Raw genomic sequence first — 72,089 nt, 5'->3', positions numbered from 1 at the left:
CCCATAGGAGCAAAGCATGGGAGTGGGGCTTTGACAGATAGGCGGTACGCAGTGGTATTGGCTCTGCCTTAGAGTTGCCTTATTTTCCCCAACAATGTCTTTAAAATTTAATCATCCTGGATCTACAAAATTATTGACTGTGCTGTTGAATCTTCCGTTTCATTTTTTTACACCATTCCCAGATTTTTATTATATTACCATCTCCCATCAGAGAGATCATCTTTGTTAGAGTAAACTGAAAATCACTGGTTATGACAAAAAAGAATTCCCATTAACAAGTCATCATCTAATCATATTAGGATCTTTGTATCCTATTATCAGCTTTCTTATGAAATACCATTTCTTAATGACAGGGATTTGACTAATACTGTGTGAACTCTGTTACATAATTTGAAAGTTACTACCAAGTGTGTATTTATAGAATAAGGTGTCATCTTTTTCATGCTTGCACATAATTCTAGCTTGTGATTTGATCAGATGTGAATGTTGAAAGTTAATTTTCATCAAATCAACTGAGGAAGGAGGAATAGAGTTATCAGCACTTTGCACTGCATTAAAACATATTGGCACTGAATTCAGTGGGGCCTCAAAGGAAGTCAGATTTCTCTTCTCTGTGTCCACAAAATTTCTTTTGTGGGTGACAGAGGCAATCCATCCATTTAGCATTTTCTTTGAGGGCAACGGTACAGCTTGTATATGCGATATGTAACATTTACTGAATTTCAGCTGGTTTCACTGAAGGCCAAGCCGCAGGGAAAGCCCCGGCCCCTTCAGTCCCAGTTTCGAACCCCATGCAGTGAACTCAATGCCCAATTAATTTCTGCCACCTCCCTCACTCTGAAAAGCCACGTTTCTTTCCCAAGAAATCTGTTGCCAATCCAGATATTGATCTTACCTTAACCTGAGTTGCCTAAATCAGCTGTCCAGGCTTCCCAGAGTGTGAAAATTATACACTGGTGTAACACATCACCTCATCATTATAAGTCTACGCATGAAACCATGTGAAAATAGGGAAGTAATTTATCTCCCCCCCTTTTTTTTTGTTCCATATGGTTTGCTCCTTGTAGCTCTAATTCAGGGATAAAACACATGGTGCAAATATGTATATATTTAATAGTTCACTTTCCATCAATCCAAAGATACATTTCTTAGGTAATAGCTTGGGAAAAATGCTTTCCAGGCCAGAAAAACAAATTTATTAATTTTTTTATAGTCTTGAAAAGACAAAAATAGATTTTGATCCCTTTCTCGTTGATGATCTTCATACCACCCTTCACCCCACTTTAAAAAACCAAAAAGCATCCATTTTTTTTTAGAAAAGAAAATATTCTATGGGAAATAGTCACTTTGGATCTATTTAAAATATATATATACTCTGCTACAGAGTGGATATCAACTCGCAGAAATAGAATTTTGCTTTACCTTTTCATAGGTAGAGTGACTCCATGATTCTGAATGAAGAAAAACATTAATTAGTTTAGTAGGGTTTTTTTCAGTTTGAATTACAAATGTGGAGATACCTATCTAAAATACTATACATAGACTCACAGAACTTCAGAGAAAAATTTACTATCAACAGACTGTTCATAAGACAACCTCACACTGGCAAAATGCTGAGCACTAAGGTCAGGGACTGTCCTTTTGGTTTGTGTTTGTACAGCATCTACCATGGGCTCAGATCAGTGGTTGATGTTCTTAGATCCACTATCACATAAATAGCAATACATTTTTATCAAGTACAATGCCACAGAGTGAAATAGGTAGTATCATAAATGACAGCATATAGAGCAAAATTGTCAAAATAAGTAAGTTACCTATTGTGCTTCAGTATCCTGGGTATCTTTGTTATGGAAATCCATGCAAGGGGATAATGCAAACACAGTAACGTCAATGGAAGTCTTTACTTTGATTTCCATGAGCTTTGCATCATGCTTTTACTTCCTAATTTGCAACATCCGATAATCCACAATACAGCCCACAGAGTTATTAGTTTGAATTAGTGAAGTTCTCCTACCTGATTGGTTTTAAGCCAATTTATATAGGCTTGTCTGTTTAAGCTGTTAATACTGTTGAAGATTACTATGGTATTACTGCAGTCTGCAATATTTCAAAGCTTAGAGCACTGTTTCTCACCAAATCCTTGAAATGGATTTGACTTTTTCAACACCACTTCTAGTTGTCTAAGAGCTATCACTTGTGAAACAAGCCCCTGAAAGCCTGGGCTAACTGTGCGAAGTGTCAGAAAACAGCATTTAATCTGCCGAAAGAGCTAAAGCAGGAATTCAACTATTCAGCATAAAAACAGAGAATACTTTTTTATTTCATCCAATTTCAGTTAGCTGGATAAACAATTCAGTTAATTAAGTTGTGAAACTGTTTCCTTGATTTAGAGGTTCTGATAGTTTCACTGAGTTCATTGCTTAAAATCAACCTGTATTTTCTTTCATGATTCATTCCTTTTAGTAAAGAATTACCCATTTGAAACAAATACTGGTTTTGCACACATGAAAAGAATCCCTTAATAAATGTAAGTCAGTGTTCTGCTCTAACTGCACAGGGAAGATAGATTAGTGTTGTAAATTAACCCACAAACAGACTTCATGCTTTCTTGCTCCTTAAAACAAAATCAGTGCATGGCTAAGTAAACCATCTCTGAAAATATGTAGCTCCAATTGCTCAGCCAGTGCAGAAAAGATTATTAATAATCCTCAGTCATGGTTTGAAAAGTTTAGCTAATGACAGTAGTCTGTGTGAGAAGAAAGGGAAGCAGAGCACCATCTGCTGTACAGCCATGCAAATGTTTCAGAACAAAAACTGCAAAAAAACCAACCCTACCTTAAGCTTTCCAAATAGTTAGGATGTATGGAAGGCCATTGTCATCCAACATTCCATGACCATGAGCTTGAGATGGACACAGACTAAAATTAGAGAGAGACATTAAGAGCCAGGGTTCAGAGTTAGCCATCAAAAGCTACAGGGAGGAAACAAAGTAAGGAGTGTTGTTTCTTTAGAGGGATAGGCATTGCTGTGATTTTTAAAAGTGCATAATTTTACTGCCTAGATATATATATGCTACTATATTGACATCCTGTTTGGCAGACTCGCTAGCTTGGGCTAAAGCACTGTTGTGAAAAAATGCCCAGCAGTTGTGTTAGTATGCCTACACCTCAGGAAAAAGGAAAATGATTGTGCTCAGGGGCCACTGTCAGCATCTTTGTGCAATTCCTCATCATTTATAAGGGGCTGGTAGCCAGCTGAAGATGAGCCTTTCACGGGGCTTTTATTTGGGAAAGTTTAAGTTCTTTGCCGGGATCTCAAAAAGCAGATCAGGCTTGGGCATGCCCGTCACACTCTGCAGAGGATGCAAGAGTTAGGAAAAGAGATGCCAGTGACTCCAGAAACACCCAGCAAGCCTGAGGGTAACCTGCCACCCAACACATCCAACATGAGCCACTGATGAGTACAAGAGTGATGGAAAGTGATTGATTTCTGTCCTATGAATAGAAAAGAAAATTCACTTTTCAGACTACCAGCTGCCCAAATCAAAATCAAGACCATCACTCCTAGTAGATGAGGAAAAGCTACTTCTTCTAAGGAGTATAGAGTTCAAAGCCACCAACCCAAAGAGCAAACAAGGAGTGGAGTGGCCCCTTCTCAGTCCTGAAGAGGATGAGGGACTGTCCATAAGCCTGACATCCCAAGACATGCACCATCTGCCTTTATCTGTTGCTCAGAAGAGTCACTGAGGCTCATTCACTAAATATTGGGCAATCCAAATGAGCACTAATGATGCTATCCACAACAGCTCTAAGACCAAGAACTGGTAGTGGAACTGAGTCACAAGCTTAGCAGGTGTTGCAGCTCTCACATTTGCAAGAAAAGGCCCTGATGGGAACAGGGAGCATCCTGGGGATTAGCACATGATTGTGCACACAGTATTACCAAAGAGGCTTTAGTTCTTTGTTATGGGAGGAGAAGACTATTACAAAGATGAGGCATCTTCCCTGAGCTGGAATACAGGGACAAGAAGCAGAATGAAGCCCCTATAATCCAAGGGGAAATGGTTAACAACCTGCTACACCACTTAGACACACACAAGCCTATGGGGCCGGATGGGATCCACCCAAGGGTATTGAGGGAGCTGGCAGAAGTGCTCACCAAGCCACTTTCAATCGTTTATCAGCAGTCCTGACTAACTGGGGAGGTCCCAGTTGACAGGAGGTTAGCAAATGTGACACCCATCTACAAGAAGGGCCAGAAGGAGGATCCAGGGAACTACCGACCTGTCAGTCTGACCTCGGTGCTGGGGAAGGTTATGGAGCAGATCATCTTGAGGGCCATCACATGGCACGTACAGGACAACCAGGCAATCAAGCCCAGTCAGCATGGGTTTATGAAAGGTAGGTCCTGCTTGACTAACCTGATCTCCTTCTATGACAAGGTAACCCGCTTAGTGGCTGAGGGAAAGGCTGTGGATGTTGTCTACCTAGACTTTAGTAAAGCCTTTGACACCATTTCCCACAGCATTCTCCTGGAGAAACTGGCTGCTCATGGCTTGGACGGACATACCCTTCGCTGGGCAAAAAACTGGCTGGATGGCCAAGCCCAAAGAGTTGTGGTGAATGGAGTCAAATCCAGCTGGCGGCTGGTCACAAGTGGTGTTCCCCAGGGCTCAGTATTGGGGCCAGTTCTGTTTAATATCTTTACCAATGATCTGGATGAGGGGGTCAAGTGCACCCTCAGTAAGTTTGCAGACGACACCAAGCTGGGTGGGAGTGTTGATCTGCTTGTGGGTAGAAAGGCTCTACAGAGGGATCTGGACAGGCTGGATCGATGGGCCAAGGCCAAGTGTATGAGGTTCAACAAGGCTAAGTGCACGGTCCTGCACTTGGGTCACAACAACCCCATGCAATGCTACCGGCTTGGGGAAGAGTGGCTGGAAAGCTGCCCAGTGGAAAAGGACCTGAGGCTCCTGAATATGAGCCAGCAGTGTGCCCAGGTGGCCAAGAAGGCCAATAGCATCCTGGCTTGTGTCAGAAATAGTGTGTCCAGCAGGACTAGGGATGTGATCATCCCCCTGTGCTCGGCACTGGTGAGGCCGCACCTCAAATACTGTGTTCAGTTTTGGGCCCCTCACTACAAGAAAGACATTGAGGTGCTGGAGCATGTCCAAAGAAGGGCAACGAAGCTGGTGAAGGGTCTGGAGCACAAGTCCTGTGAGGAGCGGCTGAGGGAACTGGGGTTGTTTAGTCTGGAGGAAAGGAGGCTGAGGGGAGACCTTATCGCTCTCTACAACTACCTGAAAGGAGGTTGTAGCAAGGTGGGTGTCGGTCTCTTCTCCCAAGTAACAAGCGATAGGACAAGAGGAAATGGCCTCAAGTTGTGCCAGGGGAGGTTTAGATTGGATATGAGGAAAAATGTCTTCACCGAAAGGGTTGTCAAGCATTGGAACAGGCTGCCCAGGGAAGTGGTGGAGTCACCATCGCTGGAGGCATTTAAAAGATGCATAGAAGTGGCGCTTAGGGACATGGTTTAGTGATGAACTTGGTAGGATTAGGTTAATTGTTGGACTCGATGATCTTAAGAGTCTTTTCCAAACTAAATGATTCTATGATTCCATGAACAAAGGCTTGCTTAGGGAACAGGACTGGGATTATCAGGGGCTGTTGCAAAGACCTGCACAAAAAAACCCCAACCTGTCAGTGTGATACAAATAAAGAGAGGCTAATTAGTCATTATAGCATCACAACAGGATGGACAATCTGAGGAGCCTCTAAGGTGGACGGATACCAACGAATTAAATAAGTAGCGTAAGCAGAAGCTGGAAGCAAAGCGACCATACATCCTGATTGCCCCACACATGCTCTCCCTTCCGCTCTGGACACTCTCTCCAGACAGCAAAAGGGGAAATGGACTTTTTTCTCCACAGTTCTGTGTCAGCCAGCCCACAATAAAATGAGTGAATTTTGAGAAGGCACAGAAAAAACTCAGTAACTGATCAGGAAGATCCCTTGGGAAATAAATTGCAGAAGGTCAGGATATTACACACAAGTACAAAATATCCTAATGTAAATTAAAGACATGAAGCATAATAAGAGTCAGTTTGGTCCAATCACGCCTTCCTCAATGATCTCAAATACAAATAAGTGTACAAACACTGGAAACCAGGTCAAATTATTAGGGATAACAGAATGTAAAAGAAAACAACAAAAATGTAACTACTAAATCAGAAAAGGATAAAGTCACAAAACAAGAAGGATTATAAACAACAAGGAAGCTGTCTGTGGAAATACCTCAGCCAGAAGGGAAGAAGAAAGGCTAATGAGTGGTGCTGAGAAAGATTAAATATCTAACACTTCTTTTTGTTTCAGTCTTCACTTAAAGGTCACCCAGGTGACACAATTAACACTAGTGCCAAAAAGCTTGCAAGTCGGGTTCAGCTGCCAAACTCGCAGCCAACTTACCCAGACACAATTAAGGCTCAAAACTGTACCAGGGCAGCTAAACATGATCTTTCTGGTTTTAAACAAAAGAAAGAAAACCCTTTTCTCTCTCACCATGTCAAAGGTTATTGGGAATGTGCATGGGGTGCGATAATGTGTGTCTGCACAGCTGTCCCTCAGTCCAGGTTAGTGAACTGACTCTCCTGGTGCTCTAACAGATACAAGAGACCAGATTCTTTTGGTTTATCCCAGCATAAGCCAAGAAAACTCTACTTGTAAAGAAGAATGTAAAACTGTAAATAACCAGTACTAAGAACATGGCACAAAATGTTCTGTCTTTTCTTAATGACTCATCATTTTACCATTTTGCCTTTTATTTGACTGAACCTTTGGGATCCTGGCCTTAAGTGAAATCTTAATGCCAGCAAGTCAGTAGTAATTCCATCAGAAGTTACAGCGATTCTAAAAAATAAAAGGGACCAGACCCTTCCTCTGTTCCTGGAAGTAACTGAAATGTCACAGGCGAAGCCAGCTCCGCTGCTTGCCACCCAGGGAAGTGCTGTGGGAGCAGGCTCAAACCAAGCAGGGGGACGCTCTGCGGGTGTTCACAAGCTTGCTAATCAAATCCTCTTTAATTTGTGTAGACATACAGTCAGTACAGCTGCAGCCAGATGGGCACGGACTTCAGTCCAAGACTTTTACAGCCTGAGATCAGATTTTAAATTCTGATTTCCTGGGGAATTAATACTGTGAATCTCAGTCTCTCATGTGCGCTTGTCTAACTGCTCTTTAATTTAGTGCTGGTCCACCAAAAAAAGCATACACGACAGTACCAGTGATACTGGTTAAGGCTAACATTAGCACAGATGCATGCAAAATTATCAGAGCACGTTGTCAGAGCTCCTAAAACATTGAGCTGAAATTCCCTTGGGAATCATGGGAGGAGGCTTATGAAGTGTTGGGAAGAGGAGAGTAGTCAGCAGTGGTTCAGTTCTTCTGCCTGAAGCAGGGGAAGGACTCATTATTAGTGCACAGGCAGGAACTTCTTAGCCTCGCCAGGGAACTTCAGGTGGCTCTTACTCGCTGGCAGCAGCTCAGGACCTTCAGGCTAGAAGAGCAACACCGCAGTAGTGGTACTCACAGCTTGTGGCTGGCCCAGGCAGGTCATGCTTTCAAAAAATGAGCCAGAAGAGTGTTACACTTTTAGAGAGATTAAGAAACAGTAAGACCAAAAGTTATAGGTCCTTTATTAGCAGATAAATCCAGAGATAAATCATAAATGCACAGACTACTCAAACATGCATCTAGAGTATTAGCTCTGAGCAATCAGTAATCCATCAATTTGAGTGAGGAAAGCTCCAGAACCAGAACTGCAGACTTGATCATGGAATGCCATTTGTCCACCCACCTTGCACAACAAGCCGATGTACAATACATCTGGACTGATGTCCAGCACCCCTGGCATCATCCGGCTCTATGCTTGCCTGACTTCATCATCTGGCAGAGCAAAAGTGTGACTCCAAGGGCAGATGCAGAACCTCCCTGAAAAGACAGCCTACACCGAGCCAATTTGCTTAACTATTACTATTTTACTGTTAGGATTAAGAAAATGAAATTGTCTGTGAAAAGCTGAAGAAATCCATTGCAAACATTCTGCCTTGTACTTAATTTCACAGCAGGGGGAATTTTCAGCCCTCTGCATCTCAGAGCTGCAACAAACATGCAGACATGCTGCCGGCAGCGGGCAGCCAGATGTGCTGCCCATTTTCACCCCACAAGTCACCAGTGTTGCAGAATCAGTGAACATGGGAGCTTTTCTATACAAGCCAATATACAAGCTCATATACAAGTTTCGTAGCAACGCTGCTCCGCTTCTTTCACATCTCTGTGACCTGATGGAAAAGGCAGGCGATGTTCTGCTCACTTCAGCACTGCAGCTCACTTAGCATGGCTTCAGTGATCCTATGAGAAAGGCTGATTCAACCTTTCCCTACTCTTAAGAGCGGTAGAAATGTTTTGATTGTTTTCACTGAGCACTAATTCACGTCCTTGATGGATAAGGGTAGTTTATGGCATTGACCAGCCAGAAGAAACATAAGGCATTTCTGACTCCTACTCTCAGAGGAAAAAGCTGTACTTTGTCACTGTCTGTGTCCTTCTACAGGCCTTTGTAAATAAGAAATTAGAGTTCCTCCCATAACTTATTTCATATTAATCATTACCAAGTCAGGCAGCTCTAATAATAGCCCAAAGAGATCTGCAACCCACAGTTTGGTCCAGTTTACAAAAGCATCTGGATAAGACCCCAGAATGAAAAGGTAGTCACAATCTGGTCTGGAGGGAACCCTTCACAGGATGGAGGTGTGATCATCATCCTCATTTGGATGGAGCTGCTTTTGTGTCATTACCACTTCATTTGGACTTCATGGGCTGCTGCTGTGTCAACATACTATTTACATGATGGTTGGTTTTACTCAGAATTGATGCCCAGCAGCTGAAATTGTATAAAGCAGTAAAGAGTTGTCTTTTGCCATGAAGAACTGGCAAGCTAGGTTGACGGCAACGCACGAGGAGAGGCTGAAACAAATGAGGAGCAGAGGGGATGGCAGCAACCAGGCGGGTTTGCAGCCTCCCACCCTCTGAGCGAGCAGGTTGGGTCACAGCGGAAACGTTCCCATCAGGGCGACCCGAGGAACAGGACAACAGGTCTGGGGGTCGTGCTGGGGCTGCAGCCACGCACAGACCACACTGGGGAAGCCACAGGTGTAGGCTGAAGGGGTCAGGCAGGCAGAGAGCACTGAGGACGCTGGTAGGGGATGGACCACCTCTGAAAGTCCCACAAGGAGCAGCCCACCGTGGAAGTGGCTCGGTGAGCAGAACCCCACGTTGGTCAGAGGGGACAACGGAATACGCAGTTAAATCCAGAGAGGAGATTAAAAAGAACGGCAGCCTAAGATACACGGGCAAGGGGAGACTAACAGCTGGATTTTACTTTAACAGTTAAGCTGTCATTGGTTGTAGCGAAGATAACTAGAAAAAAAGAAAACCACCAAAAGCAGGCAGATTTCACCCTAAAACGGAGACCCCAACATATGAAGGAAGCAGAACATTTCAGCACCCTTCTGTCTCTCCCCCTTCATAGGGTGCCTTTACAGGGTTCATTAAATCCGAGAGGGAATACAGGAAAAGCCAGTCTCCTTCCTCAGGGAAATGCAGCATTGTGACCTTTCACACCAGTCTGGGATGAAAACATCTGGATGAAAACTTTTTTTTCTTTTGTTCAGGTAACCAAATCACAATATTATCATTCAGTTCATTCTGCAGCTACAGAGGCTAGACAGGGCTAGAAACTTCTTACTTCTCATAGCTGTTGAATTGCCGTTGTTTTCATTTTTCTTAGTTTGTGTCACTTCACTGGAGTGACTGACCAGTTGAAACTGTACACCATTTTACCAAATGTTTTCAGAAAAAAACCACTCTGAAAACCTTCTTTAACAAAATGAAGGCTTTGGGCATCAAAAGCATGCCCGTGCTCCTTCTGTTTTACTCCAGACCACAGGAATGTGTTAATTTCATGAAATAACAGAAACTAATGTTATGTAAAATTAATACGTGTTTTCTTAGAAAACTCAGTTTCGGACCAAGTAACCTCTCTTAAAAATATAGATGAAAAAGGAGCTCAAAGAACACAGCTTGTAGTAGTACTCTTAATATAACAAATTTAGAAAGCAAAACAAAAAGCCTGAGATAAACACACATCTGATGCTATTAAAGTTGTACTGTTGCACTCTCTTTCCCCTGAGATTCTGTTGAATCTAGGCCTCCTAGATGACTGTAAGCAGTAATGGTCTCTTAAAATTAAGACCAAATGTGAAAGAAATGCAAAGCAGTTCGTGAACTCTTCCTGTCCGCGGAACCAATTACATTATTAAAGACTGCCAAAACATTCTGTATTTTAATTGCTGTTCAAGATTTCACTGCATCCTGAAAAATAAAATTCTGTTTCCTTTTCAATTAGTGCCCAAGAGATATTTAAGAACAAAACTGCATGAAAACAGTGATAGTTACTCGAGGTTTTATTGAGAAGAGTGCCACTTAATTTCCTTAATTTCGTGCATTTCCCCAAAGGGCGTAACATCTAATTCTTTGCCTATCCCACGTTCTGTACAATTCACAAACGTCCCCCATTGATTTTCAGTCCGCAGAGCGCAGGGTGAAGATAAACAATAACTTTATATAGAAAATATTGATTTAAAACCATTGATTCAAAGCCCTAGGGTATCAAAAGATTAGTTACTTTTAAGGAAAGTACTAAAGGTGACTTTCAGCTACTTTGTTATTGAAAAACGCAAAGCAAATAAACCCTGCTATTCAAAGCATCAAGATACCAATGCACATGTTGTGTTTGACATACAACAGACCAATAGAAAGAGACCCAAACAGGCATTGCTGGCAACTGTTTTAGTGATACAATATAAACGCTACATCTTCCAATGTAAAAAATCCCCACAGTGTTTTATTGTAATCTCCAGATGAAAAAGGAATGGCACAGAATAAAACTGTGTTGTGGTGCGAGATCCCCACAAGGATGTCTTCAAGCGTACGATCAACCAGATAAATAGGACCGTGGGGCTGCAGTCTGGTGGGTACCACTGCCTCCTCCTGAAGTTGCTAGGAGCCGGAGACCCTCACTACCAACACCCATGATTTGCTGGGGTTCCACACCAACCCCCTAAATCCAGGGCTGGTGCTGGTCCTCTGCCTCACACCGGCATGGCCAGGTGGCCCACACTGGACGGTGCCGACAGAGCCAGGCTGGCTGGGTGATGCTGCGGGGTCCGTCCCACACGTAATGGGGAGAGGAGCGGGGGCACAAGGCACGTTGGGTGTGCAGAGCTGCACGGGGACATGTGGCCACGCAGCAGGGGACTGCCAGCAGGCAGCGACTCTGTTGGGGCAGGCGCTGGGTGCCGGCACACAGCTCGGTGCTCACTGGAGCCGGCCCTGAGGAAGACAAAACACCTGACGGTACCGAAGGAAAAACAATGTTTAATCCACACATAAACTACTTCCACAATCTCCTTATGAAACTCAGGACTGGAAATAGTGAGGGAGGGCTACCGTAACTAGACCTTGTGTTATCCTTTAACATAGGCATCTGCTTGTTCAGTTTTAATGAGTCTTGCTTTTGTCAACATTTTCCTTTTTTAGGCACATTCTGATGTCAGCAAGAAGTTCTAGATTTCAGCTGCAAAGGGAATCTGTGATGAGAAGAAAAATGACCAGAAGAAAAGGAGCCTGTGGTAGAGTGGTAATCTCTTGTCAAAAAGTGCCTTTCCTTCAAATACAGCAACCTCACAAGCATTTCCACCTCTTTCAGTAGTGTCCTTTAAATGATAGAAAAGGAAGATAATTTATCCCTAAATGGATGTTCTTCATAGTCTGTTTGCTGTTTATATTCACATTCACACTGTGCCAAGAGTACAGCCATGCTTAAACTCAGAGACCTTTAAACATCTCATTCTCCCTGCATATGGCATAATTGTCTCCCACACGGTATAAACTGGTGGGAGAACCTGCCAACATTGGCCCACACATAAACAAAGCCAAAAGCAAGGTCAGAGAGGGGAGTGGGCAGATGTTGAAGGTAATTATGCAAAGTGCACTATGAAGATTATACAGTTACTTCTAAGGAACCTTCCCCTCATCCTCCATCGACTGTCCACATGCAGGTTCATGCTGAGAACAGTGGTCCCATGGTCATCAGAGCCCTCATCCAGAAAACCGGGGAAAGCAAGATTGGACCAACGTCCTGTCTAAAAAATTTCAGCTGACTGTGCCCAAACAGCACTCCATCTAACAACTTAACAAATCTGGAAGTAATTTTATGTACAGAGCCTGTACCAAGTTATAAAAATGAACTACACAAGCAGGTTCCACCTTTGCTGTATCATTGCAAGTCTTCATGCCACGAGTGATTCAGGAGGATGGCCTTAGACAGAACCTGCTAAAAATCAAAGCCCTTGCTGTGGCAGAAGCAATGACAACTCACTTTACAGTAGGGAGGAGTCCTAACCAAGGAACTTTTAATATTCAGTGCATGTAACGTCCTCTGCTGGGGATGAATAGGGTTTGGGAAGAAACACAGACAGACCATTCTTCAGGACAAATAGTACTCATACAACCATGGGTGGAGACTTTATCCTGAAACCTTATCTTAGAAAAATCCGGCATACAAGAGATTAGCCACAAAAGTGCCTTTAAGCTTTTTAACTCAAACCCTGAATTCAGATTTCACAGTGGTACAGGATTTCTAGATGCAAGAGCAGATGCCTTTAAGCAAATGTACTACAGTAGCACGGAAGAAAACCGAAACTGTTTCTACAAGCAGGCATAAAGACAAAAATGACTGCCAAAGTAACTTTTACTAAGTTAATGGAAAGGTTCCAATTTTTTAGATTTTCCATATATCCTAAATTGACATGGTGAAGGTTTCCCTGGGGACAACAGATCCCTGCCCACACACTAAGCCCAAAACTTAGATCACGTTTTATCTATGTGCGCCAAACAGTGTCTGTCTTGCTATTGATACAGATAACTTCTCACTGTGAGTGAACAAACGCACTCTAATTACCTGGACCATCCTGTTGCCTTTCCACCATACGAAGATGCTTGGGTTTCAGGGACAAGACCTTAGACATTGCTATGAAAAGGTAGAAATTGTGGTGATTGCATACAAGAAAGGAGAAGGTAGAGAAAAGAGAATGTCAGTGGGCACACAGGGTAATTAGGATACTTAATTCCTCACCTTCTGTAATGCCCTCAGGCTGAGGGACTGGGTGGAGGCTTGTGTCAGATAGCCTCACCCTGGAATCAGGAAAGTGTCTGAGAGGTCTCAAAGACAAGCACAGGCAAAAAGACCTTAACCTCCCAGCTTACAGAGAAACTGCTATGAGGCTATCCCCATGTGGAAAATCATCTTTAGAATATTGTGTCATTACCCATTGATGATCTGGCAGTATAAAACATAAGGCTGCCCAGAAGGTAATGACTGACAGGAAGGCTTGGATCCAGCCACGTGGCGTCCAGAGATTCACTGTCTCAAAGAAAATACCCCCGAGTCACTGCTGAGTTGGATTTGCCTTAAGTGTCAGGGAGAGCCTTCCACTCTGCTTGTATTTTGAGGACATTTATATGCAAACATTGATGTATGGGCAATCAAACATGCTGGGCTTTTAGGCAACTGAAGGGGGCTAATTTTAAACAGCTCAGTGGACCAGAAGAGCATGACTAATAAGTCAAATGGCACTATTTTTACTGATTTTTGCATCATCAAGAATTTTTCAGGATAAGGATGACTTCAAGTCATTAACTTCATTGTTGTTGTCTTGTTTTTCATTTAAAGTTCTTTCAACTACTTACTCAATAAATCCCTTATATGACCTTGACGTTTACTCTCTTTCAACAAGCTGAAAAAGAGAGACGACGTTTATTTCCACAGCTTATTTGATACAAGCCTCTATTCAGCCCTGGATCACAAGACAGTAGGTGGCAAGTAGTGAATACTGTTTCCACAATGCTGAAAATGAATGCAGATCTTGAATATGACAATTTGGCAGAGAGTTGTTCAAGCTGCTGTCTGCCAGTATTTACGAGCACATACAGAGCACAAGTGAAAAGAAAGTAACTTTTGGAAACTTCCTAATCGATTTTGTTGGGCTAGATGGATTCCTTCCCAGAAATGAAAGACAGAAGGGCCTTATACCAGTCTCTGAAGTTCAAACTTTTTTATTTTAATCATGCAATACCTACAGAAAGGCCTTCTTTTCTCATCAAAATGATATTGGCAAACTGAAACTGGCAGCCAGAATTAGAAATGCTGACTGAGGAGCAGAAGTAGAGGTAACCATAATTCACATATCAGCCAAAACTTTCAAATCGACAATACCCTACACATGCAATGTGCAGATGCTATAAAAGTCAGTTGATTGAAGTCAATTTGCTTTAGAATCATAGAATATCTCAAGTTGTAAGGGACCCATAAGGATCATCGAGTCCAACTCCCTGCTCCTCACAGGACTACCTAAAACTAAATCTATGACTAGGAGCATCGTTCAGACATTCCTTGAACTCTGACAGGCTTAGTGGAGTGACCACATCCCTGGAGAGCCTGTTCCAGTGACCGACTACTCTCTCAGTGAAGAACCTTTTCCTAATGTCCAGTCTGAACTTCTTTGATCGTTGTTAGATCACCTTAGAGGTTACTAACAAGACTAACTAACACAGACTGGATTTTTAAGATATATTAGCTAGGAAAAAAAAAATTAGAATTACATTTGTATTTGCATCAGAAACCCTATTACAGGATGTTTTCCTGCTCAGTAAGGAAACAGAACATGTATCACTTACTATCTAGTGATTTCTCTTAGACTAACCACAGACCAACACTTAGCGATTAAATTATTCAAGCAATAATTTCAAATAAATATGTTTCAGAAAAACAAACATTCTTTCCTGGACATATTCACAAGTAGTTGGAATGGCAAGGAATAAATCTTAAATGGATCCAGCTTTGGCTTGGATTCACCTTAGCTCACACTAGGAGTCTGTATTGTGGCACTTGCTTCTGAGCTAGCTTCCTAGTCTCTATCAGTAGGGAAAAAACATCTACTTTTAGAGTACAAATTATTTGATTTACATTATATGTCTACCTTAGGATGAGATGAATCATGTTGCAGAATCTTGAAATCGCTATTTTCCTCCATTCATTTAAATGGTGGTCTACCATCATTGGTTCAGAGAAGTTTGATGCTATGAATCCAACATAAGTCTTCAGTAAAGGAACTATAACATTTCCTCATGCATGGCCGCCTCCATTATGTTGCACCAAAGAATATTTGAAAAGCAGCACCTGGCATGTTGTAGGAATAACAGCCAAAAAAACTTCTTTTCCATTACAAAGCTATGAGTGTCAGTATTATTGAAGTGAGACTAAAGAATTGAGTATTAGCTAAATTTTACATGGAAGGAACAGAAATAACTATAGGCTACCTCAGAACAGGTTATCCAATATAACTGTACATTAGGAATAATTACATATTTCTGTATCAATACAAGGTTGCAACTTAACGGATTGCCATGTAAAAAGTAATCTTCTACAGGCCAGTTCAAGGACACTGCAGACAAAAGCTAGGGCACTGTGATGGAAATAACTCTGACTGTACCATTATTAGGATTTTTTTCTTCACTGCAGCAGAAACGTTTGCATGGAAAGAACATCTCCGTTCCTCCAAAGTTCATCATCTGATTATTTCCTAGGAATTTGCTGAGATATCATAATTAGACTGTTAACTTTAAGGAGAAAATAATTTGCAAGACTGTCCTGGTTTCGGCTGGGACAGAGTTAACTTTCTTTTTAGTAGCTGGTACAGTGCTGTGTTTTGGATTTAGTGTGAGAATGATGCTGATAACACTCTGAGGTTTTAGTTGTTGCTAAGTAGCGCTTATCTTAAGCCAAGGACTTTTCAGTTTCCCATGCTCTGCCAGCAAGCAGGTGTGCAAGAAGCTGGGAGGGAGCAGAGCCGGGGCAGCTGACCTGAACTAGCCAAAGGGGTATTCCATACCATAGAACATCATGCCCAGTATATAAACAGGGGGGAGCTGGCCGGGAGGGGCGGATCGCGGCTCAGGAACTAACTGGGCATTGGTCAGCGGGTGGTGAGCAATTGCATTGTGCATCACTGGGTTTTTTTTCCTCCCCCCCCCCCCCTTCTTTTTGTTGCATTCCTTTTCATTCCTATTATTATTATATTTCATTATTACTATTGTTAGTATTATATTTTACTTTAGTTATTAAACTGTTCTTATCTCAACCCACGAGTTTTACTTTTTTTTCTTTCCTTTCCTCCTCCTCACCCCACTGGGAGGGGGAGGGGGAAACGGCTGCGTGGTGCTGAGTTGCTGACTGGGGTTAAACCAGTTCTGAAGCAGGTACTAGCCCGGCCAGCAAGGTTTCTCCTTGTTGCAGCCTGAAGGGAATGGGTGTCATGTATGCTCTCTGAAGGGTTTGGTTTCCAACAATTTTAACAAGGGACAACGGGCACAAACTGAAACACAGAAGGTTCCCTCTGAACATCAGGAAACACTTTTTTTACTGCGAGGGTGACCGAGCACTGGCACAGTTTGCCCATGGAGGTTGTGGAATCTCCATCCTTGGAGATAATCAGAAGCCATCTGGACATGGTCGTGGGCAACCAGCTCTAGGTGGCCCTGCCTGAGCAAAGGGGTTGGACCAGATGACCTCCAGAGGTTGCTTCCAACCTCAACCATTCTGTGATTTGTTAGAAGTTCTAGGAGCTACTTTGCTTGTTACTATTCCTAACCTGCATTTGATCTCTGCTGCTTAGGCTCCAAGATATATTTCTTCTTACTCAGTTTACCAGCTATTTGACATCCATGAAAAGTGGGTGCAGCATTTGCCAACGTCAGTCATTCAAGTCTCAGAAGTTACTTTTTCTCTGTCATGCCTATGTTCAATCAGGATATTAAAACATTAGAAGCTGGGGAAGGGAGTGTTCTTCTTCCTTGTGTCTTTGTATTGATCATCCTAACACATGTACAGGCAACTTTTTGCACAAAACGAAATCGATACGGGTAGGGGGCATTCATTTTTTGTTTGATTTAATACCATATCACAGCCTCTCTGAACCTTGTAGCATGACCCCAAGGGGAATAAAGGACTGAGGTATGTCCTCTTTTTGACAAATGTCAGACTCCAACACATCTCCAAGACATTAGCTCTAAGATGATATTATAGCAGTTGCACTTACCAATATGAGCTGACTTGAAAAGCAACACTTCTTCACCCCCTTCCCGCCCCGCCTTCACATCTCCCTTCCTCCTGCGCACCGACTATAGCAGACTTGAAATCTGTTGATTCTCCTGGGTGAAATCTCCTACACCAAGTTGGTTAGCCTGCTTCATATTCTGTGTGTGAACACACGACATCCAAGACTGGAAGCAAAGGCATTATCTTCTGAAACAGTTCATGAAAGTTTCACCAAACCTGGAGGTGAAAAGACGCAGAGAGTAACTGCAGATAAGCCAACTTTGTCCAGTGCTCCATCTGGCAGACAAGCATCTTACAGAGTGACACAAAGAAGATGGTACCAAGCGAAGTTTCAGCAAGATAAAAATAACAAAAGGTTAAAATTAGAAATGACTATATTATGTAGGAATTACCATAATATTCATATTGCAAAATTGAGAAGTATTACATCTGGGGAAAAAAAAAAAATCCCTGCAGCTGACAGAATGAAGGACTAAGAATACAATGCTGTAATTTTTGGAATAAATTAAGAACAAAAGAGTAAAACTGGTTTCCCTACTAATGATAATGTTGTTGATAAGGCAAAAGCATTCAATTAAGTCTTCTGCATTCAGAAATAAAATATGTTTGCATCACATGAGGATGTTGAAATACTTTCTTGTCCATCAGCAAACCAGAAGAAAGTTAAACAAACATTGACCAGGTATAAATATTTCAAAATCAGCAGATCTAGACAATTTACAGTAGGAAACCATGAAAGAATTTCCTGAAGAATGCTGCTGTTAATAGTTCCAATAAATCTTAGCATTCCCAGAAAATTCCAGAAGACACCCTAAATAATTTTAGTATTATTCAAAATACTAAGTTACTTGTAGTCAGACTACTACGAGACTATTCCCATATAAAAATTATTACAAAAGTTGCAACACAATTAACTGGAAAAGAATTAAAAGAAAATACTACAATCAGAAGTAATCAATGTGGTTTCCAGGAAAATGAAGCTTGTCAAACAAATCTGATATTTATTCCTGAATATATTTTTTTGTTCCATGAAGCTGAAATTATGCAATGCAGAGAAAAAACAGAAATATCAAAATCTTGCAAGATTAACTGGCCACTCTCAACAAATAAGCTTTCACAGAAAAGTGTTATCAAAGAGCTGTTTCCAGTGATGTTATAAAAGACATAACATTACTAAAAGCTTTCATTGGTAATTTGGAAGTAAATATAAAATCATGGCTGATGAAGTTTGCAGACGACAATACCTGGCAAGATGATCAACAGTGATAACGACATCAGTTTCGCAGATGAATCTGCATTACTGTAGTGAAACGGCACCAGGCTGAGCTCATTTTAACAAAGACATGCCCCCGCATCGAGGAATGTAGATCTTCTCCCAACAATGGAAAGTAAGCTAACACAAGCATTCAATGTATAAATTTAGAAATGACTAGGAAAATTTTACCTATGTATTAAAATTACCAAGTCCGTAACTATACTGAAATCCTGTATACCGTCCCAGTGCTCACATTTTAAGGGGGACTCTGGAAAATTGATGAAGTTAGAAAAAAAGAGCCACAAAACTTAAATGACACGTAATTAGTGAGAAAGAGTTCGTGAGCTCAATTTGTTTGGCTTATCCAAAAGGAAACTGAGAAGTGATTTGATTACAACATCTAAGTACCTCCACAAGGAGGAACTGCAGGATATTAAGGAGCTCTTTACCCTAGTGGAAAGGGGCATTAAAAGAATCAACGGCTGAAAGCTAATGCCAGAAAAATTCAAATGAGACGCGAGGCACACACTCACCACCGTGAGAACGATGAACCATTGCAACAAACTGGCAAAGGGAAGTATCTTCCCTCTTCATGCCTTCAAACCAGGACTGGACATTTCTCTGAAAGGTATGATTTAGCTGGACACAAGCTATGCTTTAGTCAAATTATTGGGTTCAGTACAGAGGTAACAGGGAGAAATTTAATGGCTTCTGATATATGACAGATGAGACTAGATGAACTAACACACACCCCAAGGCTAAACTCTATTAATTGATTTATTGGTGCTTTATGCTGCCAGCCATTGCTACGGTATCTGAGCACTTTCATATTAAATCAATAGCAATAGTGAAATCCCTCGTGGACTTCAAGGAGCTTCTGGAACTTTTGCTTTTAGGAGTAAAACTAATTAGGGGACGAATTTTGAGGTTTTCTAGAGGAGGTCAGAAGGTCTGTATTTATCCTGCTTGTTACAGACTGTATATTACCGTATTTCCTTTGTGCTTATATAGTATTTGGAAGCAGTGAGCTAGCGATTTCAGTCAGGCACAGTACTGCTAAACGGTTCTGTTTAATAAACAGTTATGTTTGTCTCCTCTAACACTTGCAAATGTGCCAGTGGGTATCACAACAGAACTGTCTCAGAGCTCCGCTTTCCAGCGTTGTTTAGGGTAATGGACACTTTCTTTGCTGATACCAAGAAAAAATGTTTGCATCCTCAGAGAGTCATAATTTAGATGCAAAGGAAGAGTGGCAGTAGGCCCAATGCACCATATCATCTATTCCTTAAAAATTACCTATTTTCAGAGACAAGATACCACTCTAAGAGGATAACATGTCTGTTCTACAACAATTCTCACTCCAAAGCAATTGTATTTTTACATCTAACAGTTATTATAGACTTATGCTATAGGATGTGGTGTCCTCAAAATACATGTATTTTGGAAAAAGGTATTAATTCAACCTTAGACTCTAAAAATGATAAAAATACAGAAGTATTTTTTGTACAAAAGTTCTTCCCAATATACTATTTGACAAATGTACATTAACAAAGCAACTTCTAATTAATTTAGAGACTGCTTGAGGTCTAACACACCAAGAATAGAGCAAATTTTCTAGATGTTTCATTTTTCTTACAATAGCAAGTTGTTAATGCTTTATTCTTCAAGCTAAATCAATTTTCATTAATTACACCCTATCCTTCTGGCCAAAGAAAGATCAAGGTAGGCAAACAGGATTACTGCAAAAATAAGATATTGATCTAGTTTTTAAGCAATATCCTACCATTACTTCTTTTTGCTCAGTTTTATTCATTGTTTTTATGGACCAGTGAAGAAGGTACTTCTCAAAACCCTGCGTGTTTCAATGGGCTATTTGCAGCTGTTAATTTTTCAGCTAGAACAATTTTACATACTGTGCACTCTCTCTTGCATTCTAAATCTAATCCCTTTAAAAGTTTGTTTGGGATTTTGAAGTCAGAAATCAATTTTCTCTCTTTGTACATGCACAGAAAGAAGAGTCGACTGAAGATCGCTTTTCCCTCAGAGATTGTCCAGCACCTACAGGAACAGGGCAGAGACCAAGCCCCTCACTGCACACCAGGTACCCTGGCACTCGTCGTTTGTTCACGCTGTTCTCCAAAGCCCTGCTGAGCCTGTCTGCCTCAGGCAAGCAGAATGGCTCAGATCACCTCTGTTTAATTGTAACAGCTTCATCGGCCAAGATTTCTTCCTGAAAGCGCACCTCTAGCAAAAAGCTTTTCTCTCTACAGAAAAATAAAGATGATTAAAATTTTGTAATAGTCTACACAAAGCTGAAAGGAAAACTAAGTTTATTCCGCGAGCTACAGCCACGAAACACACGGCACTGCTTAGGACCTACTTTGGGTCAAGAACATGCTTACGTGCCCAGATGTGCACTGTGGAGAAAGCTGCATGCCCACTCCAGGGTACCTTTTTGGCTTGAAATGGTACACTTAGCTTATCACAGCAAACAGCCTGGTTCTGAAAGCACGTACCTGGTGGCAGAAGCAATACCGGCTAATGGGCGTACCAGCCACCGAGATCCAGAAAAAGCATCATAAGAACAGATGGAGTGACACCAACTCCTGGAAGAGACATTAGCAAGGAGACTGGAGGGGTAGTGGAGAAAGGAGGCAAGCCAGGAACAGCAAGCAGGAAAGACGAGTGCCCATGATGGGCAGTAAACCCCCAATACATCAAGTTTACCCCCTAGACTAGTGAAAAATATCAAATCAAAAGACAAATATAGTATATAACACACCCTGGGTACCAAAAGTGGTTTTTAGTTCTTGGGTTTAGATCGGCAATCCCGATTCACCTTGGATAACACTAACCATGGCATAAAAATGTAAAGCAAAACAATAAAATAAAACATAGCAGAATATTTTAAAATTAAAAAATAGGAGTACCAGTGACTAGTCAGAAACTGCATGACATCATACTTCTGAAGTTCCACAATATCTACCAGGCAAGCGGAGCGTCTCCTACGCACCAGCTGCTCAGTGAGACACAGTAGGTTAGCATTATAAGGCTAAAACATCAGCTTTAATTAAATTTAAATTCCTAGTCTTAAATCAGGAGTTAAAACCGATTATATTGCTTTCATTTTCTTGGAAGCCTAAAAAAACCATACCCTAAATATTCATTAATTCAACCACAAAGATTTGCAGTTTAGGATAACTTCTACATCTACTTTTATATTTCAAAGCAATTCATATGAATATTACAGACTGATTTAATGTGAATTGCTCTAGTAAAATGTGTACACAAATGACTGGCAGAACATTAAGATTCATAAGACATAGACAGAAATGAAAAAATGAACCTGTTGTACCCAGATGATAATTCTGAGAATGAGGATATTATATTAAATGACTCAAAGGAAGAATAGGAGAGAAAGTGACCTCCCAGAATATGAAGGTAGTAGAAAATGTATTAGGCTATTCTAATAAATTGTTCATCTCTGTTTAATAATTTAACACAAACTAGATAAAATTGAAAGGCCCTTTAAGAATACACAAAAAGCATTTTTAGAAATCAGTGTTCGAAGCTAGAAATAGTGAGGAAATGAAAGATAGCGCAATCTAGCAGCACTTCGCCAAGCAGTGAGGAAGCCACAGGTAAGTTCCACGTTTGCACTCCATGACCTTATAGAAGTCTGAAGCGCAGAAATGATCACTAGCAAACAAATTTGGCAGTCCCTTTCCTTCCCTAGCAAAATTCTGTTTGATTTCAAGGGGACATTCATTAAAGCAAACTCCCAAATTTTTTCTTTGCTCTAAAAAGACAAATCAATACATTATCTGTGGAAAATAGCACAGAGGGAAGAAAGGGGAATTTGAGTATTAGTTTAACAGGTACCTTGAAAAGGAGTCACAAGTCTTAAAGACTGTAGACTTAAGATTGATTATATCATTACAGGCTTCTAACAGACTTACTTTGGGAACATAATATGCCTGTATCTCACAAGTTTGGCACTCTTAAAACACCAATAAACTGGATCAAACCTGACAAGTCCTGCTCTTGCAGACCTGTTTTGATAAACAGTGCAAGGAAACTGTCTTGACTTTTAATCTATGAGTAAGGCCCATGACCAGTGAACGCGTGTTCCTAAATGAAAGTGTTAATGTGTTAGGAGAAGCCATCAAGTTTATTCTCTGGCTTTGACTCAGATGCAGAAAGTTGGGTTTTGGTGCTGGTTTGTTTTTTTTTTTTTTTTTTAAGCATCATGTGGAATTCTAAAGACAGCAGGGCAGGAACTAACAAGGAGATATGAATAATGGCATCTTTTTCCCTCCCCCCTTTCAGCATGACCATTAGAAAAAACACTAAAACCAGTATCACTAAATGGCAGCAAGGGGACAGTTATTACTGGTTTCAAAGAGTTTAGATAGGGGGATAGAGAGGATCTACAGCAATGAGTTGCAGTTAAAAGAGCTGCTGTTCGTTTCCTTGGAGTTCAAAGGAAACAAGGAATCAAGTCTTTTAAGAGATACCTGGCCAGCCCTCAACGTAAGTGGCTGACACAGGAGAAGTCAAATGATTTGACTGAACCAAGGACACTAACCCTTACATCGACCAAATCAGAAATTAGGCTCAAGGATAGAATACTATTTCAAAATGGTTAATTATTTTTCAGAAATCTGTCGTTTTCTAAGCTGTTGTAAAAAATTCTGCATTCCTTATTATCTCAGTATTTTATCCCTACAGGTCCAGCTGGAAACTGAAACAGGGAAATGAAATCAAAGATGGACATCTAAAAGTGGAAACAGACTAGGTCCCTGGTTTGTGCAACTAAGGTGGCACCCAGATATGGGATGAGTTTTTAAAATCCAGATCTAGAAGAAGTGACAGTCACTGCTTTGATTAAAGGAACCTGCAATCATATAGATCAAGTAGGCAGGCAGCAGCCAAGCATCTATCATAAAAGAGGACAGGGATAATATTAATTGATTCAGGGAAGAAACTACCAGATGATCACTCAAGAAACATGACTTTACTAAATGCTCAAAATTCCTCCTACCCAAACATCCTCAAACAGCAATCCAAAGGGGGGGGGGGGGGGGGGGGGGGGGGGGGGGGGGGGGGGGGGGGGGGGGGAATCCAACCAGAGTAGGACTATAGGTCCTCCTTTAATTTTGCAGAGACCTGTAATAATCTCCCATAATTTTTATAAGCATTCAAACGAAAGAAGAGCTTAGTGATTATCTTTTAAAAGCAGTGCAGGGAAAAGGGGGAGGGGAGAAGAAAGAAGCCTTGTAGAAATTTGCTAGCAAATATACAGGAAGATGCACATTCGCAAGTTTAAATAAGGACTCTCTAAAGAATTGAATGCAGCTGTGCATAAAGCAACAGCAAAACTGAAGAGTCACAACTGAACTTCTTCAATGCCAGAATTTCCGATTACTTAATATTCCTTCAAGAAAATTAAAATTTTAATAGGCCCACAAAGGCTTAAAAATGCATTGGAGAACCACAAATCTTAAATTTTATGACAGCTTTGGAGGACGAGCTGTTCTTATATAGATCCACTAAGTGGTTACAAGAGAGAGATTTTGAGAACTACTTTAAAATGAGATTTTCTCCTTACTTCCTGAAGTGGAAAATTCACTATTACCTCTGCAAACATCTTCTGTTTTTAAACCTGAGTAATAGTTTCTAGTAGTCTACTAGGACTACAGAGCAACTGTGAGGCAACCTGCCTTTCTATAGAAAATTATCCTGCGTTATTTAAGATTTGGCAGTTAAATACAGAAAGCAAGTGGTGTTTCTCTGTAGAGCTAAATTTGGATCAAACAACATTTTTCTTTTTTCTAAGGGAAACTAAAGTGCATACACTAGTGTTTAATTTTTTTAAATTTGACTTGCTGGGTTCATGCTTTGGCCGCTTGGGCAACCTGAACAAATAACTTGGCCATTATTTGTGCAAAACTTTGTGCGAATTTAAGTTATTCTTCTCAAATATACAGATAAATTCAGCTGGACAGAACTGAAGTGCCAAAAAAGAAACAGAACAGAAGATATCCAAAGAGATTAGAAACATGACAGAAAAATACTCAAGGTTCCTTTTGAACAATACAAGTTATGACACCACTTCTGAGTGTTTCTGTGCACAGAAGTGCTCAGACTGACAGCAACAGCCACATAAGACACATCTATGAACTGTTCCAAGATCCACGGTGATGAGAATTACCTTTGCATTACTTCATACTTCTACGTTCTATGCTACAAAAGAATCCACTTCCTGCTAATAAAGAAAAAGCCATACCCTCACATCATAGTTCTCTGCAACTTATTTTAATACACAAAATTACTGGAGCTATTGCAAATGCCCACAAAGTAGTGAAGTGGGCAGAGAAGCTATGATAATTATGGTAATCACATTAGATACCCCAGCAGAGAACATAAAAATAGTAACTATTCAAAATGGATAATTTATTAAAAAAAAAAATAAATGGAGACACAAACAGCCTACACATTCGTTTAAATTATACAGGAGCATTCCACTTAACCAGGTCAAAAAAAAAAAAAAATTGTATAGTCAGTAAATGGACATTGTTAAACCTGCTTGATAGTTGAAAATCCTTTAAATTGAAACAGAAACTAGACAATAAAAAAGAACTTAAGACTTCTAAGAAATGGAAATTCTAGATATGTCCACGCCTTTGGAGACACCTTTATAAACCAGGTAGGAGAAACCAGAAGTCAGGTGTTTTCCTACAGATAAGCTAAAAAAGTAGAAGACTGGTTTTACCCCTGAGTTTCACCCCATTTAATCCACCACAAATACCATCACATCCATAAATATGAGTAAATAAGCAGTGGTGCTTCATTCCTATTTTCACTCTAAATTAGAGAGCGCAGTAATGCACGTCCAGATAATTCATTACATCTTCAGCTTTGCCTCTTACATGTTCTGCTTTTAAACCTTCCAAGCAGACCTAGACCCTTCCCTCCTCCCACCACTACATTGGAGCGATTTCCTTTTCCATGGGAAGTGATACTTCCTTTTTGATGGGAAGTATAATTTGGGAGGAGGAAAAGTAAGAAGACTGGCTTCTCAGCCATCCTGTTATGGAAAGTGCACAGACAGAAGTGTGGAAAGCCTGTGTGGCTGAAGTATGTCTAGTATGGACAGAAACCTGCTACAAATCAACAAAAATGTTGACAGTTCAGTTTTCCAAACAACATTTTGCCAGATGTTTACAGCTTGACCAAATTTAGGTCAAAACCAGCAAAAGGCAACTCCATATTGCTTTAAAATCTGTTTAACATCAGAATAAGGAAAAAAAAATATTTTTTTCTTCTAAATCTCTTTTCTTAACCTTTCTAAATTCAAATCAAAAGCTTACCAAAACCAATTCAACTGGCAGTAAAGGTCACCTTCAGTCTAAATTTTGGCAAAACTACAAATAACTGGAAAGACATTTTCATAGGCCTATACAGCCTTATTAACAGGCAGAGGTACAAGTACCACACATAAGGATGTTTCAGTATCATTAAGGGACAGCTGGTCTTTCACACTACCTACAGAGAGAGAGAGAATTTCATACAAATGAGATAACATCTTCAAATAGATCTCTTTACCATGAGACTGTGATCCCTTTAAACAGAGACAGAATAATGGTACTGTGATATAGAGACAAATCAGGCATGATGAAGACAGATTTATCTTAATTCAACCCGAATGTGCATTTCCTGATGTTCACATTTTTCTATGAAACTTTACACTTCTACTAGCATTAAATAATGTTATAATAAATAAATCAGTAAAAATGGGATTTCTAAAGTTCTATAATTTGTCAGGTCCTATTTGTTGGTTACTTACTATGTCTCCAGAAAAAGTTTCTAAAACTAGACAGCAATAAAGATTTGCAGGCTAGACGTAAGTTTCTACATTTCTACACGTATAATCTTACAAATCAGGTATTGAAATGTTCGGGAGTATAACTGGTTTCTATCACACTACTTGGTTTTCCAGTCTTCTTACTGTCTCCAAATGTTTTCTCTGTCAGTCAGATTTGTTTTTAAAGGTAGGTCATCCTTCCAAATTTAAGACATAGGGATTACAGAACTAAAAATGTATTTGAAACAGACAAATACTCTGGAGAGTTACTTAATGGAAGCTACTAAGCACTTACTGTTTTTTAAGTTTTCTAAAGTGTTCATGAGTGTTACTTGGGAATGGATAGTTGAGGTGAGCAGTTTAAGTTTATATTAATAAAAATTAAACAAAAACCATGGTATAAGGCAGTATATTCTGCTATTTGTAATATGCTAAGTAAACACCTCTTGAAATAAGCACAAAGTAAGAATTTTTATCCTATGATAAGTTTCAATATTAACCCTTTTTGTTCGAATCCCCCACAAAAACTGAAACTTGAGTGGAAAGGTTGCTGCTGATGTTCACATTCCACTTTTTTCCTAAAATGGCTCATTGGGTTTTAAGCGATATCTTCACATGCATATAACATACTAAAAATAAATTCACAACTGAAAGTTTCTGCAAAGACAAACACAAAAAACAGGCCGAAAGAATTTAATACAAACACACAGTACAAGTAAAAAAAAAAGCTGAAGACAAATTGATATAAAAATCAGTATTTATGTAAAAAAATAATGCATTGCGTATTGTAAAATCAGTCAACAACAGTATTCACCTTCACACAGATTTCTAGATTTTCAGACTTCAAGAAGTTACATAGAAGGAAAAGAGACCGTAACTACATGCGAGGCAGACTGCTTCCTAGTTTCCATCCCAGAAATTTACACCCTGAGCCAGCAGGGAGATTAGGAGCAGAATATAAACTCTGCTTACAATGGAGCGTGTTTTTGTACTGCTAAAGCATTCGTCCAGCTCACATGGATCTGGGAGTCAGAGCCAGCCTGCCTTTGACAAAGAAACAGCCACAAAAACTAAGCTTCTAAAATGGGGTTGGGATGAAGGTGCAAGTCAGCGAGTGGATCCTCCATGTTCTACACACAGGAACATTTCTGGATTCCAAAAACTCACTTTATGAAGGCTTCATCTCAGTCAGACAGGTTATCCAAGTTCAAATATACTTTACAAATACATTTCATACCATGCAAGTTTAAATAATATTTTACTGTAACACTAGAACTCAGCCTTTTTCTTCATGTTTTTCTCGGAAAAAAAGTTTGTACTACATAAACAGAACTTTTTTTTCACTAAGATAACTAAAGAAAGCCTAATCCTTAGTTGTAAATCACTATCACCCTATTGACAGTAATGCATTCATGTAGCTGAGGGTCTGCCCCAAAACTATTTTAAAGCCATGTTATTAAAAAAATATGGTAACAGGATATAATCTCTAAGAAACCCATCTAGTATACAGTCTGATGAACCATCAGAACTCGTATTACAGCTCTTCACTGTTAGGTACTCAATACTCTATAATAACCATCAGGTAATAATTCTTAGTAAGGAAAATACAACAGCAACAGCTTTACACTGGTTTTTTTTTTTCCTACTTCCAAAATGCCCTATAAAGCTGCAAAACCATGTAATTTTTAAAAAAGTATTGTAAGACAGACAACTTCAAACTAAATTTTTGCTTAAAAACCCCTCAACTCTGCTCTTATCTTTTGGCCATGATGGCTCAACGATGTTGAAACAAATGCTGTATGTTAAAAAGTCTCTGTATCTACCAACAGAGAAAACTAGTATCACATACTAGTTATTAATTTCTCAGAAAATTGTATTTATAGCGTGCAGTTTACACCTAAGATAAGCAAAACAAGATTGTCAAAACAGTACTTCAACATGTAAGAGATGAACATATAAAGGCACATACAGATTGTCAATTATTGTATCATATTTCTTTGAAAACAGAGTATTTTCTGCACTTGTAAACAACTTTGTTTACATAAGGGCTCACACCTTTAAAGTGAGGTTAGTGCTGCTGACTCAGTTATTGCTACATTCACAGTTTACAAGAACTTTAGACAATATATGAGGTACACTCCCAAATAGAGCCATCTTCATTTCTTCCTTGTTCATTTGATCCTTAGATAACTGAATTATGCAGAATACTGACCATAGAAGGCAGTAACACCCAAATCACTGGATCCAAGATAAACATTAGCAGTGATTAAACTTCAAAAGAGCAAAAAGTCACTTTTGCAGACGAAAGTTCCTGTTCTTCATTACATGAATATTTTCTTCATTTTTATGTATGCTAGTTAACTTCTACCTGGGCACATTAAGAGCCCATTCAAGCCATATTAGAATTTTTGCACCTTTTGACCAGTATGTTAATTCAGTCTCTTGATTGAACAGCTTGGAGTAAAAATCACCTTCCCTTTGATCTTCTGGCATACAAGTCTCTTATGCTTTTTGTTAGCTGCTTTACGAACACTTCATATACTCTTCCACAGTATGTATGCATGGTTTTCTGTAATTCCAGTTCTAGAGGCTGCAACAGGGAATGCACCAGATCATCGCCAAATGAATACTGTAAAGAGGTTAAGAAAAGAAGATTTAAGGTCAATACGGAAGAGTGTCATTATTAAGAGTTTTATAAAAATACCTTTGAACATCCTATTTGCTTTCTACAGGTTTTCAAGAACTCAGCTTCTGAATGCAATATTTGAAAAACACCTCTAAATTAGAGAAATATTCTCTAACGCTTTCAGTAAGCCTAACAAGTGAGATTTAAAAAAAAAAAAAAAAAAAAAAAGTAAGCAAATGAACATATCCAGACAGGCAAGGAGGAAATTTAAAATTACCTTATTAAATTAAAAATTTACAGATCTAAAATGATTTCTGGTTGTTTGTTGAACTTTCTTGAATGACACATAACTTTTAAGGAATACAATTCTTATTAAATTATAATGAAACAACAGTATGAAAAGTGATACTACTGAAGTTTCATTAAACTGAATGATGGTCAAACACATACTATGTTTAACATGGACATGAAATAAAGAAGTCATTAATTCAACAGTGCAATATTTTTTATAAACAAATGATAAGCTAAAACAGCATTTCAAAGTAACATAATTTTGTTCATCTTATTACCACCGAATCAGCAGTGTTTTACATACTTTGTCTGACATATTCATAAACCAAATGGGATCATAAATAAAAAGAAATATTTTTTTCTTCTGTTTTTGACAATGCTCAAAGGAAACAAAGAAATCGTATTTTTATGGAAACACATTCACTTTCCCTGCAATGTAGTCTCAGACCCCCAAAAGTACTTTTCTTCATTTTTATATCCATATGACAACATGTAATAAAGCACCATTAAAATATACTATTGATTTTTGAAGGTTATACACACACAATAGCCTGCTACATTAAAATGTGCATCAGTGCTAAATTTTACAGCTCTTCAGTGAGTATACTGATGTAGTGATAAATAGTTTATTAGATGACTTATTTGCAGAATGAAAAGAAGTCACTGTGCTTAGTATTTAAAGGAACAGCAACATATTAATACACTGAATCTCTAGAAAAGGTCAAAACACAGTATAAAAAAAATTTTCTATAATCCAAATCTAGCTATAATTAAACATTAAAATGTTGGAGTAAATACACACAAACTTTGGGAAGAAGGAGGGGTTTTTTTCTGCATTTTAAAATCTCCAGAAAAATTAAACTTCTGGTGATCTCCAAATGCTCATACAAACAGTTTACTAGATGTATTTATTAAAGGAATGGGAATAAAGCCTTTTAAACAGACATTGATAACTACAGGCAATGTTTTAGAATCCTAACCTAGACACAGTCTAAACTATGTTTCAAAAGATGCTCATCACAAAAGGAATACACTGGAATTCTATCCAAGCAGTAAACAAAAAAATGGTGAAACACTTAGCATCACTTAAAAGAGAAAAAATTACTCTGTTGCAATCAAGGTAAGTATCAACAAAACCTACAAAATACATGCAGCACTGTAGATAAAAATACATTAAAAAAAACTTTACACAAGTACAATGCTGAAAACACTTACATTTTTTATTGCTTCATAGACAGCCCTAAAAGTCGGTTGTTTATCATCATGGTAAACACCTCTGTTTCCATGAAGAATAAATATACCTTCTTCTTCAGCTTCCTTACAATTGCTTCCATAGATGCAGTGGTCAGGGCGATAATTCCATTGGCAAGGAAAGACATAAAGGCTTTCTGCGCAGAAAAACGAGAACTCCGGATTAAGTATTTAAATCATTTCAGGAAATACACTAATTTTCTCTTTTTTTCTTAAGGTTGCTTCATAAATTTCTGTACCGTTGTTCTGAAACCTAACAGCTAATTACACTCTAGCAAGCTCCAATGCTGTCTCTCAAAGTAAACACTCTGACGAAACGAAAGAAGTGAAAAGTCCCTTGCATACTTTCACTGAAAAGTCTGCTAAAAGAGTATTTTCCGGGATTTTTGAACATCATAGAAAAGATCAACTTTGTCATGTTAGACTTAGAAACAATGTGGATTTACCTGGATTGTGAAAAAACATAATGTTCAACAGATCCTGATCACCCCATGTTATGTTCAACTTGTACTTCTTCAGCAGTGGCATAAGAATTTCTCCCCACTGTAACCGGACTGGTGTCATATCATTCTATTAAACAAAAAGCAAAACAACACACATTCAGGACAATTATACCTATTATACCAGAAGGAAATGCCCTACAGAATCGCAGTAATTTGCTTTTCAAAGTTACAAATCTCAAATATATAGATGATTTCTTCCTTTTAAACAAATGAGCACATCTAAGGAAAATAGTTATGGACATTTCCAATATGCTTTATTTCTCAATTATTATCTTATAAGGAAAATTATATGCATCTCCTACTTCTATTTAACTGACACATTAAATTTTTGTCTTCAAGATTTCCCTCAAACATCTCACACCAAGAGTTCTAAGAAATAGAAAGGTTTTTTTTATACAGCAGTAGGATCTAACACAAAAACTGCATTTAAGTGATGCATGCAAGTAGATGGGCACTATTTAAATATCCACACTTCATGCAATTTCTCTGTCTTTATCAGAGTGATAATATACACAGGCTTTAAAGTTAACTTCAAAAATTCAAAACAGATCAATATAAAATTAATTATTAAATCATTCCAAACACAAACAGCTAAAAATAGTGGCTATAAAGCAGCGTACAAAAATACGGAAATCCTTCAAAGGTTTTCAAAAGAATTTTCATTGAGTTGAATTCATTTTTTTAGTTACTGAACTTGAACTTCCACAGCAAAGGCAGAACTTTTCGCTAGCAAAAGGCAGTAAAACTCTAAACCAACAGCTTTTACTTAATTCCCAAATTCTTGATTTAGCAAAATCACTTCAAAGGAAAAGGAGGAGTTCTTCTAAGGTTTTGGCTGAGGAGGTGCTACCTGGAGTAAGCTGGCCTGCACTGAACGCCATGTTACCAAAGGGGTTACCATCTGTAGTGTAACAGGTTCCATACTCTAAAGCTAATTTCTTATCTTTACACCACATTTAAGCTCAACTAGAACAGAAAAGGAACAAGGCTGCTCACTCTGTACCTTTGACTTCAGCTGGGAGAGTGAGGATGGAATAACAGTAAGTCCCAGAGAGAAAATTCCTGCATAAGCACAGGATTGTACCCTTGATTCTTTTTAACCAAGCTGCCAAAAAAAAACCCTAAATTAGAACTCCAATATGGTTTGGGATCTGTATACAGAAACATCATGTTAAGAAACAGTAAAGACTACCAGGAGCAAAACATTCAGTTTTAGAATTATAGTACCAAAGACTTTCTTCTCTGAGCTTTCCACTGACAAACTAGAAAGTGCAAAAAATAGCAGTTCAGTTTTTAGTCTTTCCTCAAATCATTTCAGCCATCAAATATGAAGGGCTTTCAGAACTGAAGACTAAAAAAAGAAATACTATCAGATTTCAGACAAGAATTAATACAAAAAAGATCTATAGCTTATATGATGTAGGAAGCCAAACTGAATATTACAGTCCCTTCTGTCCTAAAAAATTTATGACTATGATTGCTTGCAAGTATTCAATGAGAGCAGGCATAAGAAATGCACAAGAGAATTCTTCTCTAGCAAGAATTATCATTAGGCTCAGTGCAATGTGATTAAACAAAAGAAAACACAGGCTTAACACCAACCTAAAACCTTCCAAAAAGCAAATCAGACTGAATCACAGTGGGTAAAGATTACTCCCTCACCTGAACTTTGCCGTCCATAGAATATTGACCTAAGGATTAAATTTAGACTCAATGCTAAGTATCAAAACCAGAATTAAATTAGCTCACTGATACCAGGATAATCATGATAAGAGAATATACAGTAGTAAATAAAGTTTTAGAGCAACCCATAGAAATATTACTTTCATAGAATGGTTTGGGTTGGAAGGGACCTTAAAGATCATCTAGTTCCAACCCCCCTGCCATGGGCAGGGACACCTTCCACTAGACCAGCTTGCTCAAAGCCCCATCCAACCTGGCCTTGAACACTTCCAGGGAGGGGGCATCCACAACTTCTCTGGGCAACCTGTTCCAGTGCCTCACCACCCTCACAGTGAAGAACTTCTTCCTTACATCTAACCTAAATCTACCCTCTTCCAGTTTAAAGCCATTTCCCCTTGTCCTATCACTACGTGCCCTTGTAAAAAGTCCCTCTCCAGCTTCCTTGTAGGCCCCCTTTAGGTACTAGAAGGCTGCTATAAGGTCTCCCCGGAGCCTTCTCTTCTCCAGGCTGAACAGCCCCAACTCTCTCAGCCTGTCTTCATAGGAGAGGTGCTCCAGCCCTCTGATCATCTTCATGGCCCCCCTCTGGACTCACTCCAATAGGTCCATGTCCTTCTTATGTTGGGGGCCCCAGAGCTGAACACAGTACTCCAGGTGGGGTCTCACCAGAGCGGAGTAGAGGGGGAGAATCACCTCCCTTGACCTGCTGGTCACGGTTCTTTTGATGTAGCCCAGGATACGGTTGGCTTTCTGCTCTGCAAACGCACATTGCTGGGTCACGTTGAGCTTGTTATCAACCAACACCCCCAAGTCCTTCTCCTCAGGGCTGCTCTCAATCCATTCTCTGCCCAGCCTGTATTTGTACTTGGGATTGCCTTGACACATGTGCAGGACCTTGCACTTGGCCTTGTTGAACTTCATGAGGTTCACACAGGCCCACCTCTCAAGCCTGTCAAGGTCCCTCTGGATGGCAACCTTCCCTCCAGCGTGTCGACCACACCACTCAGCTTGGTGTCATCAGCAAACTTGCTGAGGGTGCACTCAATCCCACTGTCCATGTCGCTGACAAAGACGTTACACAGCACCAGTCCCAATACCGAGCCCTGAGGAACGCCACTCATCATTGGTCTCCACTTGGATATCGAGCCATTGAGCACAACTCTTTCAGTGCGACCACCCAGCCAATTCCTTATCCACTAAGTGGTCCATCCGTCAAATCCATGTCTCTCCAATTTAGAGACAAGGATGTCAGGCAGGACAGTGTCAAATGCTTTCCACAAGTCCAGGTAGATGATGTCAGTTGCTCTTCCCTTATCCACCAATGCTGTAGCCCAATTGTAGAAGGCCACCAAATTCATCAGGCATGATTTGCCCTTAGTGAAGCCATGCTGGCTGTCCCCAATCACTTCCTTATTTTCCATGTGCCTTAGCATAGTTTCTAGGAGGATCTGCTCCATGATCTTGCCAGGCACAGAGGTGGGACTGACTGGCCTGTAGTTCCCCGCCTCTTCCTTTTTCCCTTTTTAAAAATGGGGGTTATGTTTCCCCTTTTTCAGGCAGTGAGAACTTCACCAGACTGCCACGACTTCTCAAATGTGATGGATAGTGGCTTAGCCACTTCATCCACCAGTTCCCTCAGGACTCGCGGATGCATCTCATCAGGTCCCATGGAGCTGTGCACCTTCGGGTTCCTCAGCTGGTCTCGAACCTCATCTTCTCCTGCAGTGGGCAGTTCTTCATTCTCCCAGTCCCTGCCTTTGCCTTCTGCAACTTGGGTGGTGTGGCTGGAGCACTTGCCAGTGAAGACTGAGGCTTTAAGTTGTTGAAGTCATTATTTAATGTAATTTTAATTTAAGTTGTATAGTTTTAATAGCAGTGAAATCCAGAGTATATCCCAAGGAGACGCAAAGCAGGTAACAGCATACATCACATTGCCAGATGCCTAGAAGTGGCACTACTTGACAAATAGTGCTATTAGATTTAAGAATTGGAAATTGTAATATTTCAATAACCTTTGCATAAATAGAAGAGTTATAAATTAATTTATTAACACTGATGTATAATGAAACCAGTGTAGGAATCACAGAGCAAGAGAAACTATCTGAATAGTTATATACCCTTCTTTAAAATTCTACTGTAACTTGTACCGAGGTCAAACAGCATGAGAAGTAGAATGCTCAAGTTCAATCAAAATTGACGATAGAATTGTTTTTCAAAATTTACTCAAATAAATATGAAAAAAATAACTCTATGATAACTTAAGGATTTCCAGAATATAAACTTCCTCTCCAATATTCAACAAGTTGCAAAGAAGGTTAAAGAGGTTTAAGAAAAAAACCCACAATGGTAGTGGGCATTCCTGTGATGCCATCAAGTTGATACAGACAGGCTCTTATGAATCCTCAAAATTCTAGGTTTTTTGAGTGGAAGAAAATGTGTAAGAACAAAATATACATAAGGACATTAAGGTATTCTCCTACATGTTTTTTTTTTTGTTTAGATGCTGTACTTTAATTAGTTTGGTCATTACTGATTTCTGTTCCAGAAGACTTCTGCCTGGCCAAGGCTGAAGTCAGACTTACAAGAGCTGTCACATTTAGTCTGTAGCAACCTAGTACTACCTTTCTTTTAATTCTAGTAAGAAAATATAAAGTTCAGGAAAAATACTCAAATCATACAGCAATATCTAAACAAACTGCAGTTGTGTCCCACAAACAGTTGCCCAATTTAAATTTCCTTAATGCCAAATGAGAGCAAGCCCTCTTCCTTCCGGTTACACGACTCTATCCTGTTCTTGCATTAACAGTATAGTGCTAACACTTGCTAGATGTTTTTGTGAGCTGATTTACTTTGCTAACCCAGCAGAAGGATTTCTTTTTTCTACTGTTACCAAATTTAATTGAATCATAGAAGGGACCAAAAAACACCAGAGGCTAGGACAAAGTAAATAAGAAAAGCAGGGAAAAGCAGCAGGTAAGAGATGGGAACCTTCCTTTTAGAAGCAATTAGCTTTTGCACAGGCTCACCCTATTTCTTGGAACTATAGCCTTCAATACTGAATGGTAAAAAAAAAAGTGTATAATGGCTTAGCTCATAGAAACTCTCTCAACTTTGACTTTTTTTGTCTAAAGCATATCCATGAAGCTCTCCTTTGCACACACTATCTGGAGTTACTTTGTTTGGGGCTTGTTTGATTTTCTAAGACGCATTCCTTTCCACGACTGCCCATGTCTCGGGCATCACAACAAGTTTCTTAATAAATTTGATAAAAGTCATTGCTCTCTATTCACAAAGCCTCACTGGTCTAGGACTTTTTGTTAAAACACCTTTTCTGTGGTATTTGCTACATCTCTTCCAGTTTAAAAGTATCTACATCTATATGTATACAAATATAAAAAAAGTCACCTACTATTACCTCTTCCATCTCCTAAATACTCTTTCATGTTTTACATTCCCATTTTCTAATTGCTGCTTAGCAAAGACAACAGGCGGGCACTAACCTCCAGAAGCTTCATTACCGATTCTAGTCTTATGTCCAGTTATGCACTGTTTAATGACCACACTATATTCAACAACATATATGTGTGCATGCATATCTATCTATATATATGTATACACATGTGTGCATATATGTGTATATATACAGTGCATATGCTTGTACTGTATATATACACAAAGTCTCAAAACTCACAAGACAAATAAGATAGTTAGGACTAGGAGTGACAACTTCCATTAGGCACCATAGATAGCCAAGTAGTTAGGATGCTTGTTTGAAATGAATAGACCTGACAGTCCTGAGAAGATGAGGCTTGAATAAATACGTGGATAAAAGACGACTTAATCCTGGAGCAATACATGGAACTACAGGTTTTCTGCTACCCGTGTGAGCACTATAATCATTGGTTAAAGTCTCCGGTTCTCCTTTTTATTTATTCATCTTCTGGTTCCTCCTGACTCTTACAAATCAATGTGACAACAGAAGATAGATGCTTAAAGGCATCAAGCAGCTCAGCCTGTAATTTTGGGCTGAAGAAACTACAGTAGACAAAGAACCCACAATTTTAAATCCATCATATTGGAGGAATATCCTGATCCAAAACTTCCACTGTTTAAACAAGTGCTCTAGCCAGTAGACAGTCATACGAAAAGGTCTACAGGCAGCTTTTTAAAGATACAAAAATTCCCAGAACTTATATACTCCTTGAGGAATTTGTTGAGTCTCCTGAATGAATATAAACAAATTCAGACCTTCCTATAAGACAATGAAGCATTTTCTAGTTCTACTGTATTTGACTGGAATAGTTAATGGGACACGACATGCAACAGTATCTGTAAGGTCCAAAAGCGGTGTTGCTGGCAAGGGGTATTAGGATAGTTCCTACCCCTGAATTTGGTTTACCTCTCTTCTAAAGGCTTGAGACTAGTAGCTCCTTTGCTATCAGTCACAAGGGAAGCCATACACTCTCAGGCCTACCATGTATAGCCTCAACTACACTAAACCCTTTTCAAAGTTTTGCTGTGAGGCTTGCAATTTTTCATATTGACCAATCCTCCTTTTAAGACATTGAAGGAACCTGGAGATGAAAACAAAGTCTCTGCAAGTCCTCACAAACAGCAGATTTTTTGTAATAAAGCTTGTGCATCTTAGGGCCCTGTGATGCTCTGCAAGCTTGTGGGACCACACTCTAGGTACTAGGGGAGCATGAACTAAATGGTTCCCCTGCTGAGTGCTCTCTAAGCCAAGATCTCAATAATCAATATTGTATAACAGAAACTAATTTCCTGCTTAGTCATTACCCAGGCTGCACTACTAGCTATGATATGAGAGGAGAACGATCAAGCACTGTCATTGCTAAGTTTCAGGTAACCTAGTAGCTCTCTGATTAGACATCCTCAAACTGTTCTGACTGGGCTGAGCATGCTACCACAAGCCTGATACTACAGGAGACTTCTCCAGCATGTCCAATAGGTGGAAGGACTACGTCAGCAGCATGGGTTAGAAACCATGAGGTAGTCTCCCGTCAGAAACAATACCAAAAAGTCTCCACTGATAAGTATGTTGGTCACTGGCAATAAGGTCTAACGCAGAGTCTTAGCAAGCCAGTCACACTGGAGAAAGAATCTATCTCTACAAATTCAAAGCTTGAACAAATAACAAACATTACACTTGCCAGAAACATACAAAGACAGAGGCAAAACACTCAGATGCTCAGCTAGATGCTCAGCATTTGTTATACAAAGGCCTGAAAGATACTGGGGCAAGGTTTTAAATCAAGAAGGGTATCCAAAGAGGGCATTTCAAAATGCTTCAGCTGAACCAGAAAATCCATATATGTCAAAACACCATGCATCCAAACATTGTTATCTGTGTTTCTTGCTCAAGATAATCAGACTAAGACTCCATGAAAGATGTACAGGATGATGAAGCAGGGGGGAAAAAAGGTATAGGAATGGAAAGAAAAAGATGTAATTCATGCAAGAAATAAGTTCTCAGCAACCATGTTAAAAGCTGCACACACACAAAAACACCCCAAAAAACAACCCCCCCCCCAAAAAAACCCAGGTATACAGAGCACACCATCTTTTTTATTTCTTTTTTACTTCTTACTATCAAGCAAGAGTGAAAGAATATTGCTTTATGTGCACCACTAGTCTCAAATGTTTGAGGAATAGCCACAATGCACACACAAGCATTCCTGGACAATTATGAAGTTCAGAAGACATGTGAAAGCAAGGGCCAGAAGTATATATGCATCAGACATGGAAGGAAAAGTCTAAGTTTGAAGTGACAGTAAAGCCCTGGGAAGGATGCCAAAGAACGATGAGTAACGATTAAAGGCAGAAAATGCTGTATTTCTAACATTTAAAACAACCGAAGTGGAGCAGGGGAATGGGTTAATTGCCTTTTTTAAATTTTTGTTAACTAAAGCCATCAAAAAGGGCTTTGAATCACGTGCTTTGCTATTGGGAAGTTTTGTTCTGTTTCTGCCTCCCTTTCTCAAGTGCCCTTTCATAATTCTGAATATTTAGTATACTTGTACAGCACTGGGTAGCTCATTCCAATCTCAGTTCCTTTCCCTTAATTGTATGAATGCTAAGCCTGCAACTCATCAAGCAGACTTGCTTAGTACAGCACGTACTGAACAATTTGAGAAAGAGCATGAAGATGAATGTTTTCAGGACAATTCAAGACTTTTTTTGGTTCTGATTCCCCATACCAGTTATGACACAATCTTCCTCACTACAGAAAGAAGTTCAGTGGCGCACTTAGCCAGCAACTGTACATCATGTTAGGTATACTGAAGTTTACCAGCAGGATCATGAGAAAAGCGTATGGATTTGTGCCTTGCCTTACAGCTGAGGTCTTATAAATCACAGCTATTCACTCCTATAATAAAGAGAAATTATAAAAAAATCACTTCCTCCAAGGCTGGTTTTAGTTTAGCTATCGGACATGTTTCATTGCATAATAAATATACAACATGGCAACAACAGGAATATGTAGCAGATACTTTCAGGACCCAGAAAATATTCCAGCCCTCTAGTACCAAGGGAAAGCGGCAATATTCCATTTTGAATTTCAAAGTATTCATTAATTATTTCACCTACTTAAATCTGTATATATAGACTTAAATTTTAAGAAGCCACCGGTTTTAGGTGTTAAGGAGAAAGGACTTTACATTGTCCTCTAGAAAACTGCAGTTGATTTGGAAGACAATTTTAGTATCCTACATAATCTGCATACTTTTGAAAATTTTAACTCCGATTTTAGTAAAAATGCATAAAGTTTCCAATAAATTGATAACCTAAGTTGTACTGAGAAGCCCAACCAGAATTCTGGCACAGTATGAATAAAAGACCAACCTTATCTCAGAATTTACCACACTAAAAATAATTCACTACACAGAAATGCATTGTCAGAGGTTAAGATACATGCAGTTTTCAGTCCCATATTTTTCTTGTTATACTTTTCAATATTTTCACTTCTCCAGATGCTATAATCAGGAAAACAAACAAATAACAAAGTAGACAATGCAAGATTCCACTGATTATACATACAGAGAAGTTGTCTTCTTGGGAAAACTACAGCTGTATACTATAGCTACTATAACTTTCTACTTCAACTACAACCGAGATAATCCATTCTCCATTTTTCTTAAATTCTGTGTATTTCCATAACAAAAATACATAGCAAGAATGTTAAGATGAAAGGTAAATCTTTCTTAAATTGGAAATGGGGGAGAAGAAGTGATATGTACCACAAGTTTATATTGCCCCTCTTATGGGTGCACCTTCCAAAAGTTTTTGACTGCATGATTATTTCTCCCTAATCAAACTTCTCTTAAACAGAGAAGTACTTTTTCCCCTCGCATAATCACACAGCGTTGCTTTTGTATTTGTGTTTCAACTATGTAAGAAAAAACTTCCCATCTGTGAAACAATGACCATTTCTGTTGCTGCACACACTGCTTTACTAAGTACTTTCATGATGAACTTATTTCTCTACAAAAACTATGACTTCAAAGTAAAACAAAAGATACTTAAGGTGATAATCACCTGGTTACAATGTAAAAGATCAAAATTTGGAAACCGCAGAGTTAAAAATAACTTACTAAATGTTTTAGCACCACCTCCTGGTCATACTACTACAGACATTTTTGAAGTTAGTTTACAGTATACATTAACTGTTTTCTGGGATCTCTACAGTGAAGAAAAAATATCAGAATATCTACTGACAAATGTAATTTACAGCAGACTGTATCAAGTCACAGGATCTCTCAGAACTAAGAAAAATTAAAACAATCAAGCACACTTCAAATTCAGGAATTCCAAGTCTTACAGTGAATGACATTTAAAAAAACACAAGTTAACACACTATTTTAAACACAGCATATTTTTAGAGCACAATTCCAATTATAAGAAAAATATTTTGAAAAATACTGTCCCACATGAATTTGAAACAGGATTAGAATGAAAAGATGTAAACCCACGGAAAATGCAATAAAGGCAACACACATACCTTGAAATACTTTCTTCTGATACGTGTCATATTCATTAACATTACTCCAGAATTTATTCCAGTTACTCCATAATAGGGATGTCTAGCAAAGCGATTATACCACCCGATACGAGGCTCTTCATGTTCTGGTGCCATTGCAGCAATTTGTGTGGAGTTGAACTTCCCCAGAAAAGACCAAATATCATCAACAGGTCTCAAAAACAGGATGTCAGTATCAACATACAGTAGCGAATCCACATTTTTGAGGATTAACTGTGAGGGAAAGAAATTTAAAATGAAACTTCTAAGTTTTATTGAGCTTCTCTTCATAAAACAGAAGTTGCTGCCATTACACAATAAAGTTTAATAGATTTTTGTCATATGCAAATAAATTCACTTTAGACTGACAGTTTGCAGTCAATAAATTTGCCATCATTCCCTCTCCTCTCATTTTGGAGAATTTTTGTAGAGTGAAACAGAGGTTTTATACAGAATAATAATAACGCAAAGGCAATGAGTGTACATTTTATATCCCGGGGCTCCTCAGGAGTAGGTTGCAGGCCAGGTGAAACATTACCATAACAGGAGCTCCTATCTCGCTCCCATTCCCTTGCTTTCCTATGCATCTAATCAAACAAGGGAGAGGTGTAAGGGAGTCCCAGAAGAGACATTATTTGGGAGATAGCTGCCACTGCTATAATTCACCTAGCCTGAAGTATGATTTCTGAAATGTCTTAGATGAGCAAAGAAAAGGCTGCACAAAACACTCTGGCAACAATAGCCCATTTCTTGTTTCATTTTCTCTAACGCTTCTCAGACCAATGCATGCAGGAAACTTTCCAAGTAAATCAGGAGATGAGGTATGATACATCCTTCTTACCTCTGAGAGGATGACATGACCTGTACCTCTCACTGAGGATACTGTGCCATAATGCAGCAAGTGAGAAAAGGACTTTTATTCCATAGTGTATTAGTGCCACAGAAGGTTAAATTCAGAGGTTTTTTTAGGATGTCATAAAAGTAACTTTTAGGAGTAGTAGTAGTTCTTAATTTAAAACTAAGCAGAAATTAGATTAACAAGGACAGCTTGATGCTTCATAAACAGACTTCTGTATTGTCCTATTACACAATAACTTACTGGCAAGAACAGCCTTTGTGAAGCACATGGTTTAAACAATTTCTTCCATTCTGCTGCACTCTCAGTTGGAAATGTTATTGGATATAATGTGTAATTAACTTTTCCTTCATAGGGGAAGTCATCAAGCTACGTGAAAAGAAGAGATCACAAAAATGACTTCAGTTCAATTCTATTACAAAAAAGAAATCAATCCCCCATTCAAACTGATAATCGAACACAACTGCAACACCTCTCTTCCATAACAGAAATGCTTCCTGAAGTACAAGAATCTGCCAATTCTTCAAAATACTTGAACAAAAAGTGGCACCTGCAGGCCACTATGAAGAAAACACATCCTATCAGATCATATACAAAAGTAAGAGCAAGTACAATAAATAAGTATTTACAAAAAGTAAATATATCAAATAAAACTTTTTCCCCTCTTAACTAGTTTCCACAGGAAAAATACCAATGAAGCCTTTCTCAATTTAAAATAACCTTACCCAATTTTTGCCACAGTTACTGTTCACAACATTAGTGTATATATATTAGTATGTGTAACATACTAAAGTCATAATTAGTATGACATTTTAAGCACAAAAATAGTAAAACCCTCCACATCTATATACTAGTCAGTATACTATATACTTCTAATACTGCTACTCCAGTCATAATGTTATATTCATTAACTGGAATTTACTAAAATTAGACATAACCATATCTACCATTTTCAAAGACTGATGTTTCACTTTGTTTAGACAATGTAAGGCTGACTCCTACTGTAAGCACAGGGACAAAAAAGGATAGTTCTCTATTTTCTCTTGTAAAACCAACTTTAAATAAGCTCACACAAGGTAAGTGGTTTGTGTTCAGAACATCAGGTTTGTATTTAACAGATTCAAGGTGACAAATCAGGAAGTTTTGGTCTGTCTCTGTGAAAAGCTTTGATATTAGCAACTGGCATTTTTCCACAGGAAAAAAAATTCAAAAATCCCCATCCAACGTTATGAAAGACTTGCATATTACCTTATTTTTAGACCCCTGCATTTCTGCCACTATATTCAACAACTACTACCTAAGAAGCAGATTAATTGCTATATATTACTCAAATTGTACTACAAATTGACTAAATAAATTATTTGGGTACTTACTATATCTTTGAAACTCTCATGCAATTGGTCCTCAGCAAAAATATGAAACTGGAGAGGTTTGATGCTGAAAATAATGGCTGATCTCAACATAGTAACAGTCTCCTCCAGTCTTTCACCACAGGCAACCACTGCTAGATGCATTTTCTCAGAAGGACGTGTTTTCATATAATCATATCTGATACAAAAATATTTTTTCATTTGACATTATTTCTAGCACAAGCTTAAAGAAAAGCTCTACTGTTTACTGCAGCACGTAATTTAACAAAATATCCTTTATCATATTTAAACCAGCGAAGGATGACTCAAATAGAACATACAAACTACAGCATTACACCTCATACATATGCTTACGTTTAACCTGAACTGTTCTCATATTCACTCCCACCATCCCAGCCTATGAGGGAAAAACAAGGTATAGAAGAGCTATACGGAAACTAAACAAACAAACATTTATTTTCCTAGTAATCTTACTATCCACTACTAGCAAGGAATTCCATCAAAATAGTTACGTTAAAAGAAAGATCATATGAAGTTACATCGAAATGTGAAAGGCTGAGAGCATATTAAGTCTATGCATGAGTTCATTTTCTCCTCTTTCCCTGGACTCGGTACAGAGATAGGTAAACATGATAAGTACAGCAGAGTTAAACTCAACAACAAAAGCGAGATAACCTCTACTTTTAAGAAGTTCTGTTAAGAACGTTTTTGAGTGATCGAAACGTTTTGTCCATTTTCTGCTCCAGTAAGTCCTTCTGCCAAACCCATGGTTCAGGGATTCTCCTAAGCACTGGCAAAATGCAAAAAGCTTTCTCCTCTCCTTCCATCCTGCAGGACTACAACTTGGGTTGGAAGGCGGGGAAACTAACAGCTCAAACAGCGTTGTGGGATGTCCTGGTGCTCCCAGTAGTTCTGGAAAATCCCTCAGGTACACTGACCACATGCACTGCCCATGTCCTTGGGGCTAAACCATTGCAAGGTGTGGGGATTGGGAAGTTCTTTCTTCGTGGAGACAGCTGTCCAACAGTTATGGTGAGAAGTGCCTGGTATGTATTATACAGGGTACACTTAAAAGTTATTTCATTATTTTAATACAGTAGGCTAAAATTATCATTCGGTAAATACCATCAGCTTGGTGGTAAACACAGTGGGCATACTAAACCTAAAACCGCGTTCTCCTGGATTTCATGTATTTAATTAGTCAGAAAAGCTTTCAAAGGTTTTAAACATATGTCAACTCAAAGCCTATCTTCAAAACAATATTCTGTGCTTGAGCTACTCGCATGGTCTATGGGAGGAGAGGGGCTAAGAGAACTAAGCGTATCTGAAGGTTTAAATGACAAGTTTAATTCCAAGTTATGCAGACAAAAAAAATTCTGAAGTTAGAAAAGACTTTCCCGAACTAGTAACAGTAGAGAAATGCTTGGCAAACATACTACCCATTCTTAGAAACTTGCCAAAGAGAGAGACACTTCAAAACAGAAATTAACAGATGTGATTCTTAGCACATGGTCTTCACCCAATTTATGTAACTAAAACATTTAGATGCATACCAGTTTTCCTTTCAATTGACAAAAGATACTATGCAAATATGCCTTTTTTTCTTTAGGGCATGGAAGAGCAACACACATTATTTTGAGTTCCACAAGGCAAAATATAAGTAAAGATATCACTGTAAAACTGCTGAAGTTTAATGCCATAAATAATGGCTGCATTCAAAAAACATTCTGAGTTTTGGAAGAGTTTAATGCCCTGGAACTAAAAAACTCCAGCATCCCAGCGATTTAAGATTAATGAAATTTTAATTAGAACATGCAGTCAGTCTTAAGTCAAGGTTTGGGGCATTATTAAAAATCACATGGATGAAAGACCTCATAGGTAGGATTCAGATCAAAAATAGGACACTTAAATGAAGATGCTGACATATGAGATTGTGTCCAAAGTCTCATTAAGGCCAATGGAGATCTAGGGAGCAGGATATGGAGCGCAGACAGCAATTCATCTTATTTCAAAGTAAATACCTAGGGCTTGATTCAATTTTTTAACATAGGTATAATGCCATTTAATAAGCTCTAGAATATCCCACCTGACCTCCAGGTGCCAGTCCAAAAGGACTGAGTGTCTCAAAGATCATGTTGTATCTACTAGTCCTAAGGAGATGTCTAGGATACCCAAGTGCTTCTCAGTTAACACCAGCCATTTACTTCTCAGCAACTTAATGGCTAGTCACCTGGATCATTCTCTACGCTCTTTCAATTTTAATGACCGCTTAAGACCTACTTGACATAGACATCTATATGCAGACATCTATATTCAGATGATTTAATCCACAGACTGAAAACTTTTATAAGTCTTGCAGCAAAACCTGAAAGATTAGTTCAGGTTAACAGGAAAAAAAAATATAAAATAGAATCTTTAAACGTAACCAAGGCATGTCCATTCAGACCTTCATACATAAAGCTAAATTAAACATTACACCATGCAGTAAGTAGCTAATGTAAAAAACACAAAGCAAGCTGAATGTGATGAGGGTAGCTGAAACCCACAAATAAGTACACTGCTGCAGTCTGAACAAGCTGCTAGCAGCAGATTAGCCTCATCACTAATCCACTGAAAAGGGAATTACAGTAATTAAGCCCTGAAGTCATGAGAGCCTACAGTGATATTGCAAGGTCATGTGACAAATAAGGGCACAACCTACACAAACTGCATAGCTGAAAGCCAAATTCCTGAACCACATGTAACACATGGCTTTCCATGAATAAGGTATGATGAAAATTATGCCAAAGCAACTCTAAAATGCATTGAGATTCAAAGATTGTATTTTATTATTTCTACATCTAGTGACATCTGTGAATAAAAGAACATTTCAAGCCACACAACAAAAACCAGACTGATCATACTATAATGCTTTTACAGTCACTTTGTTCACACAGTCTCTGTTCTATGAGTTTCTGACTTCAGGAGTTCAATTTTTTAAATCTGTGCTTAAAAATAATTTTTTGAAAAGGCAAAAAAATATTTAGAAAAAGCTAGTAACAACTGAATTTCAGCTTGCACAATATGAGGAACAGCTGGACTCAGATCCGTAATCCACAACACAAAGCTTTACCCCTGCAGCAGATGGAGCAAGAAGCCATTGGAAAGAACAGGCCATCATTCCCTCTGGGGACCATCCACTAAGAAGGGAATGAGACATATTAGGTCTCGGAGACATATTACGGCAGGAGAAGTTATGAGACTCCAGAATTGTGGTTCTTACTCCAGGCTCCATTAAGAGACATCTTTTAGCGATTATAAGCTGCATTTGACTTCCCTGCATACAGACCACTGGCAATCACAGTGTCCTTCTTACTAATCAGGCCTCAGTGCTGCTCCTCTCCCTACATATACATCTCTCTCCACTCCCAGAGGGAAATCACTGCCCCATCTTCATCCAGGGACACTAACTACTTACCTCATGTGCCAATCCTCCACTGCCAGCATCTTTCATCACTTTTTCCTCCTCCTCTCACTAGAAGCAGCATAAAGTTTAGGTTGTCCAGCAGAGCTTATCAGCTTGAGCTCTGCAGCCTCACCTTCCATATTAACGTGCCCCACCCGCAGAGCCAGTTATCTATGCCATGACTTGTCTCACTCCCTTCTTCAATATTATGTCTACATGACTTTGGTCCTTCCCTTAATTCCTTTCAAAATTATCCGCCCTCAACTGCCACCTTCTCTACTTCTTCCTGAATTTTCCAGCCTCTGTAACCCTTTTCCCCATCTTCCTTCCACTGCAGTTAGTCATGCAACTACCTCACCAGAAGACAGGGAAAGGAAAACCTTGTTCATTTAGACAGCCCTGGGTCTGGTATGACCTAATGACACAAGATTTTTCAGCAGCACAGATTTTTTTTTTTTTTTTTAGCAGTTCAGTAGCTGAGTTGACCATGAGCGAAATAACATGTATTTTATAAGAACTGTAAGTTGTCTGAACCTGAGCAAGTTTGGTATGAGAGTATCACAGCTCTGGTATCAGAGCAATACCCTTATTGAACCTCACATCCAGGTTCTGAAAGTGTTAAGACACTTTCAAAAGTGAGGAGATACTTTCAAAACAATGTTCAGAGGCAACACGGAAAACACAAAAATACAAATGCAGATTTTTACATGCACATTTCTAATTACTAGTAGCCTGATGTTTTCGTGTGGGAGAACTTAGTGGAGAAGCTGGAAAAAGCAACAATAGAGCAAAATACAAACTGTATTTTAGTAAGGCTTTTGGATAGACTGACAAGGAAAACTTGACAGCTCTAATTTCTAAAGAAAAAAAAATCTCCAATAATGTGGGAGTCCTAGCTCCTGCAGGGAAAAAACCCTCTGGTAATTAAAATGGAAGAGCCAAGAATGTACCTGTAATCCAATAGAAGATACTGAGCAGGAAGCCATGACAGGATGTGAATGTTTAGGGACAAATAAGAGAACTTCATTTGTCTGAGGATACTAATTAAACATGAGTGGTAGGGACAGCAAAAACAAATGAAATAAAACACTTTAGAGAGAGCACCACACATACTCCCATGAGTTTAGAAAACACATTTAAAACAATCCGCTTTGACAATGTGAGAGCAAAAACATATACTTTAAAACATGCTGCTCAGCAGCAGCAGCAGGCCAGGTACAAACCTTGCCCTGAAGTATTTCTGTGTTGAAGTGCAAACCTTCATTCTGTACAGATTAATTCTGCTGTGAGGTTAATAACCTCTAACAGAGGAACATAGCTGGATATGCTCAATGAATCTGCTACAACAAGATTTTCCAGAGCCTGTCTGTCAAGACACTGCCTTCTGTTTAAAGATGTATACCATGACACACTGTATATTAAATTAACATTTCTAGGTCAATTAAAATGATGAAGTAATAATTTGGTAGTAAGCTACAGAGGTATGCTTTGACGAGTTGTACTGTTCTAGAACCTTCACTGCATCCCAGCTGAATTTCTTGGAAAAAACCCAAAACCCAAACGGTATCATCGCTACAATACTCATCAGCTCCACGAAAATCTTAGCTCTGCCCTCTAGACTTGGCACAAGGTACTGCAGCGGGGGGTCTCCTGCATACGTTTAAGGTAGGGTTCTCTTATTCTTATTCTTACATAACACATTAAGAGCACAGGTGAGAGGGTACCAAACCCTCAGCAACACCCAGACAGACATAAGGAATCCTGTATACAACTCCATCTCATTTGTGATCATTCAGCCTGTCGCAATCCTAGCCTGCTTTATTGAGGTCACAGTACAACAGCTTCTTCTGTCACATGCACATATTGCTGCCTTCCAAGCTCCAAACCTTCCAGAGAAGCCACAGTGTTACAGCATCTAGTGTGACCTGGGTACTGTTCAAAGAGTTGTCAGTGTGACCAAGGGCAATTTTATTTTTCTCCTTTTTTTTAAGCCACATTCAAGTATAGTGGCACTGTTATTATGGAAAGCCACAAAGGAACCACAGTCAGCCTTAATTCTGTGTTACAAACTTTGCGCACCAGAGCTCCTTTCTCCCATCCGTTGATGTACTACTAAGAACATGTCTAGGGATCAACAGGAAGCTCCCTGCCCAACTTCACTGGCAATCAAGCTGTCCTCTCCTATTGCCTTAAAATGGCTGGGGAAGCCAAGGAAGGAACGATTAGCATCCACGTACTAAGAGTGGTATGAGTAACTGAAGCAATAAATTGACCTCAGTTGTCCTTTCAAATTTTACTCTGGCCCACTGAGGAGTTACCATTTTTAACATAATTGCATGAGGTTTGAACAATGTAAAAATATTTGTCATTTTCTGAGAAAACTGCTGTCATCCTAATTTGCACCACTACTTTTTATGTACAACCACCACCGTACTACATAACGGTAATACAAGGATGTAGGAATTATTTTGTAGGTTACCAAAAACATTTTAAAAATTATTCTACATCAAAACAAGTTTTCCTACACTGGTTGTGATAGAGCTACAGCCTTGCTTTTCTTTTATCTTTTCTCCATATGGTCTGCAACGCACATGAGGCGTGCAATATTCAGCTTCCTAAACAAGGTTGCTTAATAAAGTCTCTCAGTCCTTCCACAACATCATTAAACTAACTTTTCTTGATATTATAACCAAATGCACTAGGTTGCCAGGCTCAGCTGTGTTAAAGTTGTTTACACTTACAAAAAGAACAAACAGAAGCCTACTGCAAATGTGTTTTCTTCTTCAGTATAAAAAGCTAACCACATTATCAGTGCAAATATTTTACCCATACAAGTTTTTTGACAATTAGCATGGAAAATGCAAATTATATTTGTTAGAATATGCAGGGAAAATATTTTCATATAATCAACCTGTACTATTTCAAACCTGGCACCACGATGTGCCTCAGAAAACCAAATGGTAGATATGTAAATACAATACAGATGGTTTACTTATCACATCCTTTTTTCTTTTAATGCTTTGTGTTTGATCTAAATCAATTGATCATTAAGGAGCCTAACCCAGCAGCCTTTAGTCACCCGAAAAAGAAGAGCAAATAGGCAGAGTGACAAGGCAACAAAGCCTACATGGATTAAAATGCAACCGTTAAATCATTCCCACACTTCCTAGAAGTACGATCAAGGTAACTACAGAAATTATCCAGATTTGAAAGTGATGAAAATTCTAGTTTTTACTCAGCTTCTTAACTTTCTACTACTGCACTGAATTAAAAACAGCTCATAATCAGAGCTTATTTTGTAAAAGTATGATGATGATACCAGTGCATATGATGCCCAAATGTCATCTATTCAATTACAAACTCAACTGTAGATTAGGTTTGAAGTTACAATATATTAGTCATTTAAAAATTGACTACAAAAGTCCAAAGCCCCATCCTCCAATGAGCTAGCTAGTTTAGAGGAGAAGTCCTGTTTTTCAGGACTGTCAAAATTCATCTCAATATATCCATACCACCAGGACCTCAATATACTCAAAAAATAGTAAAACTTTTTTTTTTAATAGGCAACGCAAGTTAAAACCCACTTAGAAGCAACACCCAACAACTGAAATCAGGCAGGTCAGATAGCGTAGTAATGATCCCTAACAATTTCTTCTTAATCAGTCTCAGTAGGAAATAAGCAGCCATACCAGCTAGATGACACTGAGCACCTTGAAAGGTGTACTTAGAAAAGATACACATCATCTAGATCATGCAAAACCTGAGCCTCGTGTTATCTTTATCAGCATTTTTTAAATTTTTGATAAAATCTATACCACTGTATATAAAAGTGATCTCATGCTTCCTCTATCAATGCAAAAGCTAACAAATATTCTGTACCAAAAGCACAACACAAGACATTCTGTCTCAATAGTGTTGATAATCAGAATGATGATAAAAAATGTGGGGGCAGAATAGCTCCAAAATCCTTCCCACATACAGTACAGGCAATAGCTCTTACACTGATTAACTTACAGAGAGAAGATCCTTATTATCCATTATTAGAATCAGCAACTGCTCAGAGCCCACCAATTTCAAATTATGTTGAATTAGCTATAGCATGAGTCATACAGAAGTGTATATATACACCTCCCTCCTAAAAAAATTTCCAGACTCCTCTATAGGTCTCCAACACTTCTATTATACTAACTTGAGTCTTACAAATCCACAGAACATTAGCTGGCACTTCACGCTTTATACACTTACAGCTACTCAGAGGAAATGGCATAGCAAGCTGTATTTCAAAAATGTCTATGCCAAGTTCTTTCTCTTGTGGATAAACAAATCCCTGTGGTTCTGATACCCAGGAGAAAAAAGCCAACTGGAATTTCAAGTTAGAAACAGAGAGAAAACAAGCTAAGTTTTTTCAAAGAAAAGACTTAAAAATCCAAAAGCTGAAGAACTACCTACCAATGTCTGAAAAACTTCACTGGTAAAGGGAAAGGAGACATTCTAACATTGAAATAAATTCTATGAATCTACTATTGGCAAAGAAAATCTGGCTATATGATCTGCTCCTCTGAAAAAACTCATTTGGTTAGTTTATTGAAAGAGGAAGAACAGAACACCAGAATCTCCATTCACAAACTGATTTATGATCTGGATAGTGGTGTTCTCTTTCTGTGGATTAAACCAGGCCAAACAGAAGATTCAAGGTAAGTGTTAGTGCAGTTCAATGACCAGACTCTGCCATTTCTATTAAAAGCAAACTCATTGGAATTCCCATTATTTTGTTGGCACATCTATATGCAGTGGAGTTAGCTATCCTAAGATTTCAATCAGATATGTAACTCTTAGGTTTTTCTCACATCCCTCTCCCTATCCCAGTCTCTTCGGAGTCCAGCTTTATTCTGCACCTTACTACAACTGCACTTAACAAGAACACAAAGGCTTAGTCAAGCCAGGATGAAATTATTTGGAATAAGACACTATGGTAGAACTCTCACTCCTTTCTATTTCAAAAGATACCCAATTTAGAATGACAGTATTGCCTCTTTACAGAAAAAGCTTTCAAGAGGCTTTATCTTCATGAAGAATCTTGAAGTGGCCCTACACATACAATCTCAGAAAACAAGAAAGCTAGACTTCATTTGCTGTGGTTAATAAACTTGCATGGAATTAAGTTCATTCCTCTTCCTCCAAAAATCTGACTGCAAACTTGAGAACAACTACTAAGTATCACATTCGAAGCATAAGATGATATCAAAAGTCTAAACCCTTCAGCTTCTCAGTGCACCTAGTACAATGCACATATTTTGTTTGAGAGTTAAACAAAATTATAACTCATATCCAAAGCTGAAACCGAACTGCAACTATCTTCTGTGTTATTCCAGCACATACAAGGAAATGAGGCTCAGGCAGCAGGTTCAGATGCTGAGCCATTGTAATTGCTTGCTGCTATCCAAAGAGGGAGCACTTTTTCCTCCTCTCTGCCATCTTCCCCACCTCTTCTCTTAAACTCACTGGACCTCTCTGAAACCAACTGAACTTACTAAACAGAGTAAGCAATAAATAAAGTTTGGAGGAGGCAAGGGGACCCCCTCTGAAGTTAGAGCATCTCACTGAGGAATTCAACAAGCACCAGAGTCAGCACAACATATGAAGATTAATAGTAATATATTGATAAAATAATCAAACTCAATCTGAAATGATTAATCTGAACACCACATCCCCTTTACACATTTAAGCAGCTTTTTTACTTTCAGTTTCAAAATGTATAACCATGAAATTTTGCAAATATTAGGGGTTCACCATGACAATTGTTTCACCATGAAAGAAACTGCACTCGCCCAGTAATGTCATAATCAATGCATACTTCAACAGACTTGTCTTCACAGCCACATACAGCATTCTTAACAGAATAATACAAGTTACAGCTTAAGGTATGTGCAAAGGAACTGCATGGGGTTTCTCCGTTTCTGGTTCCAAGGTCCCACTTGCCTTAAGCCTGGCAGAAAATCCAGAACAGAAGTTTTCTGCTATTTTAGTGCACTACATTGTATTGTGGAGAGTTCATGGACATCATCACAGCCAATGGGGTCAGAAGAAAGGGAGACCCTCTCCTCTCTCAGCACTACACAACTGTTAGACTGGCTCAGATGTCCATGGATGAATGAAGCTTACAATCACATCCTGTCCCTCCACTAAGCACAGGCTAAGCCCCTACGCCCTCCACCACAACAGCCCTGACATTTGGTTTACTCCTCTGTGTTAAACTTCATAAAGCTAAACTCCTAAAAGCTAATCTTTAAGGAAAAAAAAAAAAGTGAATTGAGTCCATTCAGACTGCTAAATCTATCAAACGGGAAGTCAGATGAATCCCTGTGGACTGACACACTGGCTACCAAGGGCAGCGAGAAAGACTCAGCAGTCCCAAATTACAGGTGCAGTTCACTAACAGACTAAAAATCAATCTAAGCCATCTCTTTAAGTAACTTCTTGGCAACTGATGAGCTTAAAAAGCACTGACAGCACACAAGCAGAGAGGAATAAGGGACAGATCTAAAGTCTTTCCCATAATCATAATTTTCAAAAATACATTAAGTCTTGTGAAGCTAAACTTTTTTTTCCTTTGCTTCCCTAGAAATATTCAAGCTTCAGACTAAGAGGAAGAGATAACCATATCAAAGGATGATCAGTAAAATTTTAAATATAAGAAAAATTGACTTACAACTCTACTTATATACTGAAGAGAACTATGCAGGTTAGAGAAGGTATCTGTCAAGTAGCTTAAGACTTCTTCCATTTCTTTTCAAGCTACATCCCATAATCTGACAGCCTAAAGCATCTGAACAACCACATCAAAACATTTAAACTTATTGTTAAAGATGCAACTTTAAGGACACAGTCTATGCTTTAACATACTGTATCTTAAAGCACATTCTAAAACGGTTGTTTCAGTGCTTTTGGATGAAGTACCCTCCTCGAATTCTATAAAACATGTAACTTGAATAAAAAAAACTCCAAACTTAACTACGAAGCATATCTGCCAGTTTTTATTGCAAGTTACATCATGAGTATTACTGTGCAGCAAGTTTTATTTATCAAAAATAATTAATTCATCAGTAACTTTGCAGACTATATTCAGATAGAGTTTTTACCAATGTTAGCAAGTCTCTATTTAATGAAGCAATATAACTGAAAAAATCTACTTTGTAATAACACTTGAGTCTACAATTTTAAAAACACAACAGAACAGGAGAAAGCCCAGCTAAAGGCAACCATAATATAAGCAGGTGAAATGCATGAGAAGCAATCAAAATATTTTGCTTTGTCACCTTGCTAAATAGCCAAAAATACTTATCAGCTACACTTGTCTGCAATCAAATAATAAAGTACTATTTAATAACAGATCCTACCTAAAAGCAGCTTCCCAAAAGCAGTTCATTCCACAAACATCAGAGGGCAGCATCCAATAGGAATTCCAGAAAGATACAGATAAATTCTTACACCTAACAGGATAAGACAAAAATAACCTATATAAATGTTACTGATTTTATGGCAAAGTTAAACGGATTATTTTCTAGCTCAAACATAACTTGAATAATTGATTACCTGGCAGAAGACTAGCTATATAATGGAACTTGGATAATACAAAAGAGGAGGTATTAGGTGCCAACGAGGAGGATTCTTTTAAGGAAGAATGGTCCCCATCCTTTAGCCCTTCCTCTCCATATATTTTCAGAGTGAGAAAAATAGAGGGGCCGGGATTTTTGAGGGTCATTCTGTGTTCTTGGCTTAGTATAAATCCATAGGTAATAGAGTGAATGGCAACACTTACTGCTGGAAAGAACTCCTTCACCTTTGCAATACCTTTGTCTATTTCAAGCAGAGGAGCAAGCAGAACATTTCATTTTCAAAGTCACATTGTCCATTTAAACACAATCCCTATTCATCCATGACTGTATTTGGTGCAAACCTGCAAAGCTGATTTTTAACAAAAAACAGGGCTTTGCAGCACCAACGAATTCCATCGTTTCACAACAAAAGGTTAATGCAATACAGGAATAATCACATCTGGCAAGTTTTCTCCTTCTCCATACTAATGACAAGACTAGTAATTTATTGACTTGTGCTACACTACCAACTAAAAAAGCAGGTTTTACTAGTCCACCACTACATTTTACGCAACAGTAATATAGGAAATACTTAGAGAGAGCAACAGAAGTGCATTTTTCAAAGGTTCTGGGGAGGAAATCAACATCAAGATTTAAAATCTTAAATGAGCAAGTAGAATATTGCAAAGCAAGGGGTATACCCTTGAGCGACCTCTGCTCTCTCTTCCTGCCCTGGTGACACAATGCCAATAGTGTTTATCCTCCTTTGAGAGTTGGTATCTGTGAATGAAAGACATGTGCAAGAAGCAAATCCACACAAAAGCTTGTTGATGAAAAGGTATTTAAGGACTACAGCTCAGAAGCTACTGGAAGTTGACTTTGCAAGTTCGAAATGAATCAGCATCATCTTGGTAGGGTTATCTGGTATCTGTAAAGGCCAGTGTTTTGCAAATACCAGATTTAATAGATTAATGTAGCATCAAAAATGGCAAGCTGTATAATTTCTTCTTTTTTCAACACTTGAGAAAAATGACCTGATGAACACACAGTGTTTCACAAAGCCTCATTAAGTGTTGGGGGGGTGGAGCAGTTCTTTGGTACAGATCGCAGGAAATCCTTGTATCCTGTAGATACATGTGTTCGCAAGAATTAGTTAAGTAATTCTATCTCATGACTTAAGAATGGTCTCCACAAATAAATATCCAGATACAAAAAAGGATATTGTACATTGTGACTGCGATATTTGCACTCCTCTGGGGAAAGTAAATGGTATAAAACCACAAGTTCTCTCTGCCAGATTCTTTCTTACATTAATCTTTGTGGCTTTTGAAGTTTCTTAAAAACTTCAAGGCACATTAAGACCTTGTGCTTATCTGAAGAACAATCTTTATGATCTCCACTGTGTACCCTTTTGAAGTAACTGTCTCTCATTACTTTCAGGATAAATTAATAGACTATCTCTCAAAAACAGTTTCCTGGTTCGGAAGATTATTATATTATTATTATTACAGGGGATTCCTCTTCCAGCTGTCAAGAGCCGTGTTTTCTTAGCTGCCTTCAGCTACTATCCTATCCAGACTACCAAGGCAAGAGGCAAGCTTGAATTAATGCCCAAGTCATTTCTCTAACACATTAGGCCTTTCCAATATCACATTTAGCATGATGACAAGATTGTCAGCCTTGGATTTGATTCATAAATTTCACGTTTGAGAAAAAAATGTTACTAGGATACATATGTATGTAATTTACCTAATGTGAGACTAAGACTTTTTCCCTGCCAACAGAAGTCTCTCTCAACTGACCATATGCTACCATATTGCATAAAGCTTTTGCATACAAAGGATTAAGAGACTGGAATCACTGGACAGCATTTTCTTTTGTTATTCACAATAAGATCATTCAAAATGCCACTCATGAAGATTTTTTTTTTTTTACTTGAAATAAAACTTGAGGAAAGCTTAAACTACAAGTAAGTGCCACAAGTGCTTTACAAAGCTAGGCAGATGCACTGTATCTGTTCATCAAACAGGCACAGTCATTGTTACCTGAGCAAGGTTACTAGTCAGACAGGAATAGTCACCTTCAGCATTAGGGAGGGATATTTTGTTCACATCTATTATAGGTTACGTGATTAAAGTCCAGCCTCCACAACTAGAATGCGGAAAATAATGTCAGGTGAAGGAAATTCAGCAATCTAACCCAGGCACATGGAGCACTCTGACCCAGCCCCAATGCAGGAGAGCAGTCAGCCCACGGGCCAGGCAGAAGATCCACCAGATGAGACAACAGGAGAGGCTCTCCAGACCACCTTACTGACTGCCTACAGGGGTTACTACCTGCAGGGGCGTGGGGCTCACTGTGGGATCAAGGTGGACTGGAGAGGAATGAGAATGCAAAACCAGAGAGAAGATAAGAGGGTCCAGTCACATGTAAACAGGTTGCCAGTCAGTACGATTGGCCATGTTGTGTGCCTGATCACCAGTTTCCTTATGAAATTCAATTTCTGTTTTCCTGGGTGACGGGAGGCTCCATTCCACATGCATGTACACAGGTCAAAGTGCCAGCAAATGAAAAGGTGGCTGCAGACCATAGGGGCCCATGAGCCTGCAGTGCCAGAAACTGGAGAGGTGTGTGTGCCCATAGTGTGTGGGTGTGCATGTTGGTGCACATAATCACTAGCCGGTATCAAGCCAGACTAGCCCGCAAGTAGATCAAGAGGCTTGGGAGCCAGATATCGGACAGGCCATAAGGCTGGGCCAGACTCTGCAGAGATCAGATGGTCTGAGCTACTGAAAGAACCTCTCTCTCAACCTAGCCACAAGAGACTAGGGTCTGAGGGATGGCTACTGGAAGGACCAGAAGGTCTAAGCCAGCCACCAGAGAGGCCCTGGGGTTTGAGGGCTGACTAATGTTAATGCCATAGGTCTGGACCAGCTATCCAAAGGACCCATTTGCACGAGGCAATCCCATGGCCAGCTGCCACAAGGCTAAGGCCAGTAACTGGAAGGATCCATAGTGTATTCATCTGTGCACGTGTGTGCATGTCCAAGAGGGTCCGAGTACCAGCAACTGAATTGGGGCTGCAAGCCTCGTGGGTTTGCACACGCAAGCCAGCAACGGGGGAGACCAGAGGATCAGGAGCCAGTTCCTGGATAGACTGAGTGTCTCAGACCAGCTACTGGAGGGATCCACACTGTATACATTAACATATTTTTCACTACAAGCCTTTCACCCTGATCAGACAGAGAAGGCAACAGGATCAGGCCGCTTGTGTTGTTTGCGGTTGTGCAAGTGCTGTTTTCTCTGCGTTAATCTCTGTGGCCAGCCACGTATGTATGCAGCGTGGGCATATGTGCCCATTGGGAATAAATGCTCAGCTTTGCTGCTGGCTGGACCCAGGGACACAGAGCTGCAGCAGCCTCACCTCCATCACACTACTGGGTTGGACGAGAACTAACACCAACCACTGTCAAAAATATAAAAAAAAAGAAATATAAAGTTTTAAAAATCATTGGTATCATAGACAAGCATTCTCAAAGATCTGTTTGCCAGTTCCAGGTATCTCTCCCTTAGGCAACCAGTCATTTAATAATTACCTTTATCAGGTAATTTAGCTTCAACACCAGTGGATAGTAAAAATTTTAGTCTTGCAGACACAGCAAAGGTGTCTATATTATGACCTGAAAAGAAGAATACTTTTCAGAATTAGAGGACAATTTTAAATTTGTGTGCAAAATACATAGCAATGCACAAGTCGCATTCATGAAGACTGAGGCCCTGTGCTCAGGCAAGGTAAGTTTTAACCGTAAGGAATCCCCCAACAATCAGTTGTAAAAAAAAAAAAAAAGTCCTTTTGTTAAGTGCACTGATGGGCTTACTATTAATGGAGATCACAGTTTTCAAGTATACTTTTCAGTCCATGTGGCATCTTTTATACTACTGTAACTTCACAGCAAATTTAGCAGTATGTCTAAATGGTGAGGGTTGCAGTCATGACTATTGCCTTCCTGTCAGTATTGCATTAACAACCTAAGTCTAATCAACTGCAAGAATCAACTAACAGAGACAGACTGGTGTCTCTCCTACAGCATAACCCACAACGTGCAGCAAAACAGGAAGGATGCATTTTTTAGTTCCTTCCTGCTCACGATCACAGGAGTAAAAATTTGGGAAGATAAGAGATGCTCAATTCAACTCCCAAATGCACTGCGAATTTCTGATTCTTCTGAACAGCTTTTCCTGAACATTTGCAGCAATAGCACAAATTTGTTACGATGTATTTTGTCAGAGAAGCAATGGCTTTATTAGATAGGAGACAGCAGATGTAATGTTAAATGTCTGACACAGGACAAACTTTTTACCTGGAAAAATCTTGATAATGTTTCATTAATTTACAACATTTGTATGTAAAATAACATTTGCTAGTCAACTTAACTACTTGACAAATTCAGTAGATTTTTTTAAAATGAAGCTTCAACTTCAAATTGTTCAATGTTTTATCCTTTTAAAAGTTTTACTCATAATTTGAAATGCTTAGACAGCTTCTAGACCAATTTCTTAAGGCACAAGAGTAGCTGAGAAGCATACTGGTGAAACTGCTGGTTAAGTTCTGACACAGACGAAAACAGCTGCATACAGTGCAAGGAAAGAACAAACTACCTATTACAGCCACCCTCCTCTGCTGTCTAAGCTTGTGGGTGTACTTCCTACACTTTTCCACACGCTATAATCCACTTAACTCTCCCTTTGCCAGGATAGTTAGAGAGCAAGAGACAGATACAGTCAGATATCAGTGTCACACCTAACAAAACAGTATGGCTGGCTGCACGAAAATGCTAAACTACAGCATAATGGAAAAGTGTTTCATTTTAATAGGGTCAAATTCATTGACCTCACTGAATTCACGGAACTGACGACAGACTGATTCCTGCTCTACTTCTCAAACTTGCCATTAGGACAGCGCTTTTTTTGGACCTGAATAGAAAGATGAACATTATCTAACTGAAGTGGCAATATTGATAAAATTAACTGAAGAGTCACTTCTCATAAGCACAGTCTGCTAATTAACTGATCTGAAAGCATGTGGAAAAAGACTGACTTGAAAGGATATGCCACAGACAGAAGATTATACCACTATTAAGTGACATACATGTAGCAAATATGCATTTATTCACTCTATGTTTTTTTCATTTTTTCACAGCCTTCTTCATCCATAAATCATACTAGCAAAAGAAAAAATGCTGACTACATATACTGGCTTTTGACTGACTTTGTATCTTCTGGAAGTAGACACTTCAATATTTTCTTTTTTTCAAGCTCAGATCTATTGTTCATTTAGCTATTGACAGTACTGACTATTCATTTCTACTTTTCTCACTGGAATGAATGATCAGGAGGACAATTTACCTTCAATGTTAAACTTTCTTCACAGCTAAAACCCAACCTTAGGATTTAGCTAATAAATTCTTGAAATGTTTTTCAGCTATTTAATTCAAGTTTCAAGATACAAGCCTTCAGTTTCTAGTCATCTTGTTCCTCAGGCTACTGTAGCCTTTGACACAAACAACTCCTTACTGAAGTGATTACCCAACAAGCTCCCCTGAATTATTATGTTTATTGGAGGATCTTGCCTCAACCTGTAATTCTAGTTTCAATATGGTACTTCCTTTTTAATTAAAGATTTCTACTTAAAAGCATCATCACGATTGCAAAATTCTTCCAGGTGTTTTATGCTTAAGCTTTATTCAAAGTTTGCAGTTTTCATGTTTGCATGCTTCTGAAAACTACCAGAAATCTCGACTTCCCTCCCCTCCATCACAGAGTATGATTGAGCTCTTTCTGCCCCTATGTCATATACTAAACTAGATTATTCAGGCAAAGAAAACCCTTCTTGGCTAAAGAGAAGGGGAAATCACTGCTGAGTGTGTTAAATGCCTTCAGATGGCAGTTACATTTGCTTTGCCAAACTGTATTTTAAAGCTACCAGTGAAAACAGCTGAAGCAACCCATTACTAAAAGTTACTATTGGTGCATATGAAATGTTAAACTTCAAGAAGGACTAGAAGGTTATCTGAACACAATTTACTCTATAAGGTTATGAACCCTTTAGGATATTACACAATCACAAGATAGTCAGAAGTGGGTGGCTGTCATGCTCAGTCTCCACTAAAGAAACAGCTGAAGTATAAAAACCTGAAAAACACCAATACATTCACCAAGATGTGTGCAGCAGTTACACAAGTGAATGTAACACGATTTAATACTTGAGAATAATTGAAACATGCATCTAAAGGAACATTCAGTGGGGCATTTCTTAACTGCCACAGGACAGATTTTTTCCTTAAGCAAAGGAAGCCTTTTAGGGACTGTTCTAAGGGACTGACTCGCACCTGGGTTTTGCACACACTGTTTGTACAAACAGCATATAAAACTTCAATAATTTATAACAGGATGATGTTCATCCTGAGCCTTCAGTTTGACAGCAGTTTGTAGGTAAAGAATTCCCACACAGGTGTTAAACAGACACTGATTTTGCAAGGAGATATGCCCCCATGCAACTGTATGCACAAGGAATTATTTACAGCACTTCAGACCTTTGGAAAATAACTTTCTCTGTTTGTAACACTTTTCCACATTGCAAAACAAGGCAGATTTATATCTCATTCCACCTCACTCCAGCAAGCAAGAAGCTTCTTGCACCTTGTTGGGATTCTCCCCCACCAGCATCTTTGACTTAAAAGCTACACTTTAGTACAAATACTAAAAAAGAAAAAAGTACATCTTTTAAAATAAACTTGGTTCTTCTTTTGCTAACCAGGAGCATGATGCACCTGAAATTAATTTCAATGTTTACTAATACAAATTATTTAGATTATCACCTTTTACCCAACAAAATTTTCTTCATGTAAATTGCATATTTTCTTTAGTAAAACAAATATCATACATATGATTTTGTCCTCACACTTCTATTTAAAACTGATTTATTAAACCAATGAAAACTTACATAAAACTGTTAAAGTTAACTCTTTTATTCCAGTTATCATGTTCTTTAGAACTAGATTTCAACTTCTCACAATGAGTTTTTAATCGTGAACTAGAAGTGAGGAACAAGCATCCCCACATTTTTTTCGAGTCATAATCTGTATTAATCTGAACTAAAGCAAAAGCATAGGTGGGAAAAAAAAAAAAAACCATTCTCTGAAGTAGTTACACCAGTCAAAAGCTGGGTTTCACATTTCGGCTGACTCCACCCCTAGCAACTCAGAATGCTGTTTCATGGTATTTTAAGATGATTAAGTCAGAGCTTCTCTCATCATGCCATCCTCCATAACTCCTTTGCACCAGCACTTTCATAATTACACAATGAGCCAATTCAGAGCGCTGAGCTGGCCAAAAACCAGGTAGTTTTCAGGCAGGTCAGCATGCCAGATCAACCCACTTGTGTGACCGGAGGAGCACAAGCAGTGTAAGGAGTGGGGGGTGCCAGAGCGTGTGCAGCATTGGGAAGGAGGGACAGTCACCAAACCATCAAACTTATGTTGCTTTAAACTGCTGTGGAATCTAAGCAGAGTTAGAGGTAGGCTAGCCCAGAAAGGCCTGGTCCTAATTTCTCCTCCAGCTGTAGTAACAGATTGCTCGTCACTCCTCTGTTCCTGGCATTTGCATTCTGGTAGCCACAGGTAAACAAGATCATGAAATGATAATCTAAAGGAAAACTAGTACTTTTTCATTCCATAATCTCACTCGCCACTTGACCACATAAAAATTTCTGCTGACAGGAGGCAGGCAACAGAAATACGCAGCTATGCACAGTGTGAGCTGCTTCCTCAGATTTACACCACTCTAACTGCGGAACTGAACTCACAGTTCCCTGTGAGAAGACTGGCTTTATCACAGTATCCCATAATAACTATTTTTGCCTAAATAAAGTTATATTTGATAATCATGAAGTTATCAAGTTTCAGAACTGAGTAACACCCTGAAAATATCTTAGCTTGGAAGAAGGAAAATGCAGCCTCCTCACTTCGTCTACCCTGTTGCAACTAGGAAGCAGTCTGATGTTAACCCGGGACGACCGTAAAGTCGCAGGCCAGCTCCCGAAGCAGCACGCCAGCTTCCTCCAGTTTTGATGTCACCCTGCCTTGCAGCGTACGCGCATGCAGACGGAGCACGGCCTGCGGGCAGCACAGCCTCTCCCGCGGCGGGGACGTGCACGGGGGGGCCGGCTTCGGCCACCGGCTGGCCTGCGACACCACTTTCTAAAGTTTTCTTTTATTGTTTGCTTTTAAGGGTTTTTCGACTTCTGTCCCACGGCAACCGGCCCGCGGGATGCCGGAGCTGCTCGGGAGGGAGCACACAGCGACACCACCACCACCCCCGCTCCCTCCCAAAGCGCTTTCCCGGCCCCGCGCCGCGGCGGCGGCCTCGCCTCCGCCCCGCCGGCCAAGCGGAGCAGCCGCGAGAGCGCTGCCGGCCGGCACCGAGCAGCCGGGGGCGCCCGCGGCCCCCGCGGGGGGCGAGGGAGGGCGGCCAGCGCGCTCCCGCGCCTCCCCGGCCCTCCCCGCAGGAATGCGGAGCGAACCACCGCCCGCCCGCGCCCCCGCCTCCCCCGCCCGGCCCCCGCGCCCCGTACCTGCCGGCCCCCGCCTCGCCTCGGCCCGCGCTCCCCGCCGCCGCCCAGCCGCCGCCTGCCTGCCGCCGGGCGCCGGGCGCGGCGGGGTCTCGGGCCTGCCGCTCCCGGCCGCCGCCGGGCTCCTGCTCCAGCGAGAGGGCCAGCTGGCTGAAGCCGTAGAGCAGCGAGCAGACGCCGCAGCCCAGGCACAGCAGCGCCACCCGCGCGAACCGCCGCATCCTCCCGCGCCGGCCCCGGCAGCGGCGCCAGGCGGCGGCCGGGGCCCAACCGGCAGCGCGAACCCCAACGGACGCGGCGGCGGCGGCGCGAGCCCCGGCATGCGAGGGGCGGGGCCGAGCGGGGGGCAGGGCCGAGCGGGCGGGGGCGGGGCGAGCCCTGAGGCGCCCGGAGGGAGCCAGGTGCCGCCGGCGCGGCGGGGCGGGGCGGGGCGGGCCTCAGGGGGCGGGGCGGTGTCGTAGTGGCGGCTACAGATCGGCGTTGAATTGTCTCAAACGTGAAAAAATCTGGAAGTCCCCTTTCACCGCTGCAGATAGCCCGGGGGCGGGCAGGGAGCCCCGGGGGCGCCGCTGCCCTGCTCCCCTCAGGGGTGCCGCCTGGGCCTGGTCCCCTGGGGAGGGCCCGGGAGAAGCTGCTTGCCTCCACCGGGGCCCCTGTGGTCAGCCTGCTCTCGCCGCCCGCTCAGACCTCCGGAAGATGCATCCCTAGGAAGAAATCGAGAGAAGGAATGTCCCAGGGAGAGGCAGGGACCAGTCTTGACAAACTAGAAGTCTGCAGGCTCAGCACGCAGGCTTGTGTCTTGCCTTGTCTTCATTACGGGCAAAAGTGAGGCCAAAGCCCCCTGAAAACGACACTTTTTTCCCCCACGCTCAAGGTTTCTGTTGTGGTATCTTTGACTTTCCCGTGCAAAAGTTTCACAACTGCCTCTTCACCAGGATACTCCCTCGCGTTCGTTAGGCAGCTGGGGTTACGCAGGCGTCCGTTCTCCTTGTAGAGACACAATCTGAGCGTGCAAATCGTTTTGGACTCCGGCCCCCTTCCCTCCTCCGGCCTTGGCACACAGGCGACTGCACAGCACCCTCGCCCGGGGAGCCGATCCCAGCTGGGTGTTGGGCCGGGTGGATGTGGGGCCGGAGAAGCCTGGCGAGCTGGACCTGAAGGATTCATTTGTGGTCACTAACAAAGAGAGGGTTATCTTGACTCACCAAGTCATGCTTCTGGAGAACAAGAAGTAGGTCTGGGAAGCGGCGCACTGGGGAAGAAGAAATAATAGGTGTGCATCCTGCTAGACAGGGGGAATATCGGTCGGGTTTCAGCTGAATCCAATACAGTATCGCATCCCCTCTCTCTGGCCCAGTCTGCTGAGCAAAGGCCTAACGGCCTAACCTGCTATTGCCAAGGTAAGTGTTTTAAAGTCATCAGTCAGTGCTCCTCTCTCAGCTCCTGACGTTGGTTTAAAAAAAAGGACAAATTTGAAATAATTCTGCTTTCTTTTTTGTCCTTGCAGTGCATTTGGCTCACATTTTCTCTACGGACTGGAAACATCCTTTTTTAAAATAAGCAATGATATCCCCACTTAATCACATGAATTCAGGACCCTGCATTTTAAGAAAAATGCCAATATGATTTACAATAAAGCTTAAAAAAATAGTTCTGTTGTAGATTCTGGGGCCTGAGGGTGTATATCATACGTGAATGCCCATAAAACCTGAACCGTAGCATACTGCTGCTCTTGGCTGTGTTCAAAAGAAGGGGGAAAGCAGAATGCCAGCTGGCAACTCTAGTAGCTGGAAGAGAAGTAATGCCAAAATTGTTCATCACCTCTTCCTCAAAACAAAAGTAGAAATGAGGAAAAAAGGTGGCTCTCAAAAAATACTGGATACTCAGCCATGTTTGCAGTGCAGATACCAGGATGATTACTAAGAGATACAAGCAGGGAAATTGAGACTGAGAAAAGAAGAAGTAGAATCCAAGAGAAGGAACCAGGGAGGATAAGGAGCAATGATGAGAATTCAGGGTCAAAGATGGCAGGGTGATGATGGGAGAGTCATAGATGAAATGGGGGAGCATTTGTAAAAAGGACTCTCTAGAAAGAATTTGCTTAAAGAAGTAAGGGAAATTTATGTTAGTGAGATCCATGTGCTGGCGTGCATCACAGAAAGAACCAGCTCCGAAAGTGCCGCTCAAAGTCTTCGCTGGGCTTTCTGCCCCTCTGTTTTCTGTTCCTCCATGCTTTCTGCCACAACGGATGAAACCCCCGTTCAGCTTTCCTGAATTTGTGTTTGCGCTCAAAACCTGGCTCATTGCTCTCATTGCATATCTGCCTGCCGACCTGTGTCATGAATTTGCTCACTGTCCCATTTCACAACCGCTTACATATACTATCAAGTCCATATGGCAGGGAATAAGTAGCATAGCAATATGAGAGTCAGAATAGAGAGATACAATGGAGTATTTACTGACAGGGAGCATAAAAGTGAAGACCAGTTAGTCCCTACTGAGGTGTGACACTTGCCTTTTATATTGAAGAGTGTTCCAGTCAGGGAAAATGAGGTCTGAAGAGTGTTATTGAGGGACCAAGAATGAATGTGGCAGCTGGGCAGCAATAATGCTGTCATGCTTCAGAAGAAGAAAGTATATTCTTAGATGAGAAAAGAAGAAATAAGGAGTGCTAAAGAGAGATGACATACGGATAAAAAAAAAATTTTTGAATTATCAGTCATACCATTTCCCAAGTAGGAATTTACAGGATTCTCTTCATTCAGTGCTGTCCAATAATGCCTGAATAATTAATGAGTGAAAATGTATCTGCAGTGCTCTAAAAATATAACTGAGGCAAGGTCAGAGAGAAAGTTAGTATCTTTTGTTAAGGTATCTGATGCTATGGGGGAGAAAAAAACAGATAAATTTACACACACACAAGCCTTTTTTCACACTGCAATATTTGTCCATTTAATCGATCTGTCAGTTGGTCTGATAAAAGATAAAATGCTTCTCACTACAAACTCGGCCTGGTGAATAACAAAGATAAGCAAAAGTGAGACTGAAATGTCATACCTAGGTTGTATCACTGAGAAAAAACACCATCAGATGGTATCCAATTAGCTAATTCAGCTTTTAAAATCCTTTAAAGAGAAATAATTATGTGTCTTTATTACTCACCATAAACAGTTAATGAACAATATATAACATTTTATGCTATAACATTTGCTAGTCTTTAATAAACTTAAAACATGAAGAGGTACAAGCAGATGCAAGGTTCTCTCCATTTATTACCAATTTTAAATCTTGAAATCCTTTTCTTGGCTGGAATTTAGTTACTTAGCCATGGTAACTTTTGTATCTTTAGGATTCAGTTCCATTTACTATGTCCAGAAAATAGCTGAAATCCAGAAAACAGTAATCTTAGTGAACTACAGATGTTAAATAAGTAGTTAGGACAATTGATTTGTTAAAAGAATCAGCATCTTATACTTCTGCAAGTGTGTTCAAGGGTCATAACAGTGGTTACTGTGTGCCAGAAAATGAAACCAAAATTCTAACAACTCGTTAGATCAAGACATAAATCAGATCAACTTTAAAAAAAAGAATTATTCACAATTATGGAAGGGGATTATCTGATGCAACAGAGAGAACAAAGAGAGAAATCAATTTCCACTCCAACTTTCTGCTAATTTAAAAAAAAAGTCCTAATCAGATGCATTTGTATCATTCCCTCTGGTTTTGTTCTTTCAGGAAGTTGAACCATTAGTTAAGTTGGCCAAGCAATAAGATTTTGTGCTGACAGATTTGTGTCAATGCTGCCTCGTGTGCAGACCAGTTAAGGGTTTTTCAAAGGCAAAGACATTTTCCTTGATGTTCACGTGCCCTTTCGTACAACCTGCAGTGTCAACACTTTGCTATGATAGATTGCAAGGTTGGGTAAGCAAGGGGAAACTGCTTTACTACCATGTGTTGTGCATATGGTATCATCAGACTTCTCGGTGCAATGTCCCTTTTCTGTTGCTGCCAGACATCATTTTTCTTTCCTTCTAATTTTTAAGACAAGGACTTAGTTTGGTACAACTGCCTTCCACTCTTACTCTACCTACTCTTCAAATTTCCCTACATCTGCACCCAATGTATAAAAATGTTAATAAAAATTCTCAAAGTCAATTTTTATCGATGAGCAAAATATTATTGCCTTCCCCCATTCCTTCCCTTTTTAGCTTTCAATGTTTTGCATTGTAGTGTGTGTTTAACCTATTTAGACTATAAGCAGGAGCTTACAGTATTTTGCAATTACTCTTTGTATCACCAATATACACACCTAAGGACAATAGTACACAAAATTAAGTAAGCTGCATTGTAAGCAGTTTGGGAAGGGGTGTGATACTTTGCAAAATTCCTAGTTTCTTCTAATTTGAATCAACTATTTCTTCATCAATAGTACAATTTACTTCAAAATTTATTTAATGGATCCTCTGGCAACAGTTGTAAGTTATTAAACAGTAGAGAGTCAAAATATTTGTATCATTCCTCTTAAGAAAGTTCAACTTCTGTGTCCTAAATAAATAAATATGCATCTACATATGTAGACTTGCACAATTTTTGCAATTTTTGCCTCTACTACATTAAAAAAGCAGAAAGAGTAATTTCTAGGAGCATAAAGAGAATTTTTTTTATCTCTTTTTCTTTATTTGTAATTTTTTTTTTTTTCTGTAAAGATTTCTAAATATGGAGCTCCAAAACATCAGTTCAAAGGAGATTCTCAGTGTTGGGCTTTTGTTTTTTTGCCTTATCTAAAATTCTCCAGGGACCATACCTGGCATGGGTATTTGTGTTTAAAGTACTCCTGGAATGGGTCAAAGCAAGCTTATCTACTTATCCAAACATGTACCATGTACAAAAATATAGAAATAAGGCAAGCAGGCCTGGCTTTTGTTTGTTTGTTTGTTTCTTCATATATAACCAAACTCAAGTTTAAAAGTCCTTACCTTGTCCTGCTGTTGTTTGCTACAGCATCAAGTGCTTTGAGTCCCCTGACACCCAGGATCAGGGTCTTTAAATTTCTACAATACATCATCATGTTTTTCTTGTAATGGAATAAATATTTACTAACAGTAATCATACACAATAGCAACTTTGCATTATGGCTTGAAAGTTTGATTTTTAAGATGAAGGACATCAGCTGATCTGAAAGTAATCCTGTAAGGTATTTTCTACCTTTTCCATTTCACAGTAACAGTGCTGACTCTAGGCAGTGAATTTAATGCTACTTGTAGTAAGTATGCTCATCCTACTCACTTTTTTGAAGACCCTTAGAAAGAATGCATTAGCTCATGAGATCCTCAGACCACAGGCTGAAAACCACTGCTTTTTTTTAGTTTATTTTTTCATATTTGATGCAAAAACTTCATGCATTTTATGTATTTATTATTTCCAAGTGCAAAAAGCCTGCATGGCTAAGAGAGTGAAACTGCATCTAGCAAACAGCTAAAATGGGGAAAAAAAAAAAGTTAGATGACAACTGCCAGCTGCCTTCATAAGAGGAAACAGAGGTTTAGGAGAGTTGTCAGGGACACTGAGAGCCATTCGGCGATGCAAGCCAGATGATACACTGGAGGCAGTGAGCCAGGTAGCTAGTTGCCCCTATTTCGAAACAGCAGCATAGCCTGGAATGGAAAAGATGAGATGGCCGTTCAATAAGGAGAGGTTTTGGAAAGCAGTCAGTCAGTCAAACCAGGTGAAGAGTTGATTTACTTTGTCAATTTCTAGCAAGCCCACTTGCTATTTTACTGTTTTATTTTGTTTGTCTGTACTCTGCTATTGCTCCCTGGTCCACTTCAAGTAGGGTTTAACATTGTAAACTGATGTAGAGACACGTCAAGGATAGAGAAATGAAGTCTTAATGTTTGTCTCTCCACATCTTTTTCTCTAAGGGTTGCTTTATTTCCGTAATTACTAATTCAAACACCAGATTAGAGCGGTCAAATGTGCTAGCTGTTTAAAGCATTTAGTGCTTGAATTATCAGGAAGAAGAGATAAGACATCAATATTTTCTTTTGTACTGAATGCTCCTTTTAAAACTGAATAGAACGGCCAGATAACAGACAAACGCCTAAGGTACGTAACAGGCTTAGGTACCTCGTATCCTTATACTTGGTCAACAGTCTTTGTCACGTGTGAACTTCACAGAAGTAACTACGGTGAGCAGTCAGCTTACCTTGCACAGTCCTGTGCCACTCCCTGGAGTGTGCAGACATTATAGTGATTTATCTAAGGTGTCCTTAGAATTGTGTTCTCAAACTATTCCACTGCATGAGTGGCAGCAGAGTCGGTGAGTAGTTGGGATATTGTGTTGCACCGAACTTCGAGCCTGAAACATCTAAGATAACTTAGATTAATGCTGCTGACTCATGACTGCACTTACACATTACTGAGCCTTCCTTCACCCATCTTTTATCTGTAACTTTAGAAAGATTCTTTTTTTTTTACTCTTTTATTTTTTTTCAGGTCAAGAAAGGGTAAAATAAAATTGGACACTGTCCTAAGCTATCTCCAGGCACCAGGCCCATAGTGGAATGCTGTGATCTCCCATGGCTGCCAAAACATTTGTGTGGAATTTAAGACATTTGTTTTGATCTTCAGACCCGTAATTGTGTAGCAGACTTACCGAACAGTCAACAGAGGAAAGAAATGAATAGAAGGGTGATAGAAGGGCTTTACAGCTTGCTCTCCTCTTTTGAATTCCTTCTGTTCTTCTAAAATAGACGAGTAAGTAGACTAAATTAGACTCCCTTAATTAGTGACAATAGCCCCATTCTGGTATCTGATGCCAATTTAGTCTCGTACAAGTCAGTATTTCTGCTAGTACCAAACTTGGTAGTTATGTCAACAGTTTGCTACCACTCACTGCCTGCACTTTGGGATCTCTGCCCAACACTTAAAGGGTGGCACTAAAGCATTCTGCACCTGAGGATGTATCAGCCTCACACCTTGCCTCCTTGGAGTGAGGATGAGTTTTCATACTCATGGCCAACACTTCAGTCACCTGCTACACAAATGGGAAACTCCGACGGTCTTTACAAGGGAACCAGCTTCTTTCAAGAATGCCTTGTAGGATCTTAGCCTCACACTGCAAAGCAACACAAATGACAAACAATTCAGAAATTGAACACTGGAACTGTGTATGGCTTGAAGATAACTTGAGACAACCCACACAGACCATTTTTTTAGAACCTGTTTTAGTAACAAAGAGTATTTGTATATACAATGAGATGAAGCCTTTGACAAAGCCTTCTTCTCAAGCTTCTCGCCTCAGTTGTTACTTTAATTTGCAAGCATAGATGCTTTCATAGTTTCTTGCCTCAGAAGCAGTACTCCCAGGAGTATCTCAACTTCCATCATAGCCAAAAGGGGTAATGAATCAGCTGTGCCAATAAATTAGCAGAGGCCTCTGGGCATTTTGAGATCAAATTCCCTAACTGCTGTTTATCCCCAAATTGCCCACTTGTATTTCTTGCACTTTTTCCTAGACAGTACAAATAACACATTCAGAGAAGGGTTCTGAACAATTTAATAATTTTATTTACCATCTTATTTATCATAACACACCCTAAGCATCACCACTGCCAGTCAAGGTTGAATATAGTGCACCCACAATAGTTTCCACCAAAAGTACTTTCTTGTTGGATTGTTCACAGGCAAGAAGTATTAATTTATTCCTGGGGAAGGCATTTCAATATGTGTCACTATTCTGGGCTTCAAACACAACTATTTATGCTCATCTGAAACCAACTGTATGTTATCAAACAATGTGAAATAACTACAGAGCTGTTCATTTTTAAACAATTACATTATCATTAATTGTGTAGCATTTATTCTGGGAAAAAAAATCTTTGCACTGTGATTCCTACTGTTTCTTTCTTTCCAGACACTTCCCCTCAGCTTTTCTGCCAAGCTTTTAGAATTTTAAGTTGTTTAATAATGTCTTTGAATTGAGGTCAGGAAGAGGTCAGTTTAAGGCAGTGTCCTAAGTTACTATACACTTGGCTAAATGCAATGTATTGTCATGTTTATTTAAAGGAGTGCTTAATTGGAATTGAACATAGTTTATCAGACAGAAAATTTGAGGCATCTCGTGATGCAAACTGTATTTTCTGACTGCTACACAGAGACCTTTTAAGTATAGACCAATATACTGGTTATGTTTTTCTTAGAGTACCTTTAGAATTTTTATAATAAATTTGTATGTATTAAAAAATTACAACCACACACAATCTTTTGTTCACGGAGATGTTTATTTTTGTCTTCAATGTTTGTAGGGAATACGATTTCACTACAAAAGTGTCTCAGAGAAACTCCATTCAAAGTCTAGGCTTAAGAATGAAGGGAAAATATACTTTCAGCTGTACCAGTCCTGAGCAAAGTTTAAAAAAAAAATAAAAAAAAAATCCTCTAGAGATAGGAAGCAGCACCAATAAAACCAGAGGGCCTCTTACTGATATCTGCTCATGCTTTCTTTTCTGCTTGAGAATAGGTAAAAACTTAGGTAGGAAGAATTACTTTATTAGAATGTGGACCTAAGATTCACAGTCCCAATCTCTCACCAAATACCACGCATTCTTTTACAGTTAGAGTTCAGGGCCTCAGTTTTACTTTCCATTAAGTAGTCAGGACTGCTAACAGCAAGACTGTTGCCCCCATGGTCTAACATTTTCTCTTACTTAAATTGGTAAATAAATATTTATTTAATATACTTCTTTTAATAAATATTTATTTCCTATCAATATCAAGTTCCTGAAAAGTTACATTGTTCTTAGAAGTATACTACTCATAGCAGTTATAAAACTTCTGATAACATCAGGTCTCAAAATAATTCAAGTGGCTTACATTCTGTCTCTTGTTCTTTCAGTGAAAGGATTTCAAGCCATTGGTAACACTCAGTACTTAATAGTTGGTTTATCCAGGACATTCAGATTCAATCTGACAAAGTAAATACTTCTAAGAGTCAGAACAGAAAAGGCACTTACTCATTTTGGGGAAGACACCTGGCAGGTAAGATTTTTATTTTCAAAATAACAAGCCCTTTTTCTGACAATAAAATCCTTAAAAACCACTGTTGGATAAACATAAACACTATGAATAAAACCAACTTACATACCCCTTCCCAAGAAAGGTAATACTGTCCTTGATTGAGAAACCGAGAAGTGTGAAAGCATCCAGAAATACTCAGAAGTTTTATTCACTTCTGTGATATTCCAGTAGGCTATCACAGGTGACTAGAAGAAAAAAGCTCCTCCAAAGAATGTATGTTTTACAAACTGAAAGCCTCAGAAATTTCTGGACTGTTTCTTATTAGGTACTTGTATCAGCAATAAAATAGAAGATTCTAGTGTTATAACCA

At 39.5% G+C, this 72,089-nt stretch overlaps 1 protein-coding gene across 2 annotated transcripts; it reads right to left on the bottom strand.

The window, feature by feature from the left end:
• Positions 1 to 27,093: 27,093 nt before the first annotated feature.
• On the bottom strand, positions 27,094 to 62,922 carry GXYLT1 (glucoside xylosyltransferase 1). Of its 2 annotated transcripts, XM_050901253.1 has the most exons (9): positions 62,724 to 62,922; positions 62,281 to 62,297; positions 53,816 to 53,832; positions 43,036 to 43,210; positions 41,906 to 42,031; positions 40,789 to 41,040; positions 31,029 to 31,152; positions 30,547 to 30,719; positions 27,094 to 29,043 (listed from the first exon to the last, which is right to left on the bottom strand). In XM_050901253.1, exons 1-9 carry the CDS (start codon positions 62,920 to 62,922, stop codon positions 28,882 to 28,884), a joined length of 1,245 nt encoding a protein of 414 aa, XP_050757210.1. In that variant the 3' UTR covers positions 27,094 to 28,881. The 2 variants fall into 2 exon arrangements, with proteins under 2 accessions (XP_050757210.1, XP_050757201.1); XM_050901244.1 differs by lacking the exons at positions 53,816 to 53,832; positions 62,281 to 62,297 and adding an exon at positions 53,875 to 53,967 and having other exon boundaries at positions 62,705 to 62,922.
• Positions 62,923 to 72,089: the final 9,167 nt, after the last annotated feature.

Source organism: Gymnogyps californianus, chromosome 1, assembly GCF_018139145.2.
Source record: "Gymnogyps californianus isolate 813 chromosome 1, ASM1813914v2, whole genome shotgun sequence".
In the NCBI taxonomy this organism is placed as follows: domain Eukaryota; kingdom Metazoa; phylum Chordata; class Aves; order Accipitriformes; family Cathartidae; genus Gymnogyps; species Gymnogyps californianus.
Note: the sequence above shows the minus strand (reverse complement) of the source record. Positions and strands in the feature narration are given on the sequence as shown.

What these genes read in the sequence shown, in the direction of transcription:
- GXYLT1 (XM_050901244.1), bottom strand. Translation starts at nt 62,922, where the DNA reads ATGCGGCGGTTCGCGCGGGTGGCGCTGCTGTGCCTGGGCTGCGGCGTC. An exon ending in GGCGAGGCGGGGGCCGGCAG is followed by an intron (nt 53,968 to 62,704) that starts GTACGGGGCGCG and finishes TTATCCTGTTAG; the next exon opens with GTGTAAGAATTTATCTGTAT. An exon ending in CACAAAGGCTGTTCTTGCCA is followed by an intron (nt 41,041 to 41,905) that starts GTAAGTTATTGT and finishes TTTCCCTCACAG; the next exon opens with TTAATCCTCAAAAATGTGGA.